General features: G+C 42.9%; 2 protein-coding genes across 3 annotated transcripts in view; one reads left to right on the top strand and one right to left on the bottom strand.

Annotated features, from left to right (window-relative positions):
- Positions 1 to 5,954, top strand: part of ZDHHC22 (zinc finger DHHC-type palmitoyltransferase 22) — a 9,019-nt gene extending 3,065 nt beyond the window's left edge. For both annotated transcript variants that reach the window (XM_037898616.2, XM_043549826.1), the window contains exon 3: positions 3,345 to 5,954. In XM_037898616.2, the coding sequence (XP_037754544.1) occupies positions 3,345 to 3,610 (266 nt within the window). In that variant the 3' untranslated portion in view covers positions 3,611 to 5,954. The remainder of the gene's footprint in view (positions 1 to 3,344) is intronic.
- Positions 5,955 to 31,271: 25,317 nt separating this feature from the next.
- On the bottom strand, positions 31,272 to 46,122 carry CIPC (CLOCK interacting pacemaker). Its single transcript, XM_043549390.1, is given in 6 exon segments — positions 31,272 to 31,864; positions 31,866 to 31,997; positions 32,000 to 32,138; positions 37,035 to 37,204; positions 40,456 to 40,668; positions 45,626 to 46,122. Coding segments are annotated over 5 exon segments (1,170 nt in total). The 5' UTR covers positions 40,592 to 40,668; positions 45,626 to 46,122.
- Between the last annotated feature and the right edge of the window lie 25,967 nt (positions 46,123 to 72,089).

Here is a 72,089-nt window from a genome sequence, read left to right as displayed (position 1 = left end):
CCCTGCCCCATCTCCCCATCATAAGACACACACTCAGCCCCACCTCCTTTCCCTTCCCAATAAACACACCTAGCCCCCACATCCCCTCCCCGTGGCAAGTATAGCTGCTGCTCACATGGAAATTCAGTGTTAGGAAATTATGATGTTAGCTTCTTTTAATGCTATCTAGCAGGTGGAAACAAAGAAGAGAATTAGTATCATGTGACCAACCAGCTCTCCGCAGACCTCCAGCTTGTTCTTTGCAGACCACAGTTTGAGAGCCACCGTTGATCTCTGAAAGTGCCCCATGCCAAAAGCAGATGTATTCAGAGGAATAATCTTCTGCTTCTGACCCTGCCTTTTTATGCCTTTCAAGGTGCCCTTTCCCCATCCGCATCTTTTCCTGTTCCTCATCAATTCTCCCCCTACTCCTCTAATTTCTCTTCCTGATCCTTCTCCCACACTCTGCCTCAGCACCTCTGGTTCTGTCCCTCCTCATCTCACCATGCCCCTGAGCCCCTCCAAATGCACCAAATCTAAATTTGAGACAAAACCCTAGAATGAGGGGAATTTGAAAAGTTGCTTCATAGAAAGTTTATAGACTAGTGGTATACTGAAAGTGACTATGTAAAAATTTCATTCTTTTAACCATCAGACCTGCAGCCTGTGTGTATCAGAATCAGATCTCCTCGCTTTACTGACTAAAACAGGACTTCTGCTCTGACTCCTGCAGAGCCACTCAGCTCAGGGAGAGGACCAGGATTGTATTCTGGGGTCATGAATCAACAGGACTGTTGACTATGTTTTGATTGCAGAATCTTGCTAATGATGCATGAGCCAGAAGGAACCCAGCTTGATTTTCAGATTCCAGGCTGAGAAGGCTGGCATTTAAAAACAAACAAGCAGCAATTTAGTCAGAAAAGTATCTGATTTTGGCATGGTAGTCACTAAAAGACAATAAACATGGAACCCTGCCATGAGATTTTTATGGAGTCACTTTTTCAAGTAGAATCACATTTTAATTAATGTTGGATAAAATTCTTCAGAATGAATAACATTCTCCTCTTCTAAGCTATGCCTGACACAGCAAAATGGAGTGGGGGGACAAGGTGAGGAGGCCACCAGGGAGCTGGTTATGGCTCTTTGAGTCTGTGGGCTGATCTGCATCAACCCTGGCATATGTTAGAGCAAAACCCTAGGCTGCACTAACTTATGCTGCTAGTGTATGGACCCTAAGGGAGCACGTATTAACTGAGGATCAGTGCACCAGAGCAGAGCTCCACCACACTCCAACACATCTTTTTCCTCCTCTGACATGCTCTCTATGCTGGCGGCAGGTGACCACTGGAATAGGAGATGGATCTGCAAGTTTTATGACAGCTGGACTAATTCTCAGCTGGCTAGTTGTGGCCAGAATCTATGCTCAGGAGGCCCAAAGAGCCAGCATGGATATCAGAATTTGGCCCAGTATCTATAAATTCAGCATCATAACTCAGCATTTCTGGCGTAAATAATGTGCAGCAATAAGAGTGAGATCACATCAGGTTCACAGGGAACAGAAGTAAGTTTGGGTTTAAAATGGTTTCTGGCAATGAGGGGCAAATAAGGGGTATTTTTGTAAATGTCTGTCAGATTGGATCTCCTGACAAAACTATAGACTATGTTTATTTGGATAACCTAAGAATAAGATTAACAAACCTTATGTCCATTAAGTATGGCTCAGGGAAGCTTTATACTTGCAAGAAGAGACAAAGGATTCCTCTTCTCACAACATGGTGACTTTCTGCATCATGTCCTCAAATAAATCTTGCAGGCTTCTTGCAAATAAATCTTGCAGGCTTCTTGCAAAGTCCCCAGCTCCCAACAGAGCATTATCAGGAAAAATGAACCAATCTCTACCACTCTTGCTTCCAATAAATGCTGAGAAGCCCATGCTTGTATCTGACCTTCCTATTCAATATTTCAAGTTACCCTCACTAACCAAATTAGTATGAGGATTCTTCACCTCCTTAAGGGGATCTGTTCTCCCCTGGTCATGTTGTGCATGATGTCTACTGGGATCTGACAAGAAAAGAAAGGTGATATTGAATTTAAAAAGCAACATTTAACGGTTCAAGTGTTCAGGACTGAAAAGCCAGATGCTGTAGTCTGTCTGAAAAAAATCATCCTGTGAATGTTCTCTCCTAGCCAAGTCCAAAACTTGAAGTGAAGTCAAAGTGTAATTTTGTGGCAGCCAACAGCTAGACTATTAATTACTGCATTTCAAGATGGAGAAGCTGGAATTCATAGATTTTAAGGCCAGAAGGGACTATTAGCTCATCTACTCTGAAATCCTGTATAACACAGTTCCAATAACTGGAGGAGCCATGAGCTACTTACAGCCAGCCACCCAGCCCTGTTTTGGTGACTTCTGGTAAGAGAAGATGAGGCAGGACTGGTTATAAGACTAGCCAGCACTCCTGCACCATTCCCTATGGTGACTTCTGCTGAGAGAGACTTGGATTAGAGTAACTTGAGTTGTCCCCCCTGCACCATTCCTACATTCTTCTCTTCAGGAGGGAAAGGTAACATTAGAGAGGTTCTTTTAAAAGACCTATAAGGAATTAGTTATGATACATTTGATAGTTATATAAGTACTAAAATATTGGCAGATCCTGAGTGGGTGCAAATTGGCCTATATACTATACTATATATATATATAGGGCCAGAACTATAACTGCTGTAAATTTTCACAGCTTCATTGACTTCAATGGAATTAGGACAATTTACACCAGCTGAGGATCTGCCCATATTTTTTAGTACTTATAGGTGTATAAAATTATATATAACTTTTTTAAAACAATGATTAGAAGTACCTGTCAGATTCAATGTTTCCATAAGTCTTTTAGCATGCTGTAGCCATGTACACAAGAGATGCTACTGTGCCGCAAGCTAGTGCATTGTAGATTCACACCCTGCTTTGCTGTGCAAAAACATCCCATGTAGACAAGCCCTGTGCCATTTAGGCACTTTTGAAAATGTTACTAACAATGACTAAAATACATTTTATATTTTGTGGAATTTTCCCTTTAAGCCCTGATGCTACACATTACCAATATAAACACTAGTCTAGCCTAACCTCTACAATTTTAATATTTTTCCCCAACAGTGTTAGTTGCATTGATGATCATGAATGAAATACTTCAATTAGAATGATTAGAATGATTAATTCTCTTTTTCCTTCTAGCTCTCAAGTTGTATAATTGTTATAGAATATAATTCAGTTTCCAAAACTCTTCAGGTTGAATATTTCTGGATGGCTAATATATTAATATGTGGGGTGTAAAATGCTGTTTCTTTTTTCTCTTCCGGCTCTGGAACTGCAGGAGCTCTCCTTAGCTCTGAAATGTTTGTCATTCTCATGCTGTACCTCTGGCTCGGAATTGGACTTGCCTGTGCTGGCTTCTGTTCCCACCAGATACTGTTGATCTTACGCGGGCAAACTCGCTACCAGGTGCGGAAGGGGATGGTGGTAAGAGCCCGGCCCTGGAGGAAGAACCTGCAGGATGTTTTTGGGAAGAGGTGGCTAATAGGACTTCTCATTCCTGTGCTAAATGTGGGAAGTGACTATCATAGGCATAAAGACAAGTAACTCTCCACAACACACACACACACAGATATACCCCTACTTTCTCCCATGCTCTGCTGCAACATGGCAAAATTGGGATATTCCATCTCTCAGTACTGCAGACTCTGGGGGGAAGGGATTGGCTAGCAAACCGAACAGATGTAAGGGATTGTCTTTCTGTTCTGTGCTTGTACAGTGCCTAGCACAATGGGGTCCACTTCCATGACCAGGGCTCCTAGCCGCTATGTTAATACTAATAATAAATATTAATAAGGAGATCACAAACCATGTAGATGAAGAGATACTGCCGCTTTGTAGACACATCACTGCACCTGTGTACATGGCAACAGTCTCTGTACTATTAGAAAAATAATATTCAAATCCTCCTTTAGGCTCCTTTCTCACTCTTTCATCTTCCCTCTCTCTCTCGCTCTCTCTCTCTCTGTTATCTAACCTATGCCTTCTCCCACAACTGGCAGCAGGATCCTTCTCCATCTAGCTGATAGCCCATGCTATCATGACTAGATTGTGAGCAAAGTATATGTTCCTGTGGGGGGTTTCCAAGTTGGAGCTTTATGAAGCATAAAGTGACCTGAGACAGAAAGAAGCATTTAACAATAAAACTGTAGTGCAGCCAAACACTTTAGGAACAGGCTGCTAGGAAGGCAGAGAGGGTCTAGTCTCCATAGACTAGAAATTAGGGATGGAAAGGACTTCATTAGGTCTCTTGAGCTCCAATTATTCTTGATCTCTTCCCTTCGTAGGTATATGAAGGGATAGCAGCTCACAGACTGACCACAGGGCCTGTCAGGATTGTAGCTCTAGTGGCTGCTTCTCAGAGTGTTTCTTCTTCAACTCCCCACCCCCAGCCCTTGCCTTATGACACAGTCCGTGGCACAATTGTCTATCCAGCTCCAAGGACCAGCAATCAGATCTAATAATGGACCTTGGATCAAATAAGGCAGAGATACAAGAAAAGAAAACTGTGAGCATGAACGGAAAAGATGCATTTGAGAGTTGGGCTGTGTGTGAGTGGCTGTGTGACAGAGGTAGGTTGGGGGTGGCTTGCGTGAGTGAGTGATAGAAGGTGCATGCACACAAACTGGGCTGGCAGGAGAGTGTAAGCGGCAGCACTTAAAGGTACATCCTGATGTAGCACACAGTCAAAGATGGTTCGTCCATGTTGAGTGGTGTTCAGAGTTCAGACTTCACTGGAAGACAGTGGGGTTCTCCAAAGACCGGGACACTTTGCTATAATTTTGTAGTAGTATTAAAAATTAACAAAATGATTACCTCAAACATTCCTGCCACAGCCTTAATACAGGCTCTTCAGAGGTTCTCAAACTGGGGGGGCGTGGAATGTATTCTGGGGTGTGGGGGGAATGAGAAGCTTTAGGGAAAAAATTACTGTGCGTAATCAGAGCGGGTGGCCGGAGAGTGGTGGCCATACCATACCATGCCATCCTTACTTCTGGGCTACTGCTGGCAGCAGTGCTGCCTTCATAGCTGGGCACCTGGGCAGCAGCTGCCACTCTCCACTTTGCCTTCAGAGCTGGGCAGTCAGAGAGCGGCAGCTGCTGGCCAGGCGCTGGCGGGGGATCATGTACATTACAACAGACCCAAAGAAGGGGGGTGTGATCAAGTTTGAGAACGAATGCTTTAGGACATTTCCTCTAGCCCAGGTATAGTGGGGTACATTCATCATGGTATATCTCCACTAAGGAAGTTAATGGAGTTACTATTGGGATTAATCAGCCCAGTATGTCAGTATGTCCTGCTTCAGCAAACCCCATCATATCAGTGCTGAGACACCATGCTGATAGGTGCCTTAAAAAAAGACACTACCACATTTCAAAAATTATCACAGTGCTTTATTCCCAGGGGTTTATTATAATGAGAAGAAGCCTCTGTTATGGTCATCTTTGCATCAGCAGTGTGGCCTGGATGGGAATCCACTACTTCTCTTAATAGACTGGAAGGGCTGCTGTTAAGCAATGAAAGGTGTCTTTCTTCCTTGAACACCACTCTTAATCTATCATGGGGGAGGAGCATAATACCTGCTCTCAAAGTTGTGTTTCTCCCTTAGCAGTGCACAGCAGTCATTCCTACAGGCTTTAGAATTGGCTCTCAGACAGCTCTATCATGATCCCAGGGTGTACACAAGTAACAAACACACACAGTACATTGTGATGAGCTGCGTGACCTTGAGAATGTACTGCAGAAAAAACTAGCTGTGTAGGTAGAACACACATAGACAATATTCTTTCCACATTGAATGTGTGTTCGCATGAACACACCTGTATTTACATGCATAGTATGCTGTATTTTCAATAACAGACAACAATAAAGTGTTTTGATTTTTTAAGTTATCTTCTGGATGCTGTGATCTTTAACTGGTCTTTTGTTCTATTTGTGTGTGTGGACATGTATGTGTATAACTGCATATTTAATCACCTTATATGTACAGTAGGAAGAAATTAGGAGTCAGGTCTCCTGGGTTCTTTTCCTGGCTCTGCCACTGATTCACTGTGTAACCTTGGGCAAGCCACTTCATCTCTCTACTTTAGTCTCCCCATCTGAAAATGGATCTAATAACATAGGAGGGTTGTGAGGTTTAATTTGTGTTTGTAAAGTGTTAGGAGGTCCTCAGATGAAATGTGCTAGAGAAGTGTTACTATTATTAATTTATTATTATTTTTATTATAATAATATTATTATTATCCACAGACAGCTTGTCAGAGTGAATTACTCCCTACTGGTACCCATGCAACAGAATGGTTAACCTTGACACTATCTCAACTAGGTAAATGAATTGTTTCTGACAGTCACCTCGTTATTGGACTGTGAGGAAGCACATTGCACTGTATGCCTGACTTTAAGAGTGTTCCCAGCATTATTCTTATTCCACAATCTAGCTGATCCAACTTCCTCTTCTCATCACTGATTCTATTTTTTACTTCTAAAAGGGACAGGCTTGCAAGACTTCAGCCAATAGCTTTTTGGTGTCAGCACAAATTCTGAAATTATGTTGTGAAATTCTCATCCTCTGCGTGTGCCATTTTATTGGCACTGTTGGTTTGGTCAGCTCCTGCTATTCACTGCCTGCAGACATGCTACCTCAGACTCTCATCTCATCAGGTATCACATACTAAGAAGGGTGGGGCCAGCTCAGTACTTGGAAGGGGGAAACTTCCAAGGAAAACCCAGGTATTGTACAAAATAATGCTAGTGATTCAGTAGAAATCCCTATTCTCTCCAAGTCAATAACCAGTGCCCCAGCCTGGTGCTAGCGACAGCTCTGCTGGTGGAAGCTCCTGACCATTTCAGTCATTTTTAGCAAGTGTTAATCCTGGTACACAGCCAAATTGCAGTATGGGGAACTGTATTGTGACTCTCTAAAATTCCTCCTGCAATTTCAGTTATTCCTCACTTCCTGACCTAAGTTGATGTGTAGTGTTAATGTGTGCTGTTAAACAGCTTTTCTGAACCATGCTACAGGCACCTGGATTTCCGTGGTAGTGAAGTGACTTCTGCTTGTATATCTTGCTGCAAATAATGTCTTTTGGTTGGAAAGGCACTATAGAAATGTAACATTATTGTGGTATTGTACGTTGTCTTATCTCTCTGCTCTCCATCCAACTTTGTGAACTGCAGCATCCAAAATCTAAGAGTGGTGAGTCCCTCAGGAGCAGCAGTTGTCAGAGCTTTTCACTTATCCATCCACCCCAACATCTCTTCTATATGGTACCTAAAGGTTCATCAAAATCCCCGAAGGAAAAAAACCCAGATTTTAACAACTCCAACCAGAACCTTTGCTCCTGACTAAGGCTTGGCAAATTAGGCCCAAGCCCAACAGCAACATAGTTACTTCCAATAAATTATCAGGAAAACTGTTTGATGGCTCTAAAGTTTGATAAAAGTAAAGAAAAAAACTTTTCTTAATGTTCAGAATAACAATAACAACAATTATAATAATAAAAACACATTTTGCAAAGTGATGCTCTGTAATAGGGGCTAACTGCTTCTATTATTTTGAAAACTAAATATTAAGGGCTTAGTCATGTTTGAAAGCCCAGCATTGGGCTGAGAGTGGTATGAAGGTGGAGTGCACCACAAAGTTCTCCAGGGGATGGGGGGGCATTAGATGCTGCTCTCTGAGTCCAATCAGGGGTGCTCTATTGGCTGGCACAGGGTGAGGGAAGCTGAGCTTTGGCCCCATCTCTTGCACCCTCTTTGTTGGCTGTGAACATGCATAGGGACCAGGCACATTCTGACCCTTCATAAGGGTTAAGATAGTGAACTTTTAAAAGTGTCTATTTCAAAAAATGGTGATTTCTCTGAAGTCTGAAAAAGTCCTACAAGTGACAGTAGAGACCAAATCAAATGAAAGTTTGCAGTGCAGTGTCACTGCCAGAGAAGACAAGCAGCCATCTTCTGCATTTAGCCACCATAAACTGGAAGCGAGGACAGCAAGTAGCAAGAAAGAATTTGGGCTTGCTTAGGCTGACAAAAACATCTGCACAGTGTTAATAACAGGGATAGATAAAGTGACAGATTTATGAGAATAAAAAGGGAGCATGAATAACTGGTCTTGAGTCTGGGTGTCTGTAATTATAAGTTTCTTGCTGGCATTGCTTTATTGATAAGTAGAAATTATGAGCTTTTTTGCTGTTGGTAGGGAAACAGTCAGCCCATTAGGGGTTTCTTTGAGTTTTGCTTTGTTTTGAGTTACCTATAAAAGAGTTTAGTTAGTGTGGAGAAGCCTGGGAGAAGTTCTTTTAAGAGGACTTCTATGAGCTTGGAGCCTGACTGCTACCTCCCCAGTGGTTAGGAGGAAGGCCAGCCACTGGAACCCTGCTGCTGATCACTCAACACCATCTCAGACTTTGGGTAACTATATTTTGGGGTGCTCTAAACTATTGTGATTTTAGAGGTACTCAATAAAAACAAGGATTTTTAGGTGGAAGCACTCTTGTGTGTGCCAAACATTTATCAGACAGAGGTGCTGTATCCTCCATTGATTTATTTCCTGACACCACCTGGAAAACAGAGACTAGTTACCATAGCATTGAGTTCAGATAATCCTGGGTAACACCTCACCCTGCCAGGAAAACTGAGTCCCGACTTCAAACCACAGGATCCAATTTCAAACCTCCCAACCTTCAATCCCAACCCAAATACCAGATCCAATCTATGACAAGCTGTCTGAGTTGATCCTACATCCATTTCAGTTAGTCCCATGCCTGTTAGGTTAGCCATGAAATCTTGAACTGATTCAGAAAATCATCTACATGGACGGTGAAGTTGGCAAGCACAATCAGCTTGGCAAATCCTCTAATCCTGCAGCAAGAAATTCATTAGCTCAAGAAGGGACTTTGCTGCACAGTGGGGCAATCTGCACACTAGAATCATCTTAACTAAGTCATGGGACTCACATACAAGATGGAAATGCTGTATCAGACCAAGTGTTTGAGTAGGAGACTCCCCGCATTTTAGGCTGGTTGCAAACACCACAGCCACAAAATCTCTCATTGGCTCATATTGTATTGAATGTAACATTCTGTATTCCTATGTCCATCCCTTTTTCAAACTATGATACATATTGTACAAACTATGCCTTGTAAGGTATCTCCTGAAAACTCATGATTTGCTGATCATTATTGTCCTGGTAAAATACGTGTGGCAACATTATAAAAGTTATAAGATTCCACTGTATGATGTTACTAAGACATATTCCAAATCTGGGAAAGCAGCCACAAACCAGTTCCTCACAGATAAAAGGAAAATTGACTCCTCAGTCAGGTGTCAACAGATTCAAATGGACTATCACTTGTTTAAGTTCTTTGGCAGGAAAAAGAGTGTGAGTGAGAAATTTACATTGTGGCAAAGAAACATCAGCAGATTCCCATCCGCACATACTTTCTGTTTCCTGAACCCCAGCAGGAGATGTTTCTTAAAGAAGAGGGAAAGTGTAAGAATGGGGGACAGACATCCCAAGATATCTCTCCATTCATCTCTACTCAGAGCATCAACAACACTTGAAGGACAAAGGAAGCATCACTGGACAGTGGCAGAAATAAATTCAGCCATTAAGGCTGCTAAAACATGGGGTGAGAGAGACTTTTGCTTTGAATTCATGTAGCTTGTTAAGTTAGGTATTAGTTGTGTTTCACCTTTTATTTCTTTGTAACCAATTCTGACTTTTATGCCTCATTACTTGTAATCACTTAAAATCTATCTTTCTGTAGTTAATAAACTTATTTTATTGTTTTATCTAGACATTGTGTTTGGACTGAAGTGTTTGGGAAATTCCATTTGAGATAACAGGATTTGTGCATATAATTTTCTATTGATAAATGACAGACTTTCTATGAGCTTGTATTATTCAGAAGGAGAGACCCGGCAGTACAAGATGCACATTTCTGTTAGAAGTGTGGGACTGGGAATTTGCTGGTATTGCTCTGCAGTGTAATTCAAGAATCGCTGGCCATAGCACTCGCACAGTATAGCTGGGAGTAATTTACATGCTGGAGGCTGTGTGTGAGTAGACCAGGAGTCGCTGCTCTCACGGAGAAGCAGTGTAAAAGGCACACCAGGCTGGAGAATTGAGGGGACACAGCTGTTCAACAGTCTAGACTGTAACCTGGGTAATGACACAACTTGGCTGGTAACGTCATAACTTGGCTGGTAACAACTTTGATCCATCATCATCATCTAACCAGATCTTATTATCTTCTGGGAAAGAGGAGTTTAAGGGGGAAGATGGGTATTTAAGGGGGGAGATGGGGAAGGAGAGTGAAGAAGTGGAAAACCTGGCAAACTTAGCAGCGGTGCCAGAACTGAACTAGAGATGATAGGGTGAAAATGGACAAATTAAATATGAGGTTCCAGTTAAATATGGCAGCATTTTGGGATGCATAAGAAGATGGATAATAATGCAGGAGGTTGGGAAATGTCTATATAACTCTATATCCCTGTCTATGTAACTCTGATGCAACCACACCTGGGATATTACATTCAGCATTACATACCTCAGACAAACTGGAGGGATTTCAAAGAGAAGCAACAAATAATTAAGGAGATGAGATGGATTTACCAAAAATGATTAAAAAAACCTATCTGTTTATTTTGGATGAATTAAAATAGAGGGGGGTTGTGGAAAGGATATGAAAACCATTTATAAGTATTTGACAGGAGTAGGAGGAATTATTTGGATGGGATCAGCAGGTATAACTAGGAGTGATGGGATCAATGTAAGAAAGTAAAATATAGGTTAAATTTCAGAAAATACTTCCAGACAGTGAGATCTGTTAGACAGTGAAATAATCTTCCTATGGAAGAGGCTGAAGCTCCATCACTTGGGAGATTTATAACTAAAATTGCTAAAGCACTAAAAGCAGGGAACAATCCTGCACTGATGACAGGATGGGTGGGGAGATGAACTAGATGAGACCTCATATTTTTTCCTATCTCCAGTTTCTACGAAGAAACAAAGATATTTGCACTAGTGCCAGATATAACAACAGGGGATCAAGCTTAAACTGAGAAAGGGCCAGATGCTGAAGGCATTTAGCTAGCATTTCTTTATACACGGTGATGCCTACCAAACACTTGGCAAGAGGATTTAAGCTGCTGGTCAACTAATATTGTCTCATTGTTGCTGTGTATTCCCCCATCTGTCTATCTGTATCAATCTGCTGTATTTTGTCTTATACCTAGATTGTAAGCTCTTTGGGACAGGGACCATCTTTTTGTTTTGTTTGTACAGCACCTAACAGAATGGTCCAGGACTTGGGCACCTAGTATAAGACTAAGGTTCCTAAGTGCTAAAGTAATAAAAATACAATAATAAAGAACATTATCAAATTAAAAGGGCTGTCAAGTGATGAAAAAAATTAATTGTGATTAATCACATTGTTAAACAATAACAGAATACTATTTATTTAAATATTTTTGGATGTTTTCTACATTTTCAAATATATTGATTTCAATTACAACACAGAATACAAAGTATACAGTGCTCACTATATTTATTTTTTATCGCAAATATTTGCATGGTAAAAAAGAAACAAAAGAAATAGTATTTTTCAATTCACCTAATACAAGTACTGCAGTGTAATCTCTTTATCGTGAAAGTTGAACTTACAAATGTAAAATTATGTACAAAAAATAACTGCATTCAAAAATAAAATAATGTAAAACTTTAGAGCCTACAAGCCCACTCAGTTCTACTTCTTGTTCAGTTAATCGCTCAGACAAACAATTTTGTTTGTTTATGGGAGATAATGCTGCCTGCTTCGTGTTTACAATGTCACCTGAAAATGAGAACAGGTGTTCGCATGGCACTATTGTAGCCAGCATCGCAAGATATTTATGTGCCAGATGTGCTAAAGATTCATATGTCCCTTCATGCTTCAACTACCATTCCAGAGGACATGCGTCCATGCTGATGACAGATTCTGCTCAATAACGAACTGAAGTCGTGCGGACCAACGCATGTTCATTTTCATCATAAGAGTCAGATGCCACAAACAGAAGGTTGATTTTCTTTTTTGGTGGTTCAGGTTCTGTAGTTTCTGCATCAGAATGTTGCTCTTTTAAGACTTCTGAAAGCATGCTCCACACCTCGTCCCTCTCAGATTTTGGAAGGTACTTCAGATTCTTAAACGTTGGGTCAAGGTCTGTAACTATCTTTAGAAACCTCACATTGGTACCTTCATTGCGTTTTGACAAATCTGCAGTGAAAGTGATCTTAAAACGAACAACATGTGCTGGGTCATCAACCAAGATTGCCATAACACGAAATATATTGCAGAATGCAATTAAAGTGGAGCAGGGAACATACAAATCTCCCCCAAGGAGTTCAGCCACAAATTTAATTAATACGTTATTTTTTTTAATGAGTGTCATCAGCATGGAAGCATGCCCTCTGGAATGGTGGCCGAAGCATGAGGGGCATAAAAATGTTTAGCATCCCTGGCACGTAAATACCCTGCAATGCCGGCTACAGCAGTGCCATGTGAACATCTGTTCTCACTTTCAGGTGACATTGTAAATAAGAAGTGGGCAGCATTATCTCCCATAAATGTAAATCAACTTGTTTGTCTTAACAATTGGCTGAACAAGAAGTGGAACTGAGTGGACTTATAGGCTCTAAAGTTTTACATTGTTTTGTTTTTCAGTGAAGTTATGTAACAAAAAAAAATCTATATTTGTAAATTGCACTTTCACAATAAAGAGATTACACTCCAGTACTTGTATGAGGTGAATTGAAAAATACTATTTTTAAATTATTTTTACAGTGCAAATATTTGTAATAAAAATAATAATATAAAGTGAGCACTGTACACTTGGCATTCTGTGATGTAATTGAAATCAATATATTTGAAAATGTAGAAAAACATCCAAAAATATTTAATTTTCAATTGGTATTCTATTGTTTAACAATGCAATAAAAACTGCAATTAATTACAATTAATTTTTTCAATTGAGATTAATTTTTTTAGTAATCGCGTGAATTAACTGCGATTAATCAACAGCCCTAAAAATAAAAAAATAACAATAAAATACACCTGTGACTACTTTCTGCCCTGACTTACACTTTGTGCCATCTCAGCTGGCGAGTGCAGAATGAGGCCAACTAATTAGTTGATAAAGTGAATAAAGTACCAAAGCTTGAAAAAGCAATTAACTGGGCAAACAGAAAAAGTTGTACAAAAAATTGCTAACTGAAAGGAGGTATTAGATCTAAATAGAGTTTTCTGGCCTCCTTGTGCCCCAGTCCTGCATCTGTAGCATTATTTCCACATAGTTAATTCCTCCTTGGGAATATATATCATTACTATCTGTGGAAAAAGTAAAGGATTCATGTATCTCTAAAGCTCTTTCCAGTACAACAATGACCAGACACAGTAATTTTCAGTGTCTCAATATAGCCAGCAGAGGGCACATCCAAACAGTCTCTTGGTGTTCTTAGAGAGACAAAGGGGGTGAGGTAATATCTTTTATTGGACCAACTTCTTTTCGTATGAGAGACAAGCTTTTGAGCTACACTCAAAAGCTTGTCTCTTTCGCCTACAGAAGTTTGTCCGTTAAAAGATACTATTTCACCCTTCTTGTATATCTAATATCCTGGGACCAACACGGCTACAACAACTCGGTTGTTCTTACTCTTCTTTTGTCCTTCCAGCTCAGCCTGGGTAGAATGGTCACGGAAAGCTGTGCCTCCATATCAGTGGGAATGAACAAAGTTATTTCCTATTTAACTTATGTTTTTCCCCTTCAAAATAAACTATTGCGGCCTGATTGTCAGAGGTGCTGAGTACCCACAACTCCACCTAAAGCCAGTGGGAGATATACCCATCTAGCACCTCTGAAAATCAGGCCCTTTATATATGACATACAAATAAATGCATGAAACTTCAGATGCAATGAGAGAGCCAATCTAAGACTAAACTCCAGTTCTGGAATGGTTTTAAAATGCTGGACAAAAACAGCTTTCTGATTGGCTCAGCTTGATGTTATAGCACCAAAAAATAGATCATTCTGATCGGCTCCAAGTGATAGACCTTTGTAAGTAATACCCAGGAAATGCCAGGGGAAAACATTTTAAAGTTTTAAATAATTAGTGTTTCCTAATAGCAGTAAATGCCTCAAATATTTTGTGGGGACTGAGACGTGCCATGCAGTATACCCCAGAGCTATACAAAGAAATAGAATGAGTACAGTGGGCACAGCGAATAGCAATGCCTTTGGTGGTAAAATGCAGTGTCACAGTATAGTCAAAGTAGTGAAATGCAGAGCTGTACTGCAACCCTAATCTGTCTCATTGTCAGCAGCAGAGAAGCAAAAGGAATCTGTGAAAACTCATGCTAAATACAAGTCCTCAGTATAGACAGAGGCCAGAGTTCAGATCACACTTCATATCCCTCATTTGAGATGATGTTTCCACAATACGGACAGACCACAGGGACTAGTAAAGTCTCATAACTTTTCACCTCTAGGTGGGAGGCATGGATCTGCATTCACGTTGTACTCCCCATCAGTACCCAGCCTGGGCTGGGGAAGCTAATGATCTAAAGCTATAAACATAGACATAAAGCTAATGGGAACCAGTGGACCAAATCTGTTGATGAATCCTGGTCACATGCCTCCTGAGGCACATTGCACATAGGCTAAGAAGAAGACCTCTAGGTCTTTACTTCAAATCTTACTCATCTGAAAATTACAGAAAGTGATGTGTTGAGTTGACTACATGAAACTGGTTGGTCTTAGGCCAACTTCTAATTGGGTCAAGTTTTTGCATTACAAAATCCATCATCAAAATTGGCCCATTGTTGACAGTTGCAGCAGAGAGATGTATGATTGAATGGGTCGGGGAGACATGAACTCTCCTTTCAACCCTGTGAGGTCAGGCATGTTGGTGGACTTTGCACGAAAACCACCTCTGTTATAGCTGTTTGGTGATTATGCAGAAGACTTCAGTCTCCTGGACTGTCAACCTGTCACTTTTCATACAAGGTAAAGTGTATTTTTAAAAATATATGAACGAGTTAAACTTAGCTAAACTTGTCACTTGGCAAGCTTGGATGGAATACAGAGGAAAATAAAAACTTGCTTGGGTTAAAAAGAAGCAAAGGATTTTTTAAATAGCTCATGGCAGAGTATTACATTACCTCCAAAGTACTGAGGCAGAATCGACTATCCCATACTCCTACTCTCTCTCATCCCTTGTCAAATGCAGGGAAATATTTATTCTTTTTAAACATTGCAGGTCACTATGACAAGATCTTGGATGGATTCTTTATAAACTGTCTGGGACAGAACTGGAGCCTCTCTCAGTAACGGGGCACAATCAAAGAGGAGGAAGCTGGCATTCTACTAGCTCAGTTACCCGTAAACAAGAGCTGTCTTTTCTGCTCAGGAGATGGAGTTTGCTTACGGAAACTCCAGAGGAAACATAATTGGGGCACAGTCTACATTTCCAATCAAAGCCTAAACCTAAGGATTATGCTGAAGTCAAGGTGCTCGGAGGCTGTATGGATTCTTACTGCCTACAGGAGGTCCCTGAGGCATTAAGAGGACTAGTCTACAGGTAAGAGGGGTGTTCAAAGAAGTTCTTAGTGCTACTTCACAGGAAAATAATCCTTTAAGTTAAGAAGCTAGCTGTTGCATTTCTCTCTCTCTTCCCCCCCTCCCCCTCCTCACACACATTAATTTAGCGTGGGATTTTCAATAGCATCTAAATGACTTAGAAATGTAAGCCCCACTTCCAGAGGGACTTGTGCTCCTAAGTCACTTAGACCAGTGGTTCTCAAACTAGGGCCGCCGCTTGTTCAGGGAAAGCCCCTGGCGGGCTGGGCCAGTTTGTTTACCTGCCACGTCCGCAGGTTCGGCCAATCGCGGCTCTCACTGGCCGCGGTTCGCCGCTGCAGGCCAATGGGGGATGCAGGAAGGGCGGCCAGCACATCCCTTGGCCCGCGCTGCTTCCCCCAGCCCCCATTGGCCTGGAACTGCGAACCGCGGCCAGTGGGAGCCGCAATTGGCTGAACCTGCAGACGCGGCAGGTAAACAAACCTGCCCGGCCCACCAGGGGCTTTCCCTGAACAAGCGGCAGCCCTCGTTTGAGACCCACTGACTTAGACACTTTTGAAAATTCCACACAGTGAATGCAGTAACCTCAATTGCACTGCTAACTCAGGGAACTGCAGATACTTGAACTGTCTAGATATCAAATTATGTTTAAAAAATGTCTTCTGTTCCCTGTCTGTCTCTACCCTCAGGACTCCAAAACATCTATACAAAATAGATACATATAAAACAAACATGGCAGAAGACTCAGAGCCAGAGACATTTTGTACCCATTACTGAAAATAGGCTCGATCCCATCCAGGCAAACGCTTAATCATATGTTTAACTTTAAGTATATGAATAGTCCCATTGACTGTAGCTGAACTAGTCACTTGCTTAATTTTAATCACATTCTTAATTTAGATCAGACTACAGCACTCAGCATCTTGCAGGACCAAGCTCAATATGCTTTTATTAAAATCTTGTGACTTCCTTCGGATATATGAAAACACAGCAAATATAATACGTCTTGAGGTTTTTATGACTCCAGTTTCATTTGCTGTATCACTATGATGTCATGAAAAGGGGTGTGTGTGGAGGTGAAGTAATGTGTATGGGAGGATGGTAAGGCAGGCTCTGTCTACACTAGGGAAACTTTCTAAGTTTTCCTACCACAGCTAATACGATTTCTACTTCACTAATGTTAGCAATGGCAGGCTGTTTAGAAAATTTCCTACTGTTGGCAGGGCTGTGGAATTTACAGTCATCTAACTAAAATTTTCTCTTTTGTTTTTCAAAACAGAAATGAATCAGGCTCCTTGTTGGGTGGTGGGATCATGGCGGCAACTCAACCACTCATTGGACAATTGATTTTGTTTCATTTGGATAATGTTATGGTTACAAATAGTGTTGAGATTCCCAGGTATTTATTCAGGCTTTTAAGCTGGTCTAATATCACAGCTATGACAACACAGCCATGAAACGTAATGAATAATAATTTAGTACTTGTCACCTGAGATGCTCGAAGTGCTTTATAAAGGTAAGTATCATTATCCCCATTTTTCATATAGGGAAACTAAGGCACTGAAATGTGAAGTGACCTGCCCACGGTGAAGCAAGGAATTGAACCCAGACATCCTCAATTGTAGTGACAAGGAATAACAAATTATTAGCAGTAGCATGTTTGTACTAAGGGCCTTTGAGCTGGGCTGTGAGGCGTAGGACTAAAACCCAAGAATTTAAGCCCACTCATACACTCTGAGAAGGGCAGGTACTCAGTACAGACTGTCCCTCTAGATGCATTGTGACTTTTATCTTTTCTAGACCAGAAGGGAAAAAAACCTTTATTATAAAAAAAAAAATTGTTCAGATTTACTCCGTTTCCTTAAGATAGACTAACCGCTTTTAAAAGATTTAAGACTGTGACTCCCCTCCCCCCAGTTATTTTAAAGTCTATTTTCATATATCCCTGTGAGCAAATTCCTCTATGATTGCTATTCCAGCACTGCTGGGTGCTCAGTATTCTCCTCCTCTCTGCCTTCTACGGTGCTTTTTTTTCTTCTTTGTTAACAGCTGCCACCCACTCACAGTATTCATGGGATTTTCTGCATCTTACCCCCCTCCCCACACACATTTTCATCTTCTCAAATTGCTGAGATTTTAAGTATGAACCATATGGCCACTAGCTCCTCTCTCAAAGTTCTCTCATTTTATCTCTCACTTAATGTTATTGTTTAGAATGAGGGAAAGAAATGGAAAATTACAGGTGCACTGAGAACAGCAGGGGATTTAAAAAAACACCACATTTTATTTATAATTTCAAGAAGATTCTGCACAATCAATAGCAATTACTGAAACAAGATTGAGCAGACATTATTACATGCCATAATATCAAATATAGATCAAGATCTTGTACAGATAAAAAAGAAAGACCTCAACAATCTTGGAGAAGAAACAGAAAACCAAAACATATATTAGGAATCTAAACGTTATTACAACCTAATGACATGAGGTGAGATATTACCTATCTGAACAAATTGGCTAGTTCAATGACATGGGATTTTGAGTGATCAGATTAAAGTAGTTCTGAAGGTTAGATACCCATAGAGAGGGGTCGATTAGAAATGTTTAGACCAATTTGTATAGTAATAGTGGGTAGGAGTGCAATTGGAAACTTCACCAGGGAAACTGAAGCCTGTTCCTATGATGTCCATATTCTATAAAGAAAGGGAACTGAAAATTATTGCAGTGGGCCATTCATTGAAAAATTATGGACTCACAAATGATTATCCCTATATTGACGTCAGAGGCATGCGATGGCCTGAGAAAGAAAAGAAAGAAATGATACTGAATCCTTGCAAAGCTCCTGGCTGTTTGCTTAGATGTTATCTCAGCAGATTAGCTGTTAGTGCAGTCAGACAAGTAATCACACAGGTTCTTGTAGCACGTGCTGATTCATGGGTAGAGAGCCCATGATACTTACTGGAACAGGAAAGAGACATGAGCCAAATCCTGGAATTTTTATTTATTTATTTATTGGTAGAAGTTCAGCAGCTCCTGTTGCTTCCACTGACAGGCTTGTGTGTGACACTGTAATTAACTCTGCAGCCACTGGTTCTGATGGCTCAGAGGGGTAGGAATAGAGGTGGAAAACAAGCAAAGGGAACAGTGGCATTAAAAAAAAAGATACAGACAGAAATCCTGTTTTCAAGAAGCTTTTAGGAACAGAGGGAAGAGAAAATATAGGTGGAGGAAACAAAGATTTTCAGAGTGTTTACTCAAACTATCAGGTATCAGCATCTCCTTAAATCTAATTTTTCTGCCTGTATTAGTACTAACCTCAGAAACTGCAACCTGATGGTTGGTAGCAGCATAAAAATAAGACAGCTGATTGGCATAATGGGGCAGCAGTGCAGCTCTCAGTTCCCTCCTAACTTCATTGCTCCAAATCTGTCTGGGGGAAAATGAACAAGATAAGAATGTGAACATGCAAGGTGCTCTTCTCTTTGCACCTCAGCCTTTCATGAAAATAGCTTATTGGCCTTACCTACAATGCAAATATTTGGAACTCCTAGAAAGCCAGTTCCCACTGGTGCATGGACTTTCACAGCTCCGTTTGGACTGTACTTGCTCTAAGCAAGACTAACCACTTTAAGTCACTCTTCACTGTTACAGTGCCAGTGTAGACAGCAGTAAAATAGTCCCACAATGCAATTAATCTTCCTACTCCCACTGTAGTGCAGTGGCCACTATTTAGGTGTTACATCTGGTTGAGTTTTTACATTCTAATGAAGCACATTCAAGTTTCCCAGAAGTCCTTTATTTGTGCAATTAATGCTGGACACAACTTACTTATTTGTGATTGCTGTGTTAGCAGCCCACTTTGGAGCACTCTCAGAAAAAGCCATTGTACAAGCATGCTGCAAGCGAGCACAGAATCAATGGTTGAGTTTTAGTGAATATTCAGGATGATGGAGATCAGGTCCCAGCTGAATTCTGTTATCAGAAACTCTGATATATGATCACGTCTGAACACCTTGCTGAGCAGAGAAAATAAAAGTGTCAAAGTCGTAGTATAATTTAAGGACTGGGATGCCATGCCAGCAGTCACTCTGGGACAGGAAGCAGATATCTGTGCAATGCCTGATCTTTCGTTCGTCTGCTCAATCCTGAATTAGTACCCAACTGACCTGAAATGATCTGGAATAGATGGCACCCACATTCAATTACCACTCTCTTTTCCATGATAAGCAGAGTTCTCACCCTCATGATCTGGTCCTGTAATGTTGATGCCAGCTAGTCTTCCTTCTCAATAGGAGGTTCTTTTGCCACTGTTGCTCATCCCAAGTCTCAAGAATAACTCTGTCTCGCTAGTTCTGACCCAAAAGCTGCACTCCATCCAATGAGCTGCATCTTGGAGTAATGCACAGAGCTAGCTACTATGGGGTTGGGGAAGAGTACAACTTCTCACAAAGTTGCAGCATGAATTTTATTAAACTGATGGCTTTTTTCTTTAGCTCTCTGCACATACTGTTAAAGCCACCACCTCTCTTGAGCCACAGGAGTCATTTGGAAATTGATTTGCAGGGCTGCTATCAGAAAATTGTCTCCGATCAGAACTTGCTGTTTGCTGATTCAACTGATTTGCTGATTGCTATTCTGAGAATACAGAAATAGCTGCATTCCCCAGGGTGTTGTATGAGGAAGGGTCAAAGTCTCATAAGTCCCTTGAGTTTGCAAAAAGCCTTCCCAACTCTCCCATAAGCCACTGCTTCTGGGAGTTGTGTCCAGGGCCTTGTCTACACTAAAAAATTAGGTCGAATTTATAGAAGTCGGTTTTGTAGAAAGCATTTTTATACAGTTGATTGTGTGTGTCCCCACACAAATGCTCCAAGTGCATGTAGTCGGTGGAGTGTGTCCGCAGTACCGAGGCAACCGTTGACTTCCGGAGCATTGCACTGTGTGTAGCTATCCCACAGTTCCCGCAGTCTCCGCCGCCCATTTGAATTCTGGGTAGAAATCCCAATGCCTGATAGGGCTAAAACATTGTCGCGGGTGGTTCTGGGTACATATCGTCAGGATCCCCTTCCCTCCCTCCCTCCGTGAAAGCAATGTCAGACAATCGTTTCACCCCTTTTTTCCTGGGTTACCCATGCAGACGCCATACCACAGCAAGCATGGATCCCGCTCAGCTAACTGTCACCGTATGTCTCCTGGGTGCTGGCAGACGTGGTACTGCATTGCTACACAGCAGCAGCTTATTGGCTTTTGGCAGCAGACAGTGCAGTATGACTGGTAGCCATCATCAACGTAGTCCTGGGTGCTCTTTTAACCGACCTCGATGAGGTCAGGGGCGCCTGGGCAAACGTGGGAGTGGCTCAGCCAGGTCATTTCCCTTTTAAGTTTCATCTATGGTGATTCAGTCCTACCGGCAGTGAACTGTCTTTTAATCAGCAGCCAGGAGAAGACGATGGCCAGCAGTCATACTGCACCAGCTTCTGCCGAGCGCCCAGGAGATGACGATGGCTAGTGGTCGGACTGCACAGTCTGCTGCCAGAAAGATGTATAAAGATAGATGAAGTGGATCAAAACAAGAAATAGACCAGATTTGTTTTGTATTCATTCTCTCCTCCCTCCCTCCGTGAAATCAACAGCTTGCTAAACCCAGTTTTGAGTTCTATCCTTGAGGTTTTGAGTTCTATCCTTGAGGGGGCCATTCTGTTTCTCGCAAAGCCACCCCCTTTGTTGATTTTAATTCCCTGTTAGCCAACCCTTTAAGCCATGTTGTCAGTTGCCATTCCTTCTGTCAGAGCAACGGCAAACAATCGTTTCGCGCCCTTTTCCCTGGATTGCCCGAGCAGGAGCAGATGCCATAGCACAGCAAGCATGGAGCCCGTTCATCTTACCACAGCAGTTATGACCATTGTAAACACCTCGCGCATTATTGTGCAGTGTATGCAGAACCAGCACCTGAAAAACCAGGCGAGGAGGCGACGGCAGCGCAGTGATGAGGACATGAACACACTTTTCTCTAAAACCGCGTTCCCCCTCAATTTGGAGATCATGGTGTTAATGGGGCAGGCTCATGCCATGGAAAGCCGATTCTGGGCCCGGGAAACAAGCACAGAGTGGTGGGACCGCATAGCGTTGCAGGTCTGGGATGATTCCCAGTGGCTCCGAAACTTTCGCATGCGTAAGGGCACTTTCATGGAACTTTGTGACTTGCTTTCCCCTGCCCTGAAGTGCAAGAATACCAAGATGAGAGCAGTCCTCACAGTTCACAAGCAAGTGGCAATAGCCCTGTGGAAGCTTGCAATGCCAGACAGCTACCGGTCAGTCGGTAATCAATTTGGAGCGGGCAAATCTACTGTGGGGGTTGCTGTGATGCAAGTAGCCAACGCAATCATTGAGCTGCTGCTATCAAAGGTAGTGACTCTGGGAAACGTGCAGGACACACTAGATGGCTTTGCTGCAATGGGATTCCCTAACTGTGGTGGGGCTATAGACGGAACCCATATCCCTATCTTGGGACGGGACCACCAGGGTAGCCAGTACATAAATGGCAAGGGGTACTTTTCAATGGTGCTGCAAGCACTGGTGGATCACAAGGGACGTTTCACCAACATCAACGTGGGATGGCCGGGAAAGGTTCATGACGCTCATGTCTTCAGGAACTCTGGTCCATTTAAACGGCTGCAGGAAGGGATTTACTTCCCAGACCAGAAAGTAACCATTGGGGATGTTTAAATGCCTATAGGTATCCTTGGGGACCCTGCCTACTCCTTAATGCCCTGGCTCATGAAGCCATACACAGGCACCCTGGACAGTAGTAAGGAGCTGTTCAACTATAGGCTGAGCAAGTGCAGAATGGTGGTAGAATGTGCATTTGGACGTTTAAAGGGTTGCTGGTGCAGTTTACTGACTCGCTCAGACCTCAGCGAAACCAATATTCCCATTGTTATTGCTGCTTGCTGTGTGCTCCACAATCTCTGTGAGAGTAAGGGGGAGATGTTTATGGCGGGGTGGGAGGTTAAGGCAAATCGCCTGGCCGCTGAATACGCACAGCCAGACACCAGGGAGATTAGAAGAGCACAGCAGGAAGTGCTGTGCATCAGAGAAGCTTTGAAAACCAGCTTCATGACTGGCCAGGGTACCGTGTGATACTTCTGTTTGTTTCTTCTTGATGAAAACCTGCCCCCTTGGTTGCTTCCAAATTCCCTGTAAGCCACCTGCCCTCCCCCCTTCGATCACAGCTTGCTTGCAAAGGAAATAAAGTCACTATCATTTAAAAAACATGTATTCTTTATTAATTGATTATAAAAATAGGGAGATAACTCACAAGGTAGCCTGGGTGGGGTGTGGGAGGAGGGTAGGAGGGAAGGAAAAGGCCACTTTAAAACTTGTTGAATGCCAGCCTTCTGTTGCTTGGGCTGTCCACTGGGGTGGAGTGGTTGGATGCCCGGAGCCTCCCACCCCACGTTCTTGGGCGTCTGGGTGGGGAGGCTATGGAACTTGGGCGCTAATCCCCTCGTTGGGCAGGAATACAGAAATCGGTTTTAAGAGCCCTTTATGTCAAAAAAATGGCTTCGTTGTGTGGACGGGTTCAGGGTTAATTCGGATTTAATGTGGCTAAATCTGACAAACTCATAGTGTAGACCAGGCCCGGAAGTGCAGTATAGGTACCTACAGGGTGAGGCAACTGCAACCCTCAACTAGAGTTCTGTACGTGGATATAGGTAAAACTGCATCCAAAACAGATGGCCAATGTGGATGCTCTGCACCAGTGCTACTTATACCAGTTTCAGAGCAACAGCCGTGTTAGTCTGTATCCGCAAAAAGAAAAGGAATACTTGTGGCACCTTAGAGACTAACCAATTTATTTGAGCATAAGCTTTCATGAGCTACAGCTCACTTCATCCGATGATGAATTTATGCTCAAATAAAGTGGTTAGTCTCTAAGGTGCCACAAGTACTCCTTTTCTTTTTACTTATACTAGTGCTATCCCAGCTACCAATAGTTCAGTTCTCTAGTGTTGATGCTACTTTTGAAACTGAAACACAAAGCTTGTTTTGCTGCCTTGGAGCTGCTAACCAGTCATTACAAAGTATGTACAGCTTTTTTCACTCATCCAATTCAGTCCGGTCTCAAAACATGTTAAAAACATAACAAATGGAAAGGGACAAAGGTATCCCCAGCCACTCCACTTTTCAAAAACGTATGTGTGACTAAAATTGGTTCACCTCAAAACAAAGAACTGACAGTACTGTCTCAAGCTAGGTGCTGTGTAACTTTCCATAACCCAATGCCTCTCAAGTTAGCCCTGCAGTAGCCTCTGCTCTTCTAGTCCTGCCCACCATAGCTTTACCCAGAGATGCTGGAACAATTTGTATAGTTGGGGTGCTGAGAGCCATTGAACCAAACTGTAACCCCTGTATATGATGGAAACCACTTCAAGCCAGGGTGTGCAACAGCACCCCCAGTTCCAGCACCTATGGCTTTACCAGTGCAATCAATCCTGACTACAGCCATTCGCTATTCTAGTTCTGTTCTCTCACAGTCAGCTCTGCCAGTGACTTCCCTCAGATTATTTATCTATAGCACCAGTAAGAGAGGCACTTTTTACAACTTTGTGGCTGAGCTAAGAGGTGGCAGAAAAAAGTTGACAGCTTCATCCATACTAGGTGGGGACTGTACTTCTCGTCCTACCTTCAGTGGACATGGAGAACAATTGATCACCATCCTCTTTATAACATTATTATGTTCCCCTCAGTCTTCTTTTCTCAAGACTAAGGTTTTTTTAAACCTTTCCTCAAAGGTCAGATCTTCTAAACCTTTTATCATTTTTGTTACACACCTCAGGACTCTCTTCAATTTATCCACATCTTTCCTCATGTCTAGCACCCAGAATTGGACTCAGTACTTTAGATCAAACTAACTTGATATGTATACATAAGCAATGAGATTACAAGTTTTGTTGATAAAGGTAATAGCGCTGATGTAACACACAGACTTCGGTATGCCATTTGTCTTGGTACTGCATGGTGGTTTGATTAAGAAAAGAGAATGATATAAAATCAACATGGCACACAAAATGGATTAAAACTGGTTAACTGATCTGTCTCAGTATTTTATTGTAAATGGGGAATCATCATTAAGTGTGTGTTTCTAGTGGGGTCTTGCAGGTTCTTTCCCCTACCCTATTTAACATTTTTATTAATGACCTGGAAGAAAACAAAATAATTACTGATAAAGTTTACAGATGATAAAGATTAGGGAAATGATACATAACGAAGATTATAGGTCACTCTTAAGAACAAATCTGATCTCTTGGTAAGCTGAGGGCAAACAGTATGTGTTTTAGTATCACCGAATGCAAAAAGTCATACATCTAGGAACAGAGAATGCAGGCTATGCTTATAAGATGCAGGGGGAAATTAGGGGTGGTGAGTGGAGAGGGGACTCTATTCTGGAAAGCTTTGACTCTGAAAGAGTTGGAGGCCATAGTGGATAATCCACTGAACATGAGCTCCCAGTATGATGCTGTGGCCAAAAGGACTAATGCAATCCTTGGACATATAAACAGGGAAATTATCAAGGAGGAGAGACAGGTTATATTACCTTTGTATTTGGCGGTGACCACTTCTGGAACACGGTGTCCAGTCCTGGTACCCACAACTCAAGAAGGATGTTGATAAATTGCAGAGGGTTCAGGGAAGAGCCATGATATTGACAGGAAAACAGTAAGTGATGGAACTCATTGAGTCTGTTTACCTTATTAAAGAAAAGGTTAAAGGGTGACATGTTCACAGTCCGTCAGTACCTACCTGGGGAACAGAAATTTGACAGAGCGTTCCTCAATCTAGCAAACAAAGGTGTAACAAGAGCCAGTGCCTGGAAATTGAAACTAGACACATTCAGACTTAAAATCAGGCACACATTTTCAACAGTGAAGGCACTGGAACAACTCAGCAAGGGTTCAGGTGGATTCTCCATCTCTGGCAATTTTTAAATCACTACTGGATGCTTTTCTGAAAGATACGGTTTAGCTCAAACAAGAATTAATTCAGAGTCCTATGGCCTGTGTAATGCGGGTCAGACTAGATCACAATGGTCCCTTCTGGGTTTGTAATCTATTAACTTGATTTAAAAAACAAAACAAAACACTCTTTTTTGTCATCTAGACATATCCCCAAAAACCGCATACCAGCTATGGATAGCCAGAGTGCAGCCACTCCCTTTCTCCACTTCTGCAGCAGGGGCAATGAAAAAGAAAGCATAGCAGCCAGCTACTCTGCCTCTATGAATGCAAGCAACTCCTGAATGCTGGGATAATCCCTAACAGGACAGTGGCTGGTTTCTCTTCCCTTTCTGGCACTTGGGCAGCGCAAAGGGGGGGAAACCGGGAGCAGAATTTGCCCCATATCACTGATCTGGCAGCTTGACTTTTCTGAAGTCAGGGCTGAAAATGCTGGATGCATTTGTATAGATTGTATGATCCAAGAACATCCTTCTTGGGAAGAGATTGAAATTCTTGGCTCCTGAAAAAAAGTATTGCTTCCTCTTTGAGAGGAGATAACCTACATTAGCAGTTTACAATTTCAACTTTTGCACATTTGGCTGACAAGATTAGCAATCAGTGTAGGTGTCTACCCCTACACAGACTGCGTGCTTCTTGCAGTTTTCACATAATTATGGAAGTTGGAGATAGAAATGATTTGTTTGATTATCTAGCCCATCTCTATGCCAGTGCAGGATTTTTCACTACAACATATTTTGAATGTTCTGAGAAATCTAATTTTACCTCTTCTTTTCCAAACCCTTTGCCCCTTTAGTGGAGAGGCATGGATTAACATTAAAGATCCTGTGGCACCTTTTGTAGAGACGTGCTATTACATGCCACTTGTTGGTACCCATTGCTCCAGAACCAGCTGCATGTCACTGTACTGATGTTTGTTACTCCTGGAGGAATTCTGCACCAAAAAATTAAAAATTCTATGCATATTTTAAAATTCTGCAGATTTTATTTGTCAAAACAACAATATAATCATGCCCATTTCAATTATTTTGGTAATTTATTTCAAAATATGTCAGAAAGTATGTCTGTATCAATCCAGACAAAAAAAATCCTGAATCTTTTTTGGACAAAATAGATTCCTTACTAGGCATATTAATACAGAACTTTGAGTAATAATTCATTTAAACTACAATACAGAACTGTATTTCCTGCACCCCTCAGAAGCAGTGCAAAGGTTTGGCCGAATCAGGGGTAATGGAGGAGCCGAGGGAGAGGGCAGAAACTGCTGGAAAGGAGCCTGGGAGTGAACTTAAGAGGAAGAAAAGTAGGGAAGAAGGGGTTGTTGTTTTTTTTGGGGGGGGGGGGGGAGAAAGGATTGGTAGGAAGTTGGGGAGCCTCCCCCATGAAGACTCTAGCTGACCCCAAGCCTCTCCCATTTCAGTCAGACACATCTGCCACAATCCCCTTCAACTCCCTGCCCCCACCCCCCCAGCTACCTCTCCTCCCCCGTCCCCATGTGTCCCTGCACCCTCTGCCCTCATGTGGCTCTACACCCCCATTCCCATTCAGCCTCTGGCTCAATGCTGTCACCCCACTAGCTCCTGTGCCCACCCCAGCCTGTCCCCACCACTAGCCTTTTTGAACCCCAGCCTGTATCACCTCCCCAGGAGCCCAGTGTTCACTGCTCTGTCCGTCCCCGCCATACCCCGTGTCTCCTTACCTGGCCCTGCCGGGAGGGTGCTGTGAGGAAACCAGCCTCTCCCCCTCCCTCCCCAGGGCTGGCTGAGCCAGTTGCCCTCTCTTCTGGTTCCAAAGCAACCCCTGGTGGGCAAAAGGTGTAACTGCAGCACCTTTCCAGCAGAATGTATTTTCTGCAGGGAAAAAACACATCTGCAGGAGGCATGAATTAGGTGTGTGCGCAGTGGCACAGAATTCCCCCAGGAGTGTGTTTGTAGAGAGTATTTTGCAGGAAAGGACTCCATAGTTTAGTAGTATTATAGCAACCCACAATTTTTCAGGCACATACTTTATTTCATTCATATTTCACAGTCAGTCTCTAGAAAGCTTTACAGAAAAAAAAAATCACATTTTGTAATCAAGTTCTCATACTACAGAATTCAGATTTTGCAATGCACTTGAAGGTACAGAAAATGTTTACATTCAACCAAAGTTATCAAAGTTTTAAAAAAAAACTTCATGAAAGCAATTAAAAATTCAAGATGTATAAAGTTATTAAAACTTTTGCATGAAAGCAGAAGTCTGGTTGACCCATCAACCTTCCCCTTTCCTTGTCATTTCTGCCAGTTGGTGGCAGGAGCAACAGCTGAAGCCTCAGAAACTGTTTAGATGACCTTTCAGAGCTCAGGACCTCTGGTTTAAGTCTAGGTTGTTAAAGCAAATTGTAGTTGATCCATAGATTTAAAAACCTCCAAAACCTGCAGGGCCAATGCTTACAGAATTGTTTGATTCAAGAGGCTAATGTTTCTGGACAATCTTGCTAGGCTGTTTCTGGATTCAATTTAGAACTGGCTTCAACTTCAGACGAAGTCTACTAAAAACCAATGAATTCTCTCACCATAGTTCCATGCCCTTTTATTTTACTAAACTTACAGCCAGGGTAGGAATGCTTTTGCTATATAAAGCTTCAGTAAGACTTCCAGCAATAAAGGCAGCTAAAAGACGGAGGAGTAAACTGGGGTTTGACAGCCTTTTGTATATCTACAATCAGCGCCCTCCAGTGTACTTCATTAATTACCTTAACTGCTAATTTATCTGGGGACATGATTCCTAGGTGACCCCAGATTTATTCAGTAGCTTAGAAGATTTTTCTCGTTCAGTACATACTGAATAAGAAGTTTGGATTCTGACAAGCAGTATGATTTCTAAACAGTTGCTGAACTTCTATTCACAGTTTTACTATGTTCACATATATTTTATATAAAATTGTGTGAGCTACAGCAGATTTATACTGTCCAGGATTTTCCTACATCAGGAAGTACACTATATCCTGTTGGAGGGTAATTTTCTGCCCTCTCTGCTCCACCAGAGTGGAGCAAGTGGGAGCCTTCCTCTCTTCCCTTCAATCATCTGGGACTGAATTTCTGTCATTCCCCCCCGCCCATTCCCCTTCATCTCTAAAATGTCCACAGTTCATTCTAGATCCATCACTTCACGTTCTATAACAGTCATTCTTAATAAATAGGCTCTGAATTTAGGATTCTCCACAGCTTCAGATGGGAGAAGCAGAGCTTCCAAGGCAAGAGAAGGAACCTCTGAGGGCAGGACTAGGTGGCTCACATGTCTATTCCCCTCTCTGCAATCCCATACACAAACACCTGTATCACTCAGATCAAGGGAACAACCTTTACTCCCTTTCAATAAGGGGGTTGGAAGCTCCACTGCAGTAACTTTGTTGTGATTCTCTAGCAGGCTCAGGTGTCTGAGTCTTTGGCCTGGAGTGTGTGATGCCCTCCTGCCATATACAGCCTCTTGTTTGAATTTGGTGTCACTATGCTATGTGTTAACAGTAGCAAGCTAACTTCAGATATGAGGCAACACAGGAAACCCACATAAGATTTTGGCCAAATTCCCATCGACTGCTCCTCCCCACCCCCACGCTTTCTTTGGTGGTGCTCTACACCACAGTTGGAATTGTGCTTAATCAGCTACGATTCAGTTGGGTTTTGAGGGGAACAGAGTCTTGGGGCCATCTGGGAAATCTCTCTTTAGCTCCAGAGGCCAGTCCAAGTCTGACTTTCGTGTTCCATCCCCCCTTGAGGCACGTATGCAACTCCTTTTTAGTGAACTAATTAAGGTGCTGAAAAGGGAAAACTCTTCTCTTACCTCCAAAGTTTCCTAAGGCATTTGTTACAGTAATGCTGCAAGAGAATTCTTTAGGACCTCATGCAATGTTCATTTGAGGCCATTAGAAGGATGAAAGGGTCATGTCACTGAATTTAAAGACAAAAGGCCAACTCAAACTTTTTAACTGGAAAGCTTTTAGGTTTCTTTTTGAGAAACTGAAATACATACAGGAATGCAAGAATGTCAAGGCAATACTTGATCACATGAAATGCAAGTTTTGTTTGAAAAACATTGTGAAACCAAAGGGATCAGACTCTGATCATGTAATTTAGAATGGGAGAGACTGTTCACTTCATTCTTAGATTAGCATATTTTAAAGCTCCTTATACAGAGGAGTATTTGAAAGACATGGCTCAAGTTGAAGGGAATACAAAGGAGAGTGACAAGTCAAATTCACACAATATGAAGATGTCTGTAGAACAGCTTTTGAAACAAGATTGTCGGGTACATCTGACACTACGGTCTAATGCCTCTACCAGAATCAGTGTGTAAGTGCATGCTTCAAGACTAGCAGGTTGGGAATGAGAATACTCATACTAATGAGAACATTAAAAAGTGTTCAAGGTCATATTCTTGGGAAGATGTCACCAAAGTGATCAGTGTCTCTTCTAGTGATACTCTCAGATGTTTCTCATAAAAAGAAAAACAGGGCTTGTTTCACTCTAGGACCTGTACAACCATTTTTTTCAACTCAGCAAGCTGATTTCACAGCCAAAAAAAGAGCCTCTCCTAAACTGGATTAAAACCAAAGGATGCATAGCTGCCTAGAGAGGAACATATTTTGGGAAAGTTCTATACCCTGTGTTATACAGGAGGTCATTCTAGTTGATCACAATGATCCCTTCTGGCCTTGGAATCTAAGAATCTTCATTGTAATGCATTTTTTAAAAAATTACATAACAGCTTCTTCTTTTTTTTTTTTTTTAAAGTAACAGTCAGTGTTTAACTTATTGCATACCTGGGAAATCCAAAGCCATCTTGCTTAGTACAGTTGTTAGCTGTTAATGGGCAGTTCAAATAAACCTGCTTTGGAATAAACACTTCCAGTGCATGTCTAGTGCTTTCAGATTTTCACTCAGCTCTCAACTTTAAAGAAACTAAAATAGGCAGGCTGACAGGGCTTGCCTAGAACTATTACATTTATTTCTAATATACCCCTCACCTCCCCACCCCTACTTTGCTCAAGCAATGCAACGTATGGAGTGCAGCTTTAATGCAAGCAGATCTCCATTTGTTCAATGTGGTGATTATCCAAAAGCAAGACCACCTTATATCTTTGGAGTATTAACACAAAGCTGGAGATACCATGTTACCCATCCAGTTTCCTCTTTCCATATCAATTCATAAATGGCTACACTAGACTAGGTCTTTTGTCCCATTCTGTGAATTGGCTGTCTGGAGATAGGGGGTGAAAAAAGATGCTTGCTAGGAAAGAGCCATTTGCAATGTTCTCCATCATAAGAGTGGGAACACATCACATCATAGCACTTTCACACCTTCATGGTCCAAAGAAGAGCACAGTTGCTCAGTCCCAGTGACATGAAGCAGTACTAATTCCAGCCTAGGCCTCCCATTGTGCCAGTCTCACAACTGGCATTTGGGACAGCTTATTAATGGCATGCTGCTTTGTGAATGAGTTTTTAAAGCAGCCTCAAACTTAGAAAGTGCTCTTGTAAAAGCTTGAGACAGAGGAAGAGAGGCACTGGAGTCACTTGAACAGCTATATATCTTTTGCGCTACATGTTGGGATATGTAGGAGAAGCCTCAAGGCTGCTGTCAGCTTTATCTGACCCCGTTAGAGATGCCTCTAGCTCTGCCCAGGCCTGAGGAGCATTGCCCTTTATTGCCTCCATGAACAACTGTGTTTGTTGCTTCAGCCGGTCCAGTTCAATCTGGGTTACCTGGTTCTGATGAATCAGCTCCTTGGTTTTCAAGGTGATCTCCAGCAATCCAGACCTGTGCAGCACAACAAAGGTATTCTGAAAGCGCTTGCGCTTGCGTTGCTGCTGCAACGATAGCTCAGGAGTAGTATAAAGTTCTTCTGCTGCCAAAGGTGGGCTGCAGGTTGCTAATTGCACCATATGATGTACTGGATTCTCCATCTCAGGAGATTTGCAGTCTGATATCTGGAGGAGTCCAGTAGGGGAAAAGGGAATCAAACCTGGGGCCTTTTGTTTGTCAGTAGAAATATACTGAAAGCCATCAATAGTTGACATTTTTCCACTTGCCATCACAGCTGGAGAACTCTGCTGAGTAGAGTCCTGAGCAGGCTTAAAGTCTGGGGATACTTGGGGGCAAGCACTAGGGGACAATAAACTAGTCTTATTGGACATAGTAGTTAGTATCTGTGCAAAGCCATTTCTGTCCACTGGTTCTCCCTCTTTCCTCCAGATCCCAGAAACGATCTCTTTTGCAGGGATGTGGTGCTGTCTTTGCATAGGAGTTCAGGATGGGCAGGTAGAGTCAATTCTCTTTTCACCAACAAGATGAGGGTTAATGGGAGGGGAGATGGCTGGATGAAGAAACACTAGCTGTGGCTGAGCTGGAATCACTTCAAAAGATGGCTGAACAGTCCAAGACTGAAGCTGCGATGAACTGCTTCCCTGAGAAGTATGGGTGGAAAAAGTGGAATTATCACAACTAACAGCGTAAGAAAAAATGTTAGAAAAGTTTTATCAGAACAGGTGAGCCTGGTGCCAATGCTTGTAGACGCTGTTGCTAAATGCTGCCAGTTATAATGCAGTCTGAGTAGATTTTACCTCGTATAAATTCATTCTTCCCTTCTTGTGACACTGCTAGAGACCAAGCTGTAATTCAGAATCTATTTACTGCTGAACAGCAAATACATTTAGAAGTCATTCCGTTTTAGCATTCCTATTTATGCTAACACAAGCTGGCAGCATCCCTGGGCTTGAGGATATAATAAGAGAATAATAACTACAAGTGTCCAGAAAACTTTGAAAGAAAGTCACAACACTTAAAGTTATGATTTAAAAAAAAAAACCATTCAGATGAATGCTGCACAAACATTCTATCTAGAAGTTTAAATTTTATATTAGTTGAGACATAGGAACTCTAATCCTGTCACTTCTATTCTTACAGCAAGTGCTTGAAACAGTCTCGGTTATTTCTAACACAGTAGGTGGTCACTAACAAGTGCTGCAGTTTTAAAATTTATTGAAACCATATATTATACAAAAACCTAGCACTTGAAGTAACGCCTACTAGCCCCAGGAGAAACACCTGCTCTACACACAAAGTTGCACCCTTTCAACACCACACCTTTGGTTAAATTGGTGCAACTTTGTGTGCTGAAAAGCTTAAAGTCCATTACTGTGGGAGAAAAACACCTGTGCCGCCTCTCCCTTCCAAAAGTTATAAATATTTCATTTTTTTAAATTGGCAGGGGTGTAACATCAACAATCTTGATTTAATTAAAAAAAATCACTTACCACATTGATACTCTTTTGGCTCAAAATTGTGCCCTCAGCTAAACCTGTCCTAAGACATCCACCCTACCTCCCACTTGTTTGTCTCATCTACCTTTAATGGCGGGTCTTTTAGATGCCAATGCAGCAAAGCATTTGAACATGAGCTAGAGTCCATCTGTATTCAGCAAAGCACTTTACCACACAATTAAGTGCTTTGATGAACAGCAAACAGTACAGGAAGGATGATCCTGTGGTTAGGATGCTAACCTGGGACTCAAGAGGCTTCTATGCCATAAGCGACCTGTGTTACTTTGGGCAAACCACTTAGAGGCAGAGAAACTGTTTCTCATCTGTAAAATAGGAATAATATTACCTTCCTACTTCAGAGGGGTGCTGTGGGGATAAATACATTGTGAGGTGCTCAGAGACTATGGTAATAGGGGGTCCATAAATACCTTAGATATACAGATGGGCTGTAGAATTTGAAGCCTTAGGCTACATCTACAGCAAGCGGTAGGGGGTGTAATTCTCCTGCTTATGTACATATACTCATAATATCGCTCATCAACCTAGCGCACGTATAAATAGCAATGGAGCTGCGGTAGCAAGGGTAGCAGCAGCAGAGGCATGGCTGAGCCATGCCAAGCACATACCCAACAATTTCAGGCAAGTTTGTGTTCAGCCTTGCTGCCAGTGCTACAGTGGCTACACTACTATTTATACTTGAGGTAGCATGAGTATATGTACACAAGCAGGGGAAATCATTCTCCTAGCTGGTAGTGTAGGCATAGCTTTAAAGGGTAAGCTCTTTGGTGCAAGGCCTGTCATTTACTAGATGTTTGCACAAAACCTAGCATAAAGTGGCCCGGATCTGGTTCATGCTTCTACATGCTATCTTGCTCTTCTTTGCTTTCCTGGATTCCTTTCTCAAAATAAATATTTTCCTACATTGTCCATTTCCTCCCTTGACCTTCTGTCACTCATTTTCCCCCCTGACACTGTGTTCTCTGGTCTTTCGTCTCCTACCAGAATCTCACTTTGTATCATTCTCCTTTTTCCTAAGTTATTCCATTCATCTCAGCTGATTCACATTTGGAAAGCTCACTTTACAGCTTTTTTTTTTTTTTTTTTTTTTAAATGAAAGCTTAAATTTTGCAACAGCCAACAGCACTTGTCCAGAAAGGCTTTGTGTAAGGGTGAGTGACTTTTACAAGACTTGTAAAAGCTTCGCAGATAAACTGCACTGAGTTTAACAGAATTAATTCCATCTTGTTTTTAGCAGAATTATAGTAGCCCACATTTTCACTTTAAAATCAGCACAGTTGATCTGCACAGCTAGTATGTGTTTCTATGTAGGAGGGTGGTGCTGTTCTAGTAGTTCGCCTACAGCTGCTTGCCTGGTCTGAAACAGAGGAGAAAGAGACAGAATGCTGATGACCTAACCTGGGATTAAAAAAAAAAAAAAAAAAGAAAGTCTGTCTCATAGCTGTTGCACCAAGAATTGTGTGGGACAACAAATCAATAAACCCCCTTACTTTTGGCAATGATCACTGTATTCGAAGGCCCATTCCAACACAGTTGACTGACCTAACATATTCCAAATTTGCTTAGTTATTACAGGTTGAGGCAGGAATGCATTTCATGATCATTAACCTATATCCATTGTTTTTGTTTGCTGAAGTAAAGTCTTCCATTTTACTTTAACATGACTCCCTCTTTATTTTAATATAAAGAGGTTTGGACATGAAGATCTATGACACAATGGACTGTCTTCCTTGTTTATTCTTAATTTCTCTCCCTTACTCTGCTACATTACAACATTCTATAACTTAGGTATATTATAAAAAACGGTAAAGTTCTGCTTGCAACATGCCCTGGGAACTTTGTTAGCATAACAAGAAAGCCAGTATTTCATTTTCCATCTCTCACCCTAAAAGGCACCAGAAGGTGAAGCTTGCCTAACCCCTATCAGATTGGAGCTTTGTGCATCTGCTTAAACAGTTTGTCCACATTTCCAAGAATTTTTTTTTTTTGGGGGGCGGGGGGACGACCACACAGTGTTTTGTCAAGCTAAAGAGAGCATGTTGTGGAGATCAAAGAACTGACTTCCCTATAAAAGCCTACTCCAGACATCTCTTTCATTGCACATCTTAACAGAGCCTCACTCTCTCTTGGATATCAATACTGAAATTTAACCAGATTTGCTTTCAACCATGCCAGCCTGGGCTGCGAGCTTGTCAGATCTCACAGGCAAGTCAGGGGAGTTTAAACTTGGATTGTGGTTTCTCCTTGGAGGCTTCCCATCCATTTGTCCCCACTGCATTTTCAGGATTTTTTCACTCAGATGGAGGGCTGAAGAAATGTTGGTCCCGTTCTGATGAGAGAGTTAAAAACATGGTTTCTCCCACACCTTATTTTAAGTTGCACATGTTTCACAAGTGGCTAACAATGTGCTCATAGACTGACAGAACAACGTGGCAGAGAAACTAATCAATTAATGAGTTCACCCAGTTGTTACAACTTAAGCCCTGAAATTTACTTTTTATTTAGTAACTGTTTAACATTTTGCTCCTAATCATCTTAACTTAGACACAAAAATATAGGTTAGAACAGAAAAAGCTTTGACAAAAACAAATATAAGCAGAGATGGTTTCATATTTTATTCATTTTGAATTATACTTTAACATTTGCTTATACTATTGGAACCCAAAATCCAAAAGCCTTCTTAAATACTTGAGATCTAGCAAGTGAAACTAACTATTCTAGTTTCACTGTCTAAACTGAGTAAAATACTCCTGGGGGAATTCTGCGCCACTGTGCACACACAGAATTCATGTCCCGCGCAGATTCTGCCCCCCCAAACGTAGAAATACATACAGCCAAGAAGGCACTGCAGGTACACTTTTCACCCACCAGTGGCCATTGTGGTGCCAGAAGAGAAGGCAGCTGGCTCAGCCAGCCGGCTCAGCCAGCCGTGGAGAAGGAGGGGGAGAGGCGGTCTTCCTCACAGCACCCTGCCCATGGGGCCACATATGGGGGGGATGGACAGAGCGGGACACATGGGGGTGTTGGGGAGGTCACACAAACTGGGGTTCAGAAAGGCTAGTAGGGGGTGGGAGACTGGGGCAGGGGCACAGGAGCTAGCTGGGGGACAGCATTGAGCCAGGGGCTGATTGGGAGTGGTGGTGCAGGGCCACATGGGGACAGTGGCAGATGTGCCTGACTGAATGGGAGAGGCTAGGGGTGAACCAGCATCTGCATGGGGGAAGCGCCCCAACTCCCTCACAATCCCTTCTCCCCACCCAAGAAAAGCCATGCTCCATACTTCTCCCACCCACACCCAACAACCGTCCATGTGCACTCTCAGGTTCCTTCCCAGCAATTACTTCCGTCTCCCTCAGCTCCTCCATTATGAGTAATTTCCACAAGCCTTTGCACTGTTTCTGTATTGTAGTTTAAATGAATTATTACTCAAAGTTCTGTATTATTATGCCTAGTAAGGAATCTATTTGTCAAAAAACATTTCCTGAATCTGTCATCTGTGTTACAGACATACTTGCTGACAGGTATTTTGAAATATATGACCAGAATAACTAAAACTGGCATTTTTTTAATATTGTGTTATTTTGACAAATAAAATATGCAGTTTGCAGAATTTTAAAATATTTTGCACAGCATTTTAAATTTTTTGGCATAGAATTCCCCTAGGAGTAGTAAAGCATCAATGCAGAAAGTACATTAGATTTCTAAAATTCTTTCATTTAAATAATCTGAAGTCATTAGTATTTTTTCTAAATATGTCTTATCTTTCCAGGATCCCTTTAAAATAAAGAGACTTAACAAATGTATATGAGGCATTAAGAATCTTACGTTTGATCTATCTTGCTGATGTTAGCCTGCCTCTGGCCAGGCACATACTCACTCTAACAGATCTTCTACTGATACTATGATTCTATGAGTATAGCAACGAGTTAGATGAACATCACCCTTTAAAAGAGTTATTTGCAAAGCGCTCTTCTGAAAGGAAAACATACTTTCCAATATATTATTACCCCCCCCACCCCCCACCTGTTTGACCAGTACATTTTTCCTTACAACCACAGGAGAAAGTGCTGGGAAGGAATTGCTTGTGGCCAGTGAGTAGAGCCAGGGCCCATCCTCTGTGTTCCAACACAATGCATTCAGCATATTCTCTGAGTTGGTCAGCTCCACAGAACTCAGACACCCTGAACTTCCGTCTGGTGGATGCGAAGTCCAGTTATTAGTTGTTTTATATGCAGCACACTTTCTAACCTCCCACCTATTTCCTGATTCCACACTGTTCGATCAGATTGTGCATAATGCTGCTAATCTGATTTTGGACACCAACTAACATGGGCTTCATACATTGTCTGATGGCTGCTCAGTGGCCTCAGATTTTAGTTAAAAGAAAAGGAGTACTTGTGGCACCTTAGAGACTAACAAACTTGAGCATAAGCTTTCGTGAGCTACACCTCACTTCATCAGATGCATTCAGTGGAAAATACAGTGGGGAGATTTATATAGAGAACATGAAACAATGGGTGTTACCATACACACACTGTAACCAGAGTGATCACTTAAGGTGAGCTATTACCAGCAGGAGAGCTGGGGGGTGGCCAGGATGGTGTTTTCAGGAAGATCACCGATTGATTGTAGTTTCCTCAGGAAGTTAGTGGTGTCTCAAAGATAGCTGGGAGTGCTGGTAGCATAGGGCCTGAGGAGGGAGTCTACATAGCCAGACAATCCTGCTGTCAGGGTGCCAATGCCTGAGATGATGGGGTGTCCAGGATTTCCAGGTTTATGGATCTTGGGTAGCAGATAGAATACCCCAGGTCAGGGTTCCAGTGGTGTGTCTGTGCAGATTTGTTCTTGTGCTTTTTCAGGGAGTTTCTTGAGCAAATGCTGTAGTTTCTTTTGGTAACCTTCAGTGGGATCAGAGGGTAATGGCTTGTAGAAAGTGGTGCTGGAGAGCTGCTTAGCAGCCTCTTGTTCATATTCCGACCTATTCATGATGACCACAGCACCTCCTTTGTCAGCCTTTTTGATTATGTCGTCAGAGTTGTTGCTGAGGCTGTGGATGGCCACTATGGATGTAGAAGCCCTCTACACCAACATTCCACACAAAGATGAACTACAAGCTGTCAGGAACAGTATCCCCGATAATGTCACGGCAAACCTGGTGGCTGAACTTTGTCCTCACCCATAACTATTTCACATTTGGGGACAACGTATACCTTCAAATCTGCGGCACTGCTATGGGTACCCGCATGGCCCCACAGTATGCCGACATTGTTATGGCTGACTTAGAACAATGCTTCCTCAGCTCTTGTCCCCTAATGCCCCTACTCTACTTGCGCTACATTGATGACATCTTCATCATCTGAACTCATGGAAAAGAAGCCCTTGAGGAATTCCCCCATGATTTCAACAATTTCCATCCCACCATCAACCTCAGCCTGGACCAGTCCACACAAGAGATCTACTTCTTGGACACTACGGTGCTAATAAGCGATGGTCACATATACACCACCCTATACCGGAAACCTACTGACTGCTATGCCTACCTACATGCCTCCAGCTTTCATCCAGACCACACCACATGATCCATTGTCTACAGCCAAGCTCTACGATACAACCGCATTTGCTCCAACCCCTCAGACAGAGACAAACACCTACAAGATCTCTATCAAGCATTCTTACAGCTACAATACCCACCTGCTGAAGTGAAGAAACAGACAGACAGAGACAGAAGATTACCCAGAAGTCACCTACTACAGGACAGGCCCAACAAAGATAATAACAGAACACCACTAGCCATCACTTTCAGCCCCCGACTAAAACCTCATCATCAAGGATCTACAACCTATCCTGAAGGACAACCCATCACTCTCACAGGTATTGGGAGACAGGCCAGTCCTTGCTTACAGACAGCCCCCCAACCTGAAGCAAATACTCACCAGCAACCACACAACAGAACCACTAACCCAGGAACCTATCCTTGCAACAAAGCCCGTTGCCAACTGTGTCCACATATCTATTCAGGGGACACCATCATAGGGCCTAATCACATCAGCCACACTATCAGAGGCTCCTTCACCTGCACATCTACCAATGTGATATATGCCATCATGTGCCAGCAATGGCCCTCTGCCATGTACATTGGTCAAACTGGACAGTCTCTACGTAAAAGAACAAATGGACACAAATCAGACATCAGGAATTATAACATTCAAAAACCAGTTGGAGAACACTTCAATCTCTCTGGTCACCTGATTACAGACCTAAAAGTGGCAATATTTCAACAACAAAACTTCAAAAACAGACTCCAACGAGAGACTGCTGAACTGGAATTAATTTGCAAACTGGACACAATTAACTTAGGCTTGAATAGAGACTGGGAGTGTATGGTCATTACACAAAGTAAAACTATTTCCCCATGTTTATATCCCCTCCCCCAACTGTTCCTCAGACGTTCCTGTCAACTCCTGGAAACGGCCAACCTTGATTATCACTACAAAAGGTTCCACCCCTGGCCCCACTCTCCTGCTGGTAATAGCTCACCTTAAGTGATCACTCTGGTTACAGTGTGTATGGTAACACCCATTGTTCCATGTTCTCTATGTATATAAATCTGCACACTGTATTTTCCACTGAATGCATCCGATGAAGTGAGCTGTAGCTCACGAAAGCTTATGCTCAAATAAAGTTGTTAGTCTCTAAGGTGCCACAAGTACTCCTTTTCTTTTTGCGAATACAGACTAACGCGGCTGCTACTCTGAAACCTGATTTTAGTTAGTAATTTTCAGTGATGGATATTTTTTATGTGGACCTTTCCCCACAACTGGCACCCTTGGTGTGGTCTCAGAGAGGCCAACGATTGTACTTTGTCTTCATGCCTATTCAATCTATTAAAGCATACTAAGGTAGGACAGTGTTGCAGAATCTTGCACTGCCAGTTTGCTGTGACTGTTTTGTACCCAGGGCCTCTTATCTCCTTCAATCACTCACCTTTCACAAATAGATTTATTTTTTCTCATGAAAGGGAAAGATCATTGCATAGTTTTGGTGTGTATTAAAACTGTACGTGGATGTGCCATTTTAATCAACCTTACAAAAATTACTTTCTAGTGTAACAGGCTGTTTGACATTCTGGTCACATGTAACTCAATAGGTCATGCAAGGACCAAATAGGAGCCCCTTTTTCTAGACTGTAGCTAAAATGAAAAATATGCCCATTAGAAATAGAGACTCAAGTAAGCCCCAATACCGTGCAGATTGACAAAATGAGCTTTAGAAGAGTATAAAGCTTGGCTTTGAAGGTTTTAGTAGTCACAGGATTTTCAAACTTACCCTATACACAAAAGTTCTCCCACCCTTCCACATGAGTTTTCTGAACTGTAAAAAGATAAGTTTGTTAAGCAAACTTAAAGGAAATAACAGGAGGAAAGTTAATTATCTTTTTCTAAACCTGAGAATCCAGATTCTTTGTCAGATTCAGCTGCTGCTATGCTGAACTGATGCGTCAATCTCTTCATGTCCATCACATTGCCCAGTTTGGTTAATAGCCTTCTGGGGCTCTCTCTAGGTGGGTACTTTCTCTCCATTCTTTTACAGTGCTGGAGACAGAGCTGTCAACACTTTTTCCATTGGGGATGGGGGTGGAGGAGGAAAAGGAAGAGGTCTGGAACAAACAAAACAAAAACAAAAAACAAGTCCCTCTGAAGCTGAGGAAGCTAATTCCACTGATGCAGAATAAGCATTGCAATAAGAGAAGCTCATCTTTCTCTGACAAGCCCTTGGAATTATATTAACAGAGCTGGTTATCTAAACATCCAGCTCTAGATTTGCCATTTTTATAAAAAAAAATTCAGGTCAGTACATGGACTGTCAATAATAGCAGAGCTTATTCCCTGTAAACCTCCCTCTCTAAACTTTATAACCTAGAGTGCTAAAAACACACACACACTATTATTATTATAGGCTGTGCTAAAAAAGATGCCTATAGGTAAGGTTGCCTGACAATTTACATTAGACAACCTAGTTTTCAGTTGCTTAGCTTTACCAAACTGCTTGGGTTGAAATATTCCATGCTGGGTGTCTGCCTCAGGCTAAGCAGTTTTATTTGTTTGGTTTTTTTTAAACAAAGAGTTACAGCCAAGTTATTCAGCCATTTCTCAGAATGAAGTTAGGAAAAATGATGTTTTGTTTTGTTGTTAAGAATTCTTACAACTATTTCACTGAGAATCTCTAGCTCCTCCATGCTTTGGAGCACAAACTTGACATCTGTCTGGGGAGCTGCCCTCGTGTCAAGGATGTACCTTTTATCATCTTTGTGAAAGTCCACCTAAGTTTGGCCAAGTTGTGAGCCTCTGAAAATCTGAGTTCATGCATGCTCAGTATAGACTTGTTGGAATTCACAGCTAAGTTCTCCAAAGATTTCATCTACACCAGGGATCTCAAACTCAATTTACCTTAGGGCCAGTGCCAGTCCTCAAATCCTCCCAGTGGGCCAATAATGTCACTGAAGATGGCATTCAGAAAAGAAAACGTTTATATTGAATTTTTTATTTCAAATTTCTTAGAAATAATAAAACTGTCATACAACTTTATACAATTCTTTGCCTGCTAGAGAGTGTTTTAGTGTTTGCCAGACACCTGGCAACGCTTCAAGTTCTTTCAGTTTGTTGACATTTGGCCTCAGTGACTGAGCAGTTGAAACCTTCAGGATTGCAGCAAGGTGTGCATCAGATAGTTGTGTTTGGTATTTTTACTTGTTTATATTCATTGTGGAAAAAAGTGACACAGCCTCCATGGCTGCCTCTGCCCGGCAACTAGTGATGCCATCTCTGTCACTCTCCTCCAGCCAATGGGAGCTGTGGGGGGCGGCGCCTGCAGCAGACAGAGCCAGCAGCGTGGCTGCATGCGTCTTCCTCCATGGGCCGCAGTGGGGAGGTTGTGGGCCCGGGACTTTGAGACCCCTGAGCATGCCTCTGGGGCTAGCAAGACTTTTTCTGGAGTTGTTCCTCCCAGCAGCTAGGGGCTGCTGAGGCAGCAAGCACAAGAACTATGGGAATCAATATGGTTCTACATGACTACAATATTGGTTTTTTCAGGGATGTTAAAAGAATGCTAAAGTTACAGAGTCAGTGGAACACTACTCTGGAAAACTGGATTTTATCCCCATCTCTGCCACACAATTTTATGACAAGTAACCATTAACTGTGTGTTATCCATTTTGAGACACCTGGGGTCTGATCTGCAGAACTGCTGAAATCAGAACAGCAACTGCTCTCAGATAGCTGTGCTCTGAAAAATACAGTTTTATAAAATACCAAGCTTCCTAAAAAGTCAGGCCATAGGCCTTTCAAATTGGGAACCCAAAATTCATGTACACTTGATAAACTGGAGAATTGGTCTGACATCAATAAGATAAAATCCAATAAACTGCAAAGTGAACTTAGAAAGGGAAGATAAAATGCACAAATACCAAAAGGGGAATTACAGGCTAGGCAGCAGTTCTGCAGGAAAAGGTCTGGAGGGTAAAGTGGATCACAATTTGCATATGAGAAAACAGTGTGATGCTGTTGTGAAAAAGGCAAATGTCATTCTGGGATGTATTAAGAGGAGTGTCATCCTTAAGACATGGGAGGTACATGGTTTTCGGTACATGTCGTCAGTCTCCCCTCCTTCCCTGAAAGCAACGGCAAACAATCATTTCACGCCTTTTTTCCTGGTTTATCTGTGCAGACACCATAGCACGGAGCCCGCTCAGCTGCACACTGCTTTTGTGAGCATTGTAAACACCTTGCGCATTATCCTGCAGTATGTGCAGAGCCTAGTTAGGAGCCACCAGCACAAAGAAGATTGTGAGGAGGACATAGACAGAGACGTTCCTGAAAGCACGGGATGTGGCAATTGGGATATCATGGCGGCATTGGGGCATGCTGATACAGTGGAACGCCGATTCTGGGCCTGGCACACAGGCACAGACTGGTGGGACTGCATAGCGTTGCGAATATGGGATGACTCCCAGTGGCTGAGAAACTTCTGCATGCATAAGGCCACTTTCCTGGAACTTTGTGACTTGCTTTCCCCTGCCCTGAAGCGCAGGAATATCAAGATGAGACCTGCCCTGACAGTTGAGAAGTGAGTGGTGATAGCCCTGTGGAAGCTTGCAACACCTGACTGCTTCCATTCAGTTGGGAATCAATTTGGAGTAGGCAAATCTACCGTGGGAGCTGCTGTGATCCAAGTAGCCAGGGCAATCAATACCCTTCTGAAAGAAGGGCAGTGACTCTTGGAAACGTGCAGGTCATAGTGGATGCCTTTACTGCAATGGAGTTCCCTAACTGTGGTGGGGCGGTAGACAGAACGCATGTCCCCATCTTGGCACCGGACCACCTTGCCAAAGAGTACATAAACCGCAAGGGGTACTTCTCAATGGTGTTGCAAGCACTAGTGGATCACAAAGGCTGTTTCACCGACATCAACGTGGGATGGTTAGGAAAGGTGCATGACTCTCGCATCTTTCGGAACTCCGGGCTGTTCAGAAAGCTGCAAGAAGGGACTTTCTTCCCAGACCAGAAAATTACCATTGGGGATGTTGAAATGCCAAATAGTTATCCTTAGGGACCCTTGCTTCCGAGACTCATGAAGCCGTACACAGGCAGCCTGGACAGCACTAAGGAGCAGTTCAATTATAGGCTGAGCAAGTGCAGAATGGTGGTAGAATGTGCCTTTGGACATTTAAAAGGGCACTGGCACAGTTTGCTGAGTAGGTTAGACCTCAGTGAAAGCAATATTCCCATTGTTATTGCTGCTTGCTGTGTGCTCCATAATATCTATGAGAGTAAGGGGGGAGACGTTTATGGCAGGGTGGGAGGTTGAGGCAGATTACCTGACAGACAATTTTGAACAGCCAGACACCAGGGCAATTAGAAGAGCGCACCAAGGTGCGCTGCGCATCAGAGAAGCTTTGAAAAATAGTTTCAGGACTGACCAGGCTACAGTGTGACAGTTGTGTGTGTTTGTCCTTGATGCAAAGCCTCCCACTTTGGTGAATGTACTTCCCTGCAAGCCAATCCCCTTCTCCCGCTTCGACCATAGCTGGCACAGGAAATAAAGTCCCTATTGTTCTGAATCCATTCATTATTTATTAAAAAAACTTCACATCACCGACAACACTGACTAATAAAAGGTAGCCCGGGTGTACAAAGAGCTTGATAACGGGGTGGGGGAAGAGGGAAGGACAAGGCCATATTGCTTATTGTAGCCACACTACAAATCAAAGCTGTTTGAATGACAGCCTTCTGTTGCTTGGGTCATCCCCTGGAGTTAAGTGGCAGGGTGCCTGGATCCTCCCCAACCCGCGTTCTTGGGTGTTTGGGTGAGGAGGATATGGAACTTGGCGAGGAGGGCAGGTGGTTACACAATGGATGCAGCAGGAGGGTCTATACTCGTTGCCTTTCCTGCAGCTCTACCAGATGCCTCATCATGTCCGTTTGCTCCCCCATTAGCCTCAGCATCTCCTCCTTCATGTTCCGATCATGCTCACTGTATGCTTTCCTGGCCTCTAACACTGAATGCCTCCATGCATTCAGCTGTGCCCTATCCGTGTGGGAGCACTGCATGAGCTCTGAAAACATGTCATTGCAAGTGCATTTTTTCGCCTTCTAATCTGCAATAACTTCAGGGACTGAGTTGATGCGGGGAGCATAGAAGCAATTGCAGCTGCAGGGGGGAAAGAGGGAGAGTAGACTTTTAAAAAGATACTTTTCTGAGGAAAAAAAGGGAGACTTTTACAGTGAATCAAATAATTCACAGCAGACAGTACATGTGTTTTAGGTACAAGGTCGCACTTTGCCTTTTATATTGAGTGCCTGCCAGTATGGTGACACATCATACATAGCTGGGCAACAGAATTTGGTTTCCAGGCAGCCATGGTAAGCCAAAGGGTACGTGGGATTGGCTTCTTCTGCGTTTATAACATGTAGAAATAGTTTCAAACTGCAGTGCCCTCCTCTCCCATAGCAACCAATGCCAGTTGGGTTTGCAGTTTAAAAGGAGGGGCTGTGGTTTTGGGGTGGATCTGCATCACACCCCTCCCCCACGTGGCTATTCTCCGGGGTGATCCCTTTTAGCTAAGCGAAAACAGCCCAGCATGCCCAGGGTCTAATGTGTTGTGGATCACCAAACAGAGGGGATTACTGTTCCCTTACAAAAACTTCCCCTATTTCAACAAGGTGACCATGGATAATATCACTCTCCTGAGGTTGACACAGAAAGATAAAGACCGAATGTTGCATGAATGCGACCAAAACCCAGGACCTTTTGCTTCCATGCTTTGTGCTGCAATGATTCCAGACCACTTGCTACTGGCTTGGCATGGTAAAGTCTGCTACCATGGAGGACAAAATAAGGCAGCCCTCCCCAGAAGCCTTCTGCAAAGGCTTTCAGAGTACCTCCAGGAGAGCTTCATGGAGATGTCCCTGGAGGATTCCCACTCCATCCCCAGACATGTTAACAGACTTTTCCAGTAGCTGTACTGGCCCGGAATGCATCCCAATTCTTCAGGGCAAATCAAACATTAAACACTATTGCTTTTAACCCCTGTAGTGTTGTTACAAATGTGCACTCACCAGAGGTGCCTTCTCCACCTTCAGAGTCCGGGAACAATAGGCCCTGGGAGGGTACTGGCTCCAGGGTGAGGAAAAGGTCCTGGCTGCCGGGGACAATGGATTCTCCACTTTCCTGCCGCGCATTTTCCTCCTCCTCCAAATCCTCATCTGTGTTGCGTGAGGCTGCCACCTTGCAGGTGTCCACAGAGAGTTTTGGGATACTGGTAGGGTCCCCCCGCACCTAGAATGGCATACAGCTGATCAGAGAAGCGGCATGTCTGGGACTCTGATCCGGAGTGACCGTTTGCCTCCTTTGTCTTTTGGTAGGCTTGCCTGAGCTCCTTAAGTTTCACGCGGCACTGCTGTGTTTCCCTGGTGTAGCATCTCTCCACCATGCCTGGTGCGATTTTGGCATATATATCAGCATTTCTTCTGCTGGATCGGAGTTCTGCCTGCACAGATTCTTCTCCCCATACAGCAATCAGATCCAGTGTCTCCCGTTTGCTCCATGCTGCAGTTCGTTTGCAATTCTGGGACTGCATTGTCACCTGTTCTGCTGAGCTCGCCACGCTGACCAAACAGGAAATGAAATTCAAAAGTTCCTGGTGCTTTTCCTGTGTACCTGGCTAGTGCGTCATAGCTGAAAGTGCTATCCAGAGCGGTCACATTGGAGCACTCTCAGATAGCTCCCGGAGGCCAATACCATCGAATTGCACAGCGCTGCGTCTACGATACCCTAAATTAGTCCCCGGAAGGTCGATTTTGGCGCTACTCCCCTCATCGGAGAGGAGTACAGCGGTCAATTTTAAGAGCCCTTTACGTTGGCGGAATGGGGTTGGTTGTGTAGACGCATTCATTATAAAATCGACCTAATGTGGCTAAAGTCGACCTAACCTCGTAGTGTAGACCAGGCCTAAGGTTCCACAAGGACTCCTTGTTGTTTTTGCTGATACAGACTAACACAGCTAACCCACTGAAACCTGAACTAAAACTGTTTCATACTTGAGTTTATTTAGTACACTATATGATAGATTCATCTGGAGAAGACTCTCTGCATAAATATTCCTAACTCTTTAAAGACTCTTAAACAAGCTACTAATTCCTTACGTGCGACATGTGAATTAGTAAATGGAAATGTAATTTCTTGTATTGAACTGTGGAAAGGCAATGCCTGGCTCTACTTGATTACTGTGAAGTTCAACAGTATGGTGACCCAGATAAGTTATGCATTTTATCTCCACTGCCTTATCTGTAATTAAATCAATGGTCTTTTGTGAAAAATGGAATACTCATGTATATTTTAATTTTCTTACAAAGAATGCTGTCAGTGAGCTAATTGGAGACCTTCAGGAAGTGGAAGCATCTTCAGAATGAGCATGCATCTTCAAGGACTGAAGCGTAGATAGAAGAGTAATGATGTAGCTCCATTCTCATTTCCCGACATAGAGAGCACTGACTAAAAACCGAAGATTATTCAAACAAAAACAAATCAAACCACTGTGCTAAGGGGAGTTAAGGTTGCTTAGGCCATGTCTATACTGAAGACTTCTGCCAGTATAGCTATGTTGGATAGGGGTGCAATCCCTGATCAACATAGTTATGCTGACAAAAGCCCCTACTGTAGACACAGCTATTTGTGAAAAAACATAGTTTTGCCAGTGTAGCTTGTTTTGTACAGTTTTGCTGGAATAAGCTGAGTCCACATCAGAAGCATTTTACCAGTACAGTATACTGGTATATCTATATTGGTAAAGTGTTCCTGGCATAGACATGGCTTCAGAAATGCCTCTTCTTCCCACATCCTTTCAGAATATTAAAGTTTCAAATTATACTATGAAAACCATAAAAAAGGTACAATTAAGATAGTACTTCCCACACCCCACACTTCCATGTCCTTCAATTTGCCCTTTTAGAGTAGGACAGGCATAACTCAAACCTCTGAAAATGACGGAAACGAAGATAAGGTAAGTCAGACTTTTGTTAAGAGAAAGTTGAGGGGACTAGTGTTGGCAAGCTGATCATATGACTGGTTAAACAGCATCACCTGAACGCCTGTTATTAGACCATTGGCAAATACTGTCAAATATTTGAGCAAGAATGCCCTAATGTAGGTGGTGGCCTACTTTTTTATTGCATCATGGTCTCATCTGTTAGTAAGACATTAACTACATGCTAATGCTACTGTTGGGGGAAAAAAGGAGAACTAACTGAAAATTTAACATCTTGATTGATTGTAATCTTCTAAACAAACAATATACATACTTATATCTTTATTTGTTCACCCAGCTATCAGTGTACATGGCTGTTTATAAAGTACATTAAACAAGTTAAAAGACATGGTCTCTGCCCCCAAAGTGCCTACAATGTAAACTGACTAGACAAACATACAGAAATTAATTCAAAAGGGAATGGTAGACAGGAGCCTCCTCCTTCAACACAAAGAGAATAGATGTATAGCCATTAAGCTGCGTGAAGAATTGAGCTGCTGTCTATCTAGCATAAGTGCATTTTAAAATGGCTCTCTTTTATAGTCGCTATGCATTTCATTTCTATTTAATTTCACATCTGTTCTTTAACTGTTCAGTCTTGAATAACATTCATATTTAAATGCTAACCTAATATTGTTTTAAAAGGTAATACTAATGTCTCTCCTTTTTTTTTACAATTTTATTGAATTGTTTCACATTTTTCTGAATTAAAATAACTCAATTAAGTAACTTTTTTGTAATCATGCATAAGTATCTAAGGCTAAGCCTACTGGATACCATAAAAATCTTACTTTTTTTTACACTGTTCTAATATATTCGTGCTTTGATCACATTTGACTATTTTTGACATTTGACAATATTTGACTGGTCAATTGACCAATTATTTTTGGATCAGTCAAATATCCAACCCTTGGGAGGACAGGACAGAGGAACTTATTAAGCCTAATGCTTTTCCATACATGTTTTCATGATTTAAAGACAAAAAACAAAAACCACACAGCATGTTTGGATTCAAACATTCCTTTGCAGTGTCTGCAGCACAGACAACTGATTTGTGCAAATGCACGAGAAACAAAAAGAGAGCCAGACTGACTAATTTGCATAAACACACTAAAAATCAATTTCAGAAGTTATTTACATTTTATTACTCTTAGATGTTATTAGTTACACAGGTAGGAAATGTGTTTTTAAAAGCAATTTTTTTCTCTAGTGTGGTTGCTTTAGAGCAGGGGTGGCCAACCTCTTCAGAAGTTAATATGCAGCTCCTTGTATAGGCACTGACTCTGGGGCTGGAGCTACAGGCACCAACTTTCCAATGTGCCGGGGGGTGCTCACTGCTCAACCCCTGGCCCTGCCTGCACTCCACCCCTTCCCGCGCCCTCCCCTGAGCCTGCCATGCCCTCGCTCATCCCCGTCCCCTCCCAAAGCCTCCTGCATGCCACAAAAGAGATGATCAGGAGGAAGGGGAGGCGCTGATGGGTGTGGCTGCCGGTGGGCGGGAGGCACTGGGAGCGTGGGGGGGAGCTAATTGGGAGGGGGAGCTGCTTACATATTACTGTGGCTCTTTGGCAATGTACATTGGTAAATTCTGGCTCCTTCTCAGGCTCAGGTTGGCTACCCTTGCTTTAGAGAATAGTTCTGGTATGAAAAGGGAACTATAAAATGGGAACAGAGGAATTTCTATAAGGGGTCAGACCAGTGGTCTATGAAGTCCAGTATCCAGTCTCCAAAAGCGGACAATGCAAGATGACGCAATAAACCCTGTACTGGAATAAACCTACTCATAACAAGTTTCTTCTGAACTCATGACAGTTAGTAGTTGACTTATGCCTTGACGCATAAGTATTCGTATCCACTACAAATTTTCATTCTAATAACTGCGGGTGGTTTCCTTATCCACAGCAGAATTTCTAAGAAATTTAGATATTTGTAAGTTCTTGGCCTTGACATCTTGTGGCAGTGAGTTACACAGGTTAAGTAGATAATAGTGCTGAGATACTATGGCGATTAACACTAGGTAAAATTAAGATAGACAGACTAATGCTTAGTGTAAGAGTATATCTTTAATGATCCTTCTCCCCAGCTCCATTTCTGCTATCTGCATGTTTAATCACATCTGCTGACCTGTTAGCATTTACAAAGCCAATGTAACTGCAGAAGAGCAAGCCAGATTCTACCCCAGTCTGTGCATCATTAACAGAATCATTAGTTAAGTTCTTACTGAGGAATTTTTATTACTGATGGGGAAATACAGTTTGAGAAAATACATCTCTGATGGATTCACACATCACACGTGAAATTAATATTTAAAGTAAATGAAAATATGATCTGACATTTAATCTCTTATTCATTTTATCTAGAGCTTTCACTCACTGAAAATAAATACTGACCCCAGGATTCTGCTTCAGTCATTTATCACTCAGTAACTGCACATTAGTGGCCCAACTACGTGTATGTGAGAGATGGAATCACTGCTCCGATCTCTTTCTTGATCACTTATCCCTCCCTGAGACAGATGGGGCATTTTTTTAAAATCAGTTTATATGTACTGATAAGACACATTAACCATTGAACAATTTAACCAAAGAGACTGAGTCACATTGAAGGGTTTATCCCTTTAAGAGATTAGGAAAGGGTAAAACAGGAATACATCACCTTGGGCTCGATCACAGTATCACTGAAATGGGAAAAATTTGGAAGTGTGAAAGGAGAGCAATAACATTTGCTCATTACCCCCTACACCATTTCTTTTTTGTTTTGTTTTTTAAAGCACTAGGAGCTATGCAACTCTGGAGTTTTAATACAATACTAAAGCTCATAAATTTAATTCACTGCTTTTAGTCTGGCTCAGATCACTTAGTCAGTGAAAGCTGTTACCATCCAGCAGTTGCTCAGTGGCACACTTGAAATAAACAGGTAGTCCAAGCCTAGTGAGGAGTCTATTTTACAAAAATACCCCCCCATCATAATTGGTATAAATTGAACTGATGATCTTGTGACCAATCTAAGCACAGGGAAGGCAGCAATTTACACACCGAAGCTCGGCAGTGGAAGCTGCCACACCCGTTTGCCTTTCCTCTGTGCTGGAAGGGCTCCCTCCAGGGATAAGGGGAGGAATTCAGTCTCCAGGACTTTTATCGGTAACAGACATATCATTAAAAAGGGAGGACTTTCGAGTAAGAGGTGGGATCATCTCAGAACAGCGCACGGAAGTGGTGTCATTATCAACACCACCATTTCTCAAGGCTCACGTGTTCCCGGCTAAACCAGCAGGCAGCAGCAGGGCCCCACCACCGCCCGTGCGGCACATCCCCAAACTGGGTGCCCGCTGGACACCCCAATGCCGGATCACCTCTTTGCGCTCCCTGGTCCTCTTCTCCGCTACACCCTAAATGCCCCCCCCCGACTGACCCCGTTATGTCCCCATAAGGCCGCCACCTCAAGCCCCCCATGCACCCACACGTCATCCCTCCTGAGCATCCACCTTGAGTGTGCCCCTCACCCCCGTCCCTCCCATCCCGCTCTCCCTAGTGCCTCCCTCTGGGCTTCCCACGCTCATTAGGCTCCCTCGCCCCCACCTCGCCTCCTCTCCCCTCGCCCCCCGCGGCTCACCGAATCCAGAAACACCCCCCCCCGCCCTACTCCCCCTCTGCGCCCGGCCCCTCACCACCCACCTGGGCACAGGTGCTACTAGCGGCTCCCCCTCCAGCAGCACTCCGCCTGCCCTCCCAAGCGGCGCATGCGTCCGACCGCCAACATAGAGTACCAGCGTCGCCGAGAGAAGCCCCGTCTTGCGGGACCTCTTCCGTTTCCAGGCTGCAGTGGGTGGGGATCTGTGCGGCCCCGCCCACCACTTCCGTCTTTCTCTGCACCTAAGATGGCGGGTGGAGGGGCTTTAACTGACTTTTCTAGGCTTAACATTGAGTCACCTCCAGGGTAGCTTCAGCGCTTGCGCAGAACGAGCCCCCAGACTCTCCCTTTTTCTGGGTGACGGAGCTGAACGGCTCTGCTGCGCACGCGCGGCCAGGCCTGCCGTCCGTTTTGTTTTGGCGCCACCTGCTGCCCTAGATGTGAAGGGCGGAGGGGAGGGACCCTAGTGCGCCCAACCCTTTATGTGTGCGACAGCGAGCCGCCATGCTGGGCCACAGTGCCCGCAGCCTACCGTACTCTTCGCCCGGGGGCCGCAGGAGTGGGCATGAGGCACAGTAGATAGGAGGGAAGGGTCAAAGCGAGAGGGAATGAGGAGGGGGAGCTGCAAGTGCTTGGTAAGCAGGTACAGCCCTCAATAAAACCTCCACTGTGTATATCAGCCAAAGGCTGTTATCTGCGCCTGGCAGCCTCGGGCATCCAAAGAGGTTTGATTGAAGAAGAGGATGGGATCTGAGGTTGCCAGGATTCGTCTCCCTCATGTTTAAAACTTAAAAGTACCATAGGCTGGCCTTTCTCCTACCATGATTTATCACCAGCACTGCATTGGAAGGGAGCACCTTCATTAAAGGGCAACGTGGTTATCCCTACCCAGCAACTGTCTTGTAGAGGAGTGTGCAGGCTTTGAATACTAGCCAAATGCCTGCTTGCGGGGTTTGAACCTTTTATGGCTCAAGGTGATGAAGGGAGTCTGCAGGCTGGATAGACCATGAGTTCCTGAGGCTGTTGGATTGTCTGAATACAGTATAAAGGGGTTACAACCCAGCCCCCTTGAGCGGCAGTCTTTTCTACAGTCTTTTTGGCCAAAATAATGAGAGCATTTAAGGGGTGGGAAGAATGAGGGAGGAAACACCAGAATTTTAAGGTTTTTGGCCATTTGGCTAAAGGGAGGGGGAAAGCAGCAAAATGAGGCAATTAGGAGACCTAGAAAGCAAGTGAAAAGTGAGAAATACCCCTACCCTTCCAAATGATTGGGAAAATCAGCTAGTGGAATAAATATGAGGGTATGATGCCCCATAAGTGCTGGAGAAACCAGGCCCAATGATCAGGAGAGAGACTGGGTGTTCAGGCCCAATGGAGACAAGATGTTGTGACTAGAGTAGTCTCATGAACTCTGCCAGAAAGGGGGATTTACCTGCTCCATCTGCAAGTCTGCCAGAGACAGAATGATTTACCTTTGGACATGAAGAGCAGTTTCGTAGAGAGTTCAGATAAAGACTGAAATAAATTCTATGAGCAGAAGTGGAGAGAAACAATAATAAATACATTCAGATGGTGTTTGTGTTCAAGAATCTGAAACATCCCCATTAAAAATGGCAAACATAGAAATTCCTGAATGAGTGAGAAGAGGAAATCACCTCCAACCCAAACATACAGTGGATAAAACAACCAGTCACAAGTGGAAAAGGAAACAAAAATGCCTTGAGTGTCAATTGAAAGGATGACCCAGATGAGGTAGGGATTTCTCATCCTATTGAAGTTGTACCACAGGATGGCAAGCACCTCCAACCTCATTAGTCTTACGTGCTGTGAAAAGACACAAGGCAGGAAACAGGTAGGCTGTTCCTACAGTATATTATTGGAGTAAATAACTAGCATTGGGCCTCTATTAGAACATCAGAGCCAAACAACACACCTCTTGACTTTGGGGTATGTTAGATTCAGACCCCAAGACTAGGTGTTGTGAATCCCTTTCCATTTCCAGATATGGGGAAGGAAGAAAGATGATAAGAATACTGTTTTAATATATCTCCTACTCCCAGGCCCGTCCCTGGTTTCTCCAAGCCCATTCTGACCCCCAGAGGTATCCCTCACTGAGCTCTCAGGATACGATTATGAACCTGGGTGTTGGTAGAAAGAGGGTTCAGGGGAGTGGGGCAGTCTGTGTGTGGGGTGGGAGTGTTTTGGAAGTGGCGAAGATCAGCCATTCACCTCAGATGATGCCAATATAAGGGAAGAAAGACACCAGGCTTCCATGCAAAAGACAACACCAGGTAGGAAGACTGTTAGGGGGAGGGTCTCTCAAGGGTCTATTGGATAGTTTGGGTAAGCATCTGAACTTTTAAATACTTATCTGAAACAAACACCAAATCATTTGAAGCCCAATCCACCCCTTTCATTAAAATGTGGTTTTTTGCAATGTTGGGGCCAGTTTCCTTTGTGCTCTTATATGCATTTTTGCTTATGTGAAGGTCTGATTTACCATATGCTTTTATGTGGATATTGACAATGCTGAAAGGCAACTTTTGCCTCTTCCTATGTATATTCATGCATTGCTGAAGCTGTTTTCCTGTGTGCCACATGTACATGTTTCTATATTAATTATGCCCATGGTGAAGATTGCTTTCCTGTGTGCTTGTATTTGAATTTGAGCAATGTTGGGAGCATGTTTACTGCATGCTGCCATATATCTTTACCTATGTTGTGGCCTCTTGTACTGCATGTTCTTCAGTGTGTGTTTTGTCAATTTTTGAAGAAGGAGAGGGCATCATTTAGTTCTTGCTCCTATATTTGTATTGTTGAGCTTGGAATTTGCATGTTTTTTAATTCTATTATCTCTGTAGTACTAGAAGCAGGGCAAAATTATTCAAAGGTGAGAAAAATATTATATTTATTTTAGTGAAGTATATCAGGGGACATTTGGAAAGCATAAAATCCTCCGTATTCTAAAAGGCTACATTCCCTTCAGCTGTAAAGTGAAAACTAAAAACTAGAGTTGGCTCTCATGTTGTCCTTCTGTAGAAAAACCAAACCATGATAACTGAAATTTTGCTAAAACAAAAACAAAGGCTTCATGAGACCACTGACTAACTGTAACCTATAAAAACATATGTGGTTTTATAGAAGTATTAGGAAGTTTAGCTTTTTTAAGATTGTAGCCACTAGAGGCTGACATGGTCACATATACACAAACAGGTCTGATCTCAAAGACACTTGTGCAGGAAAGGATAGCAGTGTATACATACAAAATAGGGTGGCAACTATGCATGCAAAATGTTGGGATATACAGTAGCTGTTACCACTCAAGAAAGAGGTCTTGGAGTCACGGTGCATAGTCCTCTAAAAACATCCACTCAATGTTCAGCAGCAGTCAAAAAAGCAAACAGAATGTTAAAAATTATTAGTAAGGCTAAGATTTTGTCATGGTTATTTTTAGTAAAAGTCATGGTCAGGTCACGGGCAATAAACAAAAATTCATGGAAGCCGTGACCTGTCTGTGACTTTTACTGCTGTGGCTCCATGGTTTTCCCCCACCACCGTGGTGTCTGGGAGCTGTGGAGTTCCCCCTCTGCCCCCGGCGGCTGGGAGCTGCAGGATGACCATATTTCCCAAAGAGAAAATGGGACACCCCAGCTGCTTGCCCGAGGCATCTCCCTCTCCCCCGTGAGAGGCTGTTGCCCGTCGCTAGAACCCTGGGGAGGGCCCCCTCAGGAGTCTGTCACCTGTCGCTGGAACTTTGCAGAGGGCCTCCTGTCGCTGCTGTTGCCTATCGCTGGAACCCTGCCATGGCCCCATTGGCTGTCAGCTCCAGAGTCCTGCAGCCCCTGGGGCTGAAGCAGAGAATGTCACAGAGGTATCTGGAAGTCGCGGATTCCATGACTTCCATGACCTCTGTGACATAAACGTAGCCTTAACTATTAGGAAAGGGATAGATAATAAGACAGTAAATATCATAATGCCACTGGGTGTGCCCACACTTTGAATTCTGAGTGTATTTTTGGTCCCCTCATCTCACAAAGAATAATTAGAATTGGAAAAGGTGCAGAGAAGGGCAACAAAAACGCTTAAGGGTATGGAACAGCTTCCATGTGAGGAGAGGTTAAAAAGACTCGGACTTTTCAGCTTGGAAAGGGGATGACTAAGAGGGGATATAATAGAGGTCTATAAAATCATGAATGGTGCAGAGAAAGTGAATAAGGAAGTGTTATTTACTCCTTCATATAATACAAGAACTAGGGGTCACCCAATGAAAAAATAGGTAGCAGGGTTCAAACAAACAAGGAGTACTACTTCATACAACACAGTCAATCTGTGGAACTCATTGCCAGGGGATGTTGTGAAGGCTAAAAGTATAACTGGGTTAAAAAAAGAATTAGATAACTTCATGGAGGATAGGTCCATTAACGGCTATTAGCTAAGATGGTCAGGGATGCAACCCCATGCTCTGGGTGTCCCTGTCCTCTGATTACCAGAGGCTGGGAGTGAGGACAGGGGATGGATCATTCACTAATTGCCCTGTTCTATTCATTCCCGCTGAAGCACCTGGCATTGGCCACTGTGGGAAGACAAGGGAGTGGGCTAGATGGACCATTGGTCTGTCCCAGGATGGCTGTTCTTACGTTTTTAAATGTTACTGTGCTGGGTTTCTTTGGTATTTTCCCCCTAGAAGGATCTTAAATTTAGTTACATTATGGTCACTATTATTGAGGTCTTGAGTTATATTCACCTATTGGACCAGATCCTGTGCATCACTTAGGACTAAGTCAAGAATTGCCTCATTAATAGTGCAGTCACTAATGCGACTTCAGTCATTAATGGCGTCTAAAAATTCTATCTCTGCATCCCATCCTGAGGTGACACATCCCAGTCAATGTGGGAATAGTTGAATTTCCCCATTATTGTTGGGTTTTCTGTTTTTTTAGCCTCTCTGATCTCCTGGTCAAGGTGATCAGTAGTATATTCCTACTGTTATACTTTTATTATTCAAGCATGGAATTTCTGTCCATACAGATTCTATGATACTGTTTGATTCATTTAAGATTATTACTATATTTGAGTTTATGCTTTCTTTCACATATAGTGCCACTCCCCCACCGTCTGACCTACTCTATCATTCCTGTATATTTTGTACCCTGGTACTACCATGTCCCATTGATTATCATGGTTCCACCAAGTTTCAGTGATGTGTGTTATATCAATATCCTCATTTAATACCAGGCACTCAAGTTAATCCATTTTAGTATTTAAACTTTTTGCATTTGTATACAAGCACTTTTAAAGTTTGTCAATATTTAGTTGTCTGCTTTAACTTATACTGTGCTGCAATGGACATCTATGGGCCATTGCAGCAGACCACAATAGTTTGGAGGGCAGCATACTCATTCCCTCCTCCAGTACATCCCCTCCTTTTCCTGTCCACATCCCCAGCATGCCCTACATGCTGGGCTACGAAGGGTGGGGAGCATAGGTTCATTCTGCCAACCCTGTTCAAAGGAATTCTTCTTACGTTGTGGTTATTTTCTGGTGGAGAGATCTCCTGTCTTTGTGGTGCTGTTATATGGGTGCTGTGTTCCCCAAAATCGAGGATGTGGAGTTGTAGAAAACTGCAGGAAGCATTTTCCTTTGTTTTTGGTTTGCTATTAAAACATTAGAAGCAAACACTAAGGGCATGGCTACACTTGCGAGTTACAGTGCAATAAAGGAGCCCCGGGTGCACTAGCTCACTACCTGTCCAAACTGGCAAGGCAAGTAGAGCGCACTGACTCCGTGGCTACAGTGCTGCTGGTACTCCACCTTGGCGAGTGGAATAACGTTTGCTGCGCCCTTGCTGGAGCGCCGCGGCGCCAGTGTGAACGAGGTGTTGCTTTACTGCACTCTGATCAGCCTCTGGAGACGTCCCCTAATCCTCTTAAGTCAAGTGGCCACTCTTGTCATTGTTTGGAATCGGCTGTCGGAATGCGGAAATGCCCTTTGAAAACTCAGTTTCTGACAGCCGGCTGCTTATCTGCCCTGAGACAAAAAAACCATTAATGTGGAATACTGCGTGTGTGAGAGAGAGACGGGGAGGTGAGTGAGGTCTGCTGCTGTCTGAACTTATAAGACAGAATGCTGACATGCTCTCAGCCCCCCCAAAACCCACTCTCTCTCCCCCCACATACACACAACACACTCCCTATCACACTCCACCCGCCCGCCCCATTTGAAAAGCACGTTGCAGCCACTTGCATGCTGGGATGGCGGCCCATAATGCACCGCTCCCAATACCGCTGCAAGTGCCGCAAGTGTGGCCACGCCAGTGCGCTTGAAGCTGTCAGTGTGGACAGACTGCAGCGCCTTTCCCTACTGTGCTCTATGAAGGCTGGTTTAACTCAAAGCGCTCTATATCTGCAAGTGTAGCCATGCGCTAAGACACTTACCAGGCATGCTGCGATACAGTAACTCCTCACAATGCTTTTGCCCCTTTGCCTCCCTGCCAGTGGAGCTAGGGAATTGATATCAAATGATATGGGTGTGGCAATGAGAGATAAAAAGGGTTCCTTTTAAGGGCATCACTTGTATTAAGTGATGCAGGACAACTTTTGCATCACCAGTGTGTCCACACAGCATTGTTATCCCCAGTTAAGCTACTTCCCTGGTGGGATAATTATGTCCAAAAGAGCTATGTTGTTTTTAAATAACTGCTCCGCATTCTGGGCAGACATCCTAGGGTGCATTGCTCTATCACTAGGCCTTATAAATTCTGGAATTTTTCTCACTGCTCATTGTGGGATACCTACTGGAAGGCACTGGAATTGTGAGACTTGGGGTCAAACTAAATAATTCCCATGATTCCGCTCATTTCATCCCATCATCCATCTTGTTACAGGCCAGTGCCATTTTCAGAACATTGTCAGGAAGCGTGGAGAAAAGTTGCTGAGTGCTGTGACCCTCATGATGCCTAATATAAACAGGCTGCTGCACATATATATCAAGTTGTGCAGTGACTTCAGAGCCAGAGTGAAACAAGCATCTGAGGGGGAGATGACTGAAATTGAGTAGACACTTTTACTTGAACTTTTCCTGGAGTGACTTCACATGGTGGACTGCCACTTTTGGGCTCTGCTAACTAGCACTGACTGGTGGGACAGGATAGTGCTGCAGACCTAGGATGAACAACAGTGTCAGCAGAATTTCAGGATGTCAAAGGCCACTGTCCTAGAAATCTGAGCAGAGCTCTCCCTGGACCTGCAGAGATGGCACACATATATAAAAGCTGCCCTGAGTATGGAGAAGCACGTGGCCATTGTCGTGTGGAAGCTCACCACACCTGATTGCTACTGGTTAGATGCTGACCAATTTGGTATGGGTAGCTCAACTGTCAGTGCTATTGTAAAGGAGGTATGTATTGGTATCAATAAGATGCTGCCCCCCATTTGTTATCTTTTGTCTTATATGTAGAGTATAAGCTCTTTGGGGCAGGGAGCATTTTCGTTCTGTATTAGTACAGCTCCGAGCACAGTGAGGGTCCTCGTCCATGACTAGGATGCCGAGGAACTACAGTAATACAAATAATAAATTAATCATAATAATGCACAGGAGGTTATTTATGGATTTGCATGTTTGAGTTCTCAAATTGTATTGGAGGCTTGGTGGCACCCACATGCTCATTCTTTGCCTCCCACACCAGGCCTCTCAGTTCTACAACAAAAAAAGGGGTAATGCTCCATGGTTCTTCAAGGCCTGGTTGATCATTGTGGATGGTGCACCAGTATTATTGTGGGCTGGATTGGAAAGGTCCATGGTGCTAGGATCTTTAGAAACTCTGGCCTGTTTTCTGCAATGATAAATGGCAGTTTTGTTCCAAGGACCACCACAGACATTGATTGTGTTGCCATTTCTCCTGTTATCCTTAGAGATGCAAATTACCTTCTACTTCCATGGCTTATGATGCCTTTTATTAGTCACTTGGATAGGAGAAAGGACCTGTTTAGCTATACCCTGAGCAGTTTCAGAATGACAGTGGAATGTGCATTTAAAAGGTAGATGGAGGCACCTGATGTCGAAGCTGGAGGCAGCTGATAGCTGCTTGCTGTGTTTTGCACGACATATGTGAGAACAAGGAAAAGAGACTTGCTGATGGGTTGGAGGAGGAGGTGGGCAGGCTTGCTGAACAGTCAGAGAGTCGGCTTCTATGAAATGCAGCAACTGGCCAGGGATGCATTAAATGCAAATTTTGAGGTTAGGACAAATTGTGAGCAACTAGTACACCTGATTAGTGCTCATGTGTTGACATTTTTGTGTAGTGGTGGGAGGACGTTAGTATATGTCAGATGAAGACTTTATTAAATCATGCAAGGTTCTTATAAAAACAATGATTGTCATGACATTTTCAATGAAATTTTAATAAATGAAACAAACACCAACTTGAATATTATGAATTGTAAAAGTTTTATTGATCAAACATAACATGATGCAAAATTAAAAACCCAGTACAAAAGTAAAAAAATTGAAAGTTCTGAGAGTACTCAAATATGTGCTTTTGAGGTCACAGATTTATATATGGAGGGAGATGAAAAATGTTCTCTGCATCTTGTGGTGTGGGATGGCAGTAGAAGAGCCTATGCCAGGTGAGTGATGGAATTAAGAGGTTCTTCCAGTATGCATTTTTCCCCTTGTTGTCTTGGAGTGTGGAATGTGGAAGGTAGGGCCTATTCCTTGGATTTGGTGAAGTGAAGGGTGTAGCCCAGTAACCAGAGTTATCAGAGGAAGAGGGTTTCAGGACATGGCTAAGCAGGTGCACTCTCCTTGAACATACTGCCACTGCGTTCTGCAGGAGGGTTGTGTGCTTCTCCATCATCCCCAGCAGTTGTTCCTGGCCAGATCCCTGCCCTTCTCTGTTTGGATGGACCCGGACATGATCCTCTCCCCACAGGGCAATGAAATACAGGACCTCAGCACGGGACCAGGCACAAACGCGAGGCATTGCTACAGAATATTTGGTTTTGAAATCCAGTTACGTAAACTCACCACAAGCTGGAACTGCAAAGGGCCACCCGTGGCTGAATGCCAGCATTTAAACATTCGGTCAAAATGACCCTGGAGCAATAGAGGGTGCCCAGGTAAACAGAAACAACAAGGAGTCTGGTGGCACCTTAAAGACAAACAGATTTATTTGGGCATAAGCTTTCGTGGGTAAAACACCACTTCTTCAGATGCATGGAGTGAAAATTACAGATGTAGGCATTGTATAATGACACATAAAGGGAAGGGAGTTACCTCACAAATGGATAACCAGTGTTGACAGGGCCAATTCAATCAGGGTGGATGTGGTCCACTCCCAATAATAGATGAGGAGGTGTCAATGCCAGGAGAGACAAAGCTGCTTTTGTAATGAGCCAGCCACTCCCAGTCCCTGTTCAAGCCCAAATTAAACAGATAAACAGAGAGGCTGACCTAGGTAGCCAGCAAAGCAGTTTCGGATACTAGATGTGGAACTGTTGTTTTTGGATGAGTGGGAAAGACAATAACAGAAAATGAGGAAATGGCAGAAGTGCTAAATGGCTTTTTTCTTTCCGTTTTCACCAGAAAGTTTAGTAGTGATTGGACATCAAATATAGTGAATGCTAGTGAAAATGAGGTAGCATCAGAGGCCAAAATAAGAAAAGAACAAGTTAAAAATGACTTAGATAAGTTAGATGTCTTCAAGTCACTAAGGCCTGATGAAATACATCCCAGAATACTCAAGGAGTTGATGCAGGAGATATCTGAGTCATTAGTGATTATCTTTGAAAAGTCATGGAAGATATGAGAGCTTCCAGAGGATTGGAAAAGGGCAAATATAGTGGCAATCTATAAAAAAGGGGGAATAAAGACAATCCAGGGAATTACAGACCAGTCATCTTAATTTCAGTGCCTGGAAATAAAATGGAGCAAATAATTAAGCAATCGATTTGCAAAGACTTATCACCTTATTATCTTCTAGGTAACAGTCAGCATTTATTTGTCAAGAACAGATAATGTCAAACCAACCTAATAGCTTTTTTTGAGAGGATAACAAACCTTGTGGATAGGAGGGAAGTGGTAGATGTGGTATATCTTGACTTTAGTAACACTTTTGATACTGTCTCGCATGAACGTCTCATAAACAAAGTATGGAAATACAACCTAGATGGAGCTACTAGAAGGTGGGTGCATAAATGATTGGAAAACCATTCCCAGAAACTAGTTAGGAGTGGTTCACAGTCAAGCTAGAAGGGCATATCAAGTGGAGTCCTGCAGGGATCAGTTCTGATTCCAGTTCTGTTCAATATCTCCATCAATAATTTAGGTCGGGATGGGCAAACTGTGGCCCGGGGGCTGCATCCGGCCCTCCAGAAGTTTTAATCTGTCCCTAGAGCTCCCGCTGGGGAGCAAGGTCTGGGGGCTTGCCTCGCTCCATGTGTGCCATGGCTCTGCATGGCTCCTGGAAGCAGCGGCAGAGCCCCCCTCCAGCTCCTATGTGTAGGGGCAGCCAGGAGGCTCCACACGCTGTCCTCGCCCAAGTGCCACCCCTGCAGCTCCCATAGGCTGGGAACCGTGGCCAATGGGAGCTGCAGGGGCAGCGCCTGCAGACGGGGCAGCGCGCAGAGCTGCCTGGCCATGCCTCCGCATAGGAGCCGGAGGGGGGACATGCCACTGCTTCCGGGAGCTGTTTGAGGTAGGGGCCGCCCAGAGACTGCACCCCTGACACCCTCCCGTGCCCCAACCCCCTACCCCAGCCCTGATCCCCCTCCTGCCCTCTGAACGCCTCGGTCCCAGCCTGGAGCACCCTCCTGCACCCCCAACCCCTCATTGCTAGCCCCACCCCAGAGCTCACACCCCCAGCCAGAGCCCTCACAACCACCACCCGCACCCCAACCTCCTGCCCCAGCCTGGGGCTCCCTCCCGCACCCAGAATTCCTCACTTCTGGCCCCACCCCAGAGCCCGCACCTACAGCCAGAATCCTCACTCCCTCCTACTCCCCATCCTCCAATTTTGTGAGCATTCGTGGCCCACTATACAATTTCCATACCCAGATGTGGCCCTCGGGCCAAAAGGTTCCCCCCCCCCGATTTAGGTAATGCCATAGAGAGTACACTTAAAAAGTTTCCGGACAATACCAAGCTGGGAGGGGTTGCAAGTGCTTTGGAGGATTGGATTAAAATTCAAAATGATCTTGACAAACGGGAGAAATTGTCTGAAGTAAATAGGATGAAATTCAATAAGGACAAATCCAAAGTACTCCACTTAGGAAGGAACAATCAGTTGCACACATATAAAATGGGAAATGACTGCCTAGGAACAAGTACTGTGGAAAGGGATCTGCGGGTCATAGTGGATCACAAGCTAAATATGAGTCAACAACAGTGTAATACTGTTGGAAAAAAGCAAACGGCATTCTGGGGTGTATTAACAGGAGTGTTGTAAGCAAGACACAAGAAGTAATTCTTCCACTCTACTCTGCACTGATTGAGCCTCAACTGGAGTGTTGTGTCCAGTTCTGTGTACCACATTTCAGGAAAGATGTGGACAAATTGGAGCAAGTCCAGAGAAGAGAACAAAAATGATTAAAGGTCTAGAAAACATGACCTATGAGGGAAGACTGAAAAAATTGGGTTTGTTTAGTCTGGAGAAGAGAAGACTGAGGAGGGACATGATAACAGTTTTCAAGTACTGTACATAAAAGGTTGTTAGAAGAGGAGGGCGAAAAATTCTTCTTTTCATTAACCTCTGAGGATAGGAGAAGCAGCAATGAGCTTAAATTGCAGCAAGGATGGTTTAGGTTGGACATTAGGAAAAAATTCCTAACTGTCAGGGTAGTTAAGCACTGGAATAAATTGTCTAGGGAGGTTGTGTAATCTTTGTCATTGGAAATTTTTAAGAGCAGGTTAGACAAACACCTGTTGGGGATGTTCTGTAATACTTAATCCTGTTTTGAGTGCAGGTGACTGGACTAGAAGACCTCTCGGGGTCCCTTTCAGTCTTACAATTCTATGTATCTATACGTACTTTGTTGTACGTAAACTCATCCTGCTTCCAAAGTGGGTTTATTAACCTGGGTTAAAACACCAGATGATTCACAACAAAAAGGTGTGTGTGTGGACAAGGTACTTTATCATGAAATAACTCAAGTTAATCTGCAACAATTTTCAAGTTTAGACAATCCTAATTTTTTGCCTTGTTTTCAGACACAATAGGAAAGAGTAAACCAGTGCTTCTTGGGCTGTGTGTAGGATTGAGAGGAGCAATGAACCATCATTTTGAATATAAAATTGTCAGTCAGATGGGAAAATTGAAATAGATATTGATGTTTCACCTTTGGCTGGTCTACACACAGTTATTATACCAACTTAACTAAATCAGTTTAGCAATAGATATAATTAAATCAGTGCAAGCCCTTAGTGTAGACACAGTTATACCAGTATAAAGATATTTTAATCGGTTTAACTTATATCAGAACAAGCTGTATCGATTTAAGCACCTTCATACTAGGATAACTGTGTCCACAATAGGAGGGTTGTACTAATTTAACTGTATGTGTTTCTAAATTGTGGGTAAACAAGCCTTAATATTCCACAGTATAGAGCATTGTGCATTTTTCCTCATTATTTTGTTTGATTCTGTTTGTTTTTGTTTCAAAATGAATTTGGTGGCTGTCACAGGATCAAAATGGGGGCAGTCATGCCTAGAGGTCGGCGCAGGAGTCATGCCTAGTGGTTAGAACAGGAATCAGTAGCCAGGAGTCAGAGTCTATATGCCAAAGCCAGGGGTTGAAGCTGGAGCCCAGGATCAGAACCAGAGTCAGAGGCCAGGGCCAAAGCTGAAATCAGAGGTGACGAATCAGAGTTGAGGGTCAGAACCTGAAGTGAGGCAAAGCTGGGTCTAAGTCAGAACAGGGCTAGGTGCAGGGGCTGTCATACCCATGGGCAAATGCTTTGAGCAGCCACTGACCTGCTGCTGCATTTAAGAGCTGCTCTGCTGACTCTTCCAACCCATCAGGTGGCAAAGCCAATCAGGCAGCCTACTACAGGACATCTGTGCTTATTAGGTTGCCTGGAGACTGAGTCTGCTGCAAAACTAGCTCTGCTGCAGACCCTGATTCCTGTCAGTGGAAGGTTTTAGAGTGGCAATTCTGAGACTAAAGTTTTCTGTTTATCCCAAGAAAAAGTACAGTGCAAACAGCAGCAATGCAAGCTTCCCCACACATCCTCAATCAGTTAAGATCTTAAGGGGCCCCAGAGCAAAAGGAGGATTCAGTATCCATAACTCATTCAGTCTTCCACTCCGTGGATTCTCTGCTGAAATTGCCAAAAAGGAGACCAGTTATTTCTCACTGTGTTGGTGACTTTTTAAAATGGACACTTGTTCACTACGGACTGAAACATGAACGATGAATTCATTTCATAAAGACCACCAAAACAGTCATTGGATGGTAACTACATTCTGTAGCTATTGACCTGAGGCCAGATTACAAAGAGTGATCGTTCTAGAGGTGAAAGGAATATTTGCCAAGAAATAAGCATATTGTATTGTTCCCCCCTTTGGCCCCAGTCATGGTTAGCCTATATTCAGGATCTTGTGAGTTGTTTCCAGTAGAGGGAGAAATTGATAGTGGAGTCAGGTATTTCTTTGGTGTAGTCCTGTTTATTTACAAAGACTAAACATAAAGTCCTGTTTCCCTGAATGCAATTGGAATCAAACAACAGGAGATAGCTTCTTTGCTCACAGTTCCAAACTTCTTTTGTGTCAGCACTCTACCCAAAAGCGCTCTCTCTCAAGTTTTTCTTAGGGCTACGCTACAAGTGCTTCTCTGATTGTCTCTGGGGCTTTCTTGCTGCGCTCTGCACGAGTTTCTGCAGCTTCCCTCTCTCAGTCACACTGCTTCATCAAACAATACCCTATCCCCTGTATTTGCATTCAGATCCTAGGGAAAAACCCCTGAGACCATATGGCTCAACTCCTCCTCTAGTCCTGCATATAGTCTGTGTTTTGGGCAGTGGCTGCTGTTGTTTCAGCTATCATTTTCAAAAGGGAGCTTAATTTCTTTTTACATTTATTCTGAATGAAGGGCAGCTGCTTTGCCCACCAGCTTCGATTAAGTTTCACCCAACCCCCAGCATAATGGTATTCTTGGTTGTACTTTATTAATTATTAATTATTATTAATTGTGTATTATTGTGATAGTGCCCAAAGACATTTATTGGTATAGGGGTAATTTCAGACAAGATGTAAACAAGTGAGTGTAACGAACCATGGGAGGAAGAGGAGGAATGAAAGTTGATGGTAACGGTAATAAAATCGCGATTGCATAGTATGGCACAACTTGATGGTGCCAAGTAATCTGAAAGGCTTTTAAAAAAAGAAATAAAATAAAATCAGCTATGACTAACCATCATATACTGACTTTGTTCTTAAAGGTGTCACAGCAAAATTGGTCTTGAGTGGCGATTTGAGAAGAAGAGGTTAGTGAGTGTCTGTACATGAGAGAATGTTGCAGGAATGAGAGGAAGTGGAAAAAAGACAACCTGCCAAAGAATTTTTGTAACATATATGCTGGTGTGTGTCCCAGGAACTGTCTGTGATCTCTGTGTCTATGTGTACTTGTTACTTCCTGCATTAGATCTGTGTCTAACCTGACTGGAGGCATCATGTAAGCTGACCAATCACCGGTCTTTAATAAAATAATAAGATTTTCTGAAAACAGGATTTGTCTCACCCTAATCCAGCCCCAATATCTCACCAGTGAAAAGATCTGTATCTCATTTCCATTCCCTGAGCCATACTTATTTCTTTTTCAAGTTGGACAAGGCTTTCTGGAGGAGCAGTGATAATAGGAGGTACAAGGAGATATTTAAATGCAAAGTCTGAGAACAGAGACGGTGAGTGGTATATCATTACTGATTTGTATCCTGTAGCTAGCATGTTCCTGAGTCCTCTAAACTTTCAATTACTGGCTACCAAGTGCAGCCTGGAAAACAGTGTTGAATGCATAAAGCCATAATCAGTATAAGGAAGGTATTGTTGGCAGAGAGGCAGGGACAGCGGCAACTTTGCGAGATTTTAGCTGCATAGAAGAGGAGAGCCATTCTGAAAAGAGAAGGGAGAAGAAAATGGATGGAATCAGTCCATTTCCACTACATGACAGCAATCTCCTTTTTTAAAAACAAACCCAACCATTTATTTGTTCTTCGAAGGAGCAGTTACAGCAGTCATACTCAGACCGCAGTGGTTCAGGAGCCAACTTAGTGTTCAACATTACCCAAAAGAGCCACTGTAGTGTGAATTCATTTTTTCATTTACTATAGTACAATTCATATTTAAACAGTATGACAGGGGAAATATTTAGTTTTACATATATAATTCTCACAGCAAATAAGTTCATAACTTAGTGCAAGTTGATAACTTAATTGGTTAATAACATAGTAAAAGCATCCTGATTAGTTAATAACTTAGATTGGTTAATAATTAAATCACACAGTGTTTTAATATCATGTGCTGCAAAGAGCCGCAGGAGGCACATTAAAGAGCCACTTGCAGCTTATGAGCCACGGTCTGAGCATCATTGAGTTACAGTATATTACACAATGGAGTACATGGCTACAGCAGGTACACATACCATGCCAAAACAGGTACACAGAGTATACATGAAGTTATGGAGGTAAAGAACATATGCAGGCAGCAGCATAGGAATATTAACAGTCTATTGTTGTCTAGTAGCTGGAAGTCAAGTGAGTATTTGGTGCAATAAATCAGTTTGTAAAGAAGTTGCAAATTTGCAGGCTACCCAGTCTATAAAGAGAGCTTAGTGTGGTAGTATTTTATACACGAGTAGGTACTTAAACTGTTTGGGGTGGCTATGTCTTATTTTCCTGGAGAGCTGAAATTATTTTGTGTTGGTATTTTAGTTCTGGGTCAAGGTTGTGTGTTAGGTTTTTTAATTATTTCGTATGTTCCAAAGAATAATTCTCTTCAAGCTCATCTTTACTGTTGAAGTTGGGCAACACCTTGTCCTATGTCTTATATTTTGTCCAGCCACGTCTTAATTCTGTACAATTGTCTTTTGTGAGCTGCAGTATTGTTGTATATTTCCTAGTATTAAAAATGGCCTTATTCAGCCATTCACTCTAATGACCACTAGGTGTCGTCTGTAACTTTGTATTATTATAATACCAAAGGGGAGTTCAAACCCAATCAAGGACCCTATATTGACATTTTTTCAGGATCAAAAGGGCTACACCTAATTTACATAAAATGACATATATAACCTATGTTAAAACGATGGACAGCTAAAGGAAGGCTGTGATGGGACAATTAAAATGGCAGATGAACCCAGTCTGTCAAACCCATGACCAGCTCTGTTGTACCGACAAATACAGTGCTTCCTTAGAAGGGCGTTAAAATACACTAGGGATGGCAGAATATTTAACAGCTGATTATGACACGAGTAACACCAGGGCTCCCCTTGTGTAGCTGTGGGAGGGAGGTGGATGTTTTTGTTTGCCAAGAATAGGAAAAATAAAATCTATGAGCAAGAAGCTGGGAAGAAAATTTTGCATATTTAGGACATTCTCCACATGATGGCAGTAAAAAACCCCTGGAATTCAGAGATGGTTTATTTCTCAACTTCAGAAACCAAAGAAGAGAAAACACCCAAGAAGATGAGGCACTGAAGTATATGTGGCTGAGCTGCTATATTTCCAGTTTTTCTCCTGGTAATCCTTAGAACCTCCGGCTTGCTTTTTCAACAGTGAAGCAACATCAAGGATGACACAGGGAGAATTGGTCACTGATTACATCACACCAGTGCAGAGTATGACTCAGAGGCACCAGTTCAAAGGAATTTTTGATTTCCTAAATTGTACGTATTTGTGGAAGGAGAGGATTCGGAGAAAGGAATTTGTTATTATCCTCATCTGAAAATTCCTATCTGCCTGCCCAAGGAATTGAGGCACTGTAACTTATTACTTAAAGCTTCATAACTGAGTCTGTCAAAGAACACTTGGATAAGGATGCTGTTTGACCAACTTGGTTTGACATATTTGACAATGACAGATAGGAATTAGTTTTGGAAGGAGTTTGCAGATGAGGCCAGCTTGTCTGGGGCACTTGAATAGTCTTGTGTGTGGAAGCAGTTAGAGGAGAATGTATTTAAAGAATCCAGAAGCAGCTGTGTAGCTAAAATTAAAATGTGTTTTTCTTGAAATTTTTTTTGCTTAGTTTCCTGTTTCAGACTCTGGACTTGTCTATGTGAGCAAATGGGAGGGAAAAGGAGTGGGGTGGGGGTGTGTGTGTGAAATTGAGCTTCGAAATTCCTAGTTTGCTTTCTGTAGCTTGGAAGCACCAGATACGTGACATAAAAGAGGCTATGGCCAAACATCCTCTGAATGTCTCCTCTTCATACTTATATCCACAGGCACTGACTTTCCAATGTGCCGGGGGGTGCTCGACCCCTGGCTCTGCCCCAGGTCCCACCCCTACGCCGCCTCTTCCCACCCCACCCCACCCCTTCTCCCAAGGCCCCACCCCCATCCTGCCTCTTCCCACCCCCGTTCCAGTCCCGCCACGTCCTGTTCTGGCCCCTCCCCTAAACACCTTACATATAGTAAGTAATAAGTGTATCCTCGTAAGACCTCTGTTAGGTAGGGAAATATTACCCCAGTTCAATAAAAGGAGAACTGAGGCCCAGAGAAATGAATGGACTCGGCTAAGGTCACACGAGGAGTCTGTGGCAGAGCCAGGAAGATGAGGGCAGCGTCTGTTTCATTTTCTCTCTTTGATCATGTATTTCTTAGACGATGTTGCGCTTTAGACCCAAATATCCATGGGAGTGCAACAGCCCATGCTGTCTGCTATCCTGTCTCTAACAGTGGTTTATACTAGTTGCTTTGGAAGAGGATGTAAAACCCTATATTATGGAGTATGCAAAGCTTGCCTTATTCTTCCATATGATCTTTAATCAAATGAAGCAAGAATATTTTTATTATGTGATAAAAGCAGAGGGGTTGTTCAACCAACACACTGAAATTCCATATTTCAAATTTCAAAACACTTTACAAACATTTAAGCCTCACAACTTTCCTGTGGGGTAATTAAATTGTGTAGCCATCTTACAGATGGGTGAGATGAAGTGATTTGCCCAGTAAGTCATTGGCAAAGATGGGAACAGAATCCAGGAGTCCTGACTCCCAGTCATTTGCTGTCACAGCTAGAGCACGTCATCTCTCAGCCACGGATCAATCAGAAGCAGCAAATGGAATTATATGTAGAACATCCTCTCTGATACAAGAATATTTTACATTCAAGAGGGATTAGATTCCTTGTATACATATGAAATTCCTATTCCTGATAATAAGAGTTATACACTGTGTCCTGAACTCCCAAGTGAGCAGCATTGTGAGGGTCACACCAGCAGTTTGAACTCTGACCTGTCAAGGATTCCCTAAAACCCAATGAAACCAAAAAGTGGAGGGTGGAAAGGAAGGTGTTCCGTTCCTCCATTTTAGAGTCAGCAGAATCTGGAAAGACCAAATCTAAAACTGTTATGCTAAGTCAGCTTTCCACATCAGCAGTCACCTTGACCATCACTTCAGATGCACTAGGTCAGGTCTGATGTGGTGAAAGACACAGGTATGGCAGTCTGATAAGTAATGAGGCCTTTGCAGAACCCAAGCTCTGGTGTTTTCTGCAAAAAATGTGGCTCTGGCATCCCTGAAAATAGTTCATACAAGGGGACCATACTTACATTTGTGGGTTTGTTTTTTATTCTTCAGAAATAACTTGTTTGTGAGTGATCCTGTGTGATAAGTAAGAGAAGCACAGTGAGCAATTTTGGAGCTGCGCAGGGGATGGTTGGTAATTTCTGAGTATGTTTCCCAAGTCCTTAGAAAGGTCATTGGGGGTCTCCATTACATGCAGTCTGGAGCCTGTTACAGTTTTCTCATACAATTTAATCTGCTGCCTGGATGGCCTCCAGTGTACAAGCAACTGACAGTCTACAGTCTTTGGAATTGATTTCCTGGAATCGTGGAAGGCCTGTTTGGCCTCCAGATGACAGATGTGTGTTTTGAGTGTTCAGTGCAGCAAGATGCTTTGCAGAGATTAGAGAAAATTTGCCTCATTTCCGCATTTTTGATTAGCTTTTGAATCTTTCTCTAGAGTTTTGTGGGGTAAACTCATTGTCACATGCTAATGCCCCATTGAGTGGGCATCATTAATAAACCTTTGTCCTTCTCTAGCACTTGTCATCTGTGGATCACAAAGAGGTTTTATAAACATTCATTAAGACAAACAACATCTTTGCTAGGTAGTTAACTATTATTATAATAATTTTACAGATGAGGAAACAGAAAACTGAAGCACAGAAAAATTACTTGGCAAAGTTTACACAGTGTTGTTGTGTCTTCATTAGGAAAAAAAGAGTATTTTTAACCCTAGGGTTCGCCTAAACCAGCTAACTTTGTTTAAAACTACAACTGCCTTATCTTCACTATGATTATAACATGGATTAATTAACATGGGTTAAAAATACATCTTTTTTCATAGTGAAGGCAAGGCCTGAGTGACAGAACTGACAGAAGGACCCAGGAGCCCTGAGTCCAAGTTCCCTGCTGTGACCACTTAAGTTGGGTGTATTGTATACATTCCCAACATTGCTAAAACTGGGGTGCTGTTCTCTTCTCTCGCAGTACATAACAGCAAGGGTCACATCTGAGACCAAGGACTGTGTGGGCAGGGTCTTCCTGGTGTCAGCGGAAGGAGTCTTGGTAGTGGATGTACAATAGTAATAGAATATTCCAAAATATATGAAAACCGTACTGTCGCAAAACAGTGGCCCAATATGAAATGAGTTGGTGGTCCCAGTCTGGTTCTTAGCATGACAGGAATCTGAATTAAAAACAATCAGTTCTAATTATCTCCTTTATTGACAGTCTCATTGGAGTGGCCAAAAACTGAATGGGACATAAAGACCAACTTTCCTCTCACTCCAGAAATGGTCCTTCCAGGGCATATTGGCGGGGGTGGTATGTGTCAGAACCCTGGCCTGCTGCTACCTATGCTGTTTTCATTTTGTGGATAAATAGAGCACTTCAGACAACAAGGATGTCAACCCAGCACTTTCACCAGCACTGAATTCACTAAAACTTTATATAAAGGAAAAATGGCTGGACTATTTTCATCCTCCAGGGGTAATGGATGGAATTTTATTACACCCATTAAGTATGATGTTTGGGGACGTATTAAGCAATTTTTATCTTTTGGTTCTATTTGTAATAGATATTAAAAACAAAAACAATATACAGGCATTAGCTGAAAAGACTGCCAAAGTCTGTAACTTATCCTCCTTTTCCCTTTCCCGCTCCTTTTCCTACCCAATTTGGGCTTTTTTTAAAAAATGAAAATGAGAGCTTCAGACTAACTTCTGGTTTAGTCAGCCTGGTCCCTCTTTAGAACTTCTGCATGTCACAATTGAGCTCCAGGGGTAGCTACAATTTCCCTTTGAAGAACAATCTAAGGTGCTAACAAAGGGAAAAGGGACTTTAAAGGGAAACTACTGCTTCCTGCAGAACCTGGTCATGGGTCTTAGCAGAAGTATAGCTGCAGCATGATGCCTCACAGCACGACTGCCATAGCCCACTTATATACACCCTGTTGTGGCTTATTGCTGTATTAAAGTGAGTTGAAAACTGGTTCCAGAATCTCACTAGTTTTCCCTTACTCTGCCACTGTCAAAAATTCTGGCTCTTTTCAGATATATAGGCACCCCTCTGTGCTGTGAAAAAAAACAGTGGTTTTTGGTTGTGTGTTGGTTTTTTTGGTTTTTTGTTTGTTTTTTTTTCTTGTGGTAGCTAAA

The sequence above is a fragment of the Chelonia mydas genome, chromosome 6, assembly GCF_015237465.2.
Source record: "Chelonia mydas isolate rCheMyd1 chromosome 6, rCheMyd1.pri.v2, whole genome shotgun sequence".
NCBI lineage: Eukaryota > Metazoa > Chordata > Testudines > Cheloniidae > Chelonia > Chelonia mydas.
The sequence above is the reverse complement of the archived record's forward strand: the minus strand, read 5'-3'. Positions and strand labels throughout refer to the sequence as shown.